Source organism: Onychostruthus taczanowskii, unplaced genomic scaffold, assembly GCF_017590055.1.
Source record: "Onychostruthus taczanowskii isolate IOZ18803 unplaced genomic scaffold, ASM1759005v1 scaffold2, whole genome shotgun sequence".
In the NCBI taxonomy this organism is placed as follows: Eukaryota; Metazoa; Chordata; class Aves; order Passeriformes; family Passeridae; genus Onychostruthus; species Onychostruthus taczanowskii.
Genome location: NW_024499239.1, coordinates 11,160,448 through 11,232,536, shown reverse-complemented (window position 1 = coordinate 11,232,536; position 72,089 = coordinate 11,160,448).

Sequence of the window (72,089 nt, the reverse complement as noted above, 5' to 3'; positions counted from 1 at the left end):
TTTAAGACCCACAATTTGATGTAGTGTAGGCAATCATTATAGGTGTATGAGCATGTTACTCTTCTCTGGACACATAAGCATACAAGAAAAAGTAAGGGTACTTCTCTGTGTAATAATGGATACATTTTTCATGGATCAAAGCAGCAACTTTTGAATCAGCTATTGCTCTTTAACTCCTACTGTAAACTCCTACCTACTGCTGCTACTTTTCCAATCAGCTAATACAGTGAGAATTTCAATGAAAAAAATGAATTTCATGATATTTTCTCACAAAGTAACTCTTGATACAATTTCTGATAGAGGACAGGATCACTGGGGACTGTACCATATTAGCACAGTGAGCATCTTTAACAGTAATTTTGCAAGGCTTTTCATTGCTTTTCTTTTGCATTCTGACAGCTCTCAGCAGTAGCATCTAGGAGGTTCTGAAAATATAAGCAAAAAAATTACAAGCAAAGGCACCAAATAAATATTTTTTCATATCATTTTAGCTAATACAAAGTCAGTTAAAGCAATTTCCCTTAGAGAGAGATTGAGCACTTAAGTCCAATAATGAAATCATGACACGGTATCCATGAGAGGGACTGAACTTGTTCTATGTTGTTGACATTTTTACTTTGATTTACATCAGTAAATCCACTAGTTTTATCCTTTAATAAATTCCTTCTAGTGAACTACTTCGATACCAACTGTGAGTTGATTGTAACTAAATAAAGTACAAAGTAGTTGTATCCTTGTTTAGTGAAAATTTTATTCTAATTAGGGTTCTCTATCCATCACCTCTGTCTCTCCATTTCTTCTCTTTGTTCTGAGCCCTACATGAGATCCACAGGATAAAAAAATGGGTAATTTTTAAGTAAAAGATGAGGATAATTTTTTACATTATTTATATTTTGCTGAACACAGCTCTGGTTCATGTCTGCATACATTCTAATACAACTGCATGCTAATAAACACCTCATCCTTCTTACTGCAACTGAATTTGGAACTTCTTTGAAGAAATATCTCCTGAGGATGGTCTTTTGCCCAGATCTGATCCTCATTCCCATTCAGTCACTCAGCAATTCTTCTGCATTAAAGATAATGAAGAAGGAAAACAAAATTAACATTCTTCAGGAAAACCCCTTTCTTCTTTTTCTTGACAAAAAAGTATAGGAAAAAAGATTAGATTTATCCTTTTTAGGGTTTGTTTCAAAAGGTGTCTAAAGCCCACCTTTGAAAAAATTTTCAAATAGGAACTTTGACAGCATTTTTGAAGAGGAGTAAAAATCTTATTGTTAGAAATAAAGTTCTACATTTTTCTCTAAAAGCTGTCAGCAAGTTAATGGATTAAACACCGCTCCTGCCAGGAAGAAGATGGCAACAAGAAATGTCATTGACTTAACTTGTTGACTTTGTTGGCATAGGCTGGGGAGATAGGCAGCTGAGAAAATGAAAATAATAAAAAGGTTGTTATGTGTATGATAACACTTGTTATCATCTTATCAATGATCTGAATTCAATATATTTCTCACAAATATACAGATTTTTATATATAAAAATATGTGTATTGCTTATGTATATGTATATGTATATGTATATGCAGGACCAGCAGTTGAGATCCAATTCTGACAAGTTCATCAAAAGCAGTGGCTGGTGAGACCTCTGTCTCACACAACTTAATATTGTGTCTAGTCTTAGCTACACATCTGGAATCTCTCTCTAGGCAGTGAAGACAGAGAGGCAGTTCTGGAAGTGAAGTCATTCAACCTACCTTAAACCTGTCTTCATATGGAACTAAGTATTTATCTCTCTCCTCCGTTGACGAGATCTTAGTGATTAGCCTGCTCTAATTATCCAAATTCTTTTTTGTCACCTTTAAGTAAGATGAATCCTATTGACAGTGTAAGTACAAGAACTGTACATTCATTGCATATATCTAAGGTATATATACTTTTATCTTCCACAAAAACCTCTATCTCTCCATTAATTTTGAAGGACCTGCCATGGTTTACTTAGAGGTAGCTTTCAGTTCAACTAGGTAATTATTACCACTGATAACAAACCATGAAAAAAATCTCAACAAAAACACAATTTTGCAGCTGACATTGCTCCTTTGACTAACTTTGCTATTGTATTCAAATTAAAAAGAACAATTTTAATTGAAGATATATGTCCGAGTGTTTAATGGTCCATGCAAGTCCATATCTTGCTAGTATTTTTTAATAATTAATATTTCCTAAACAAAAAATTATCAAATTTTCTCTGGCTTTTGTTTTTTCCAGTGTTACCTGGGTTTTTGTTTACATGATTGGTTGGTTTTATTAATTATAATTTGGGTAGAATCAAGCCAGTTTTGAATGTAGAGGGTTGTATGGCATTTCTTTTCATAACTAGACAGTACCCACTGTCTAGTTATGAAAACGCTAGTAAGTCCCTTTCACAATAGTTGTGTTGCTGTTGCTTGAAGACTGAGTAAAATCTTTTGTCTGTGGTGGCTTTACTCAAATTAATTGAGTGCAGGATTACAAATACAGACTTTATTCACGTCAAAATACATTATGCTTTGATTCAAATGGAGCCTAATTTTCCATAAAAGACTTTGATCTTGACATGAGACAAATGATTTTTCTTACTGTAAAATAAATTCCATTCTAAAGCACTATGAGATCTAAAATAAACAATCAAGCAAGCAAGCAAACAAACAAAGAAACAAAAATTCCAATTTCTTTTCCTATTACAATGACTAAGCAATAATTGCTAGGGTTGTGTTTTGTCTGTATGGACAAACCTTCTTTCTGATCATAACCTTCTGATCATCACAACATGCTTAACCATAGACTAGTGCCTGTGCACTAAACTTGGTAATGAGAAGTGGTTGTTGCACCAATGGCACTACCGGTAAATCAATATCTAAGTACTTACATATAAACAATAAAGCGTTTTGTCCATGGCACAAAATAAAAAAAACATACAGGTTTTAATTTCTAAAAATGCAGTTTTGGCTCTTCAGGAGTGAGTCCTGAGGAAATATTCTGTGCACAATGGTTATTTAATCCAACTGTATTTTATACTTAAGGTTAGTTCCTGCTCTGAAACAAGCTAGTCACATAAAAATATTTCCACTTTTATAATTAATTGTCATAGCAGTAAAAAACCCTGTTTGCTTACATCTTCTGAATTAGCTAGTACATCATATCTTCTTTCATAAATGCAGATTTTCTTAAGGTATATTGGAAAGAAAAATATATTAGAAAAACATGTATTAGACATATATATAAAGACATATTTCTAAATTCACATAAAAGCAACTGCATTTCAGGAGTACTTTCTATACAAAGGGTCACCACACCTTAAAGAGTTACTTGTTAAGGAATAGCCAAGGAATTTTTTTCTTTTTTTAATGTTCATGCTGATTTTAGTTTAACAAGAGCATAACATAATAAGTGTGATGACGGCACATTTTTCCATGTGACAAATTTATTCTGTTTGCATCCATCACCTGCTGACTCTCCCATCACATTTATGGTGCTATTATCGGCAATATGATTTTATATTCCTGATCTCAGCGTCATTTTTTAATCAAATTTGCTCTTTATGAACCACTCCATACTTGTAGTTAAGATTTTACTGCCCCATTTCCAAAATTAAAAAAAATTATTATCTTGGGTCTCCCAGTGAGGAACTGAAGGCTTGCAGATTCAGGTAACAATCTGAATCTAAACCTACATTTCTGTGGTGCCTCCTGTGTAGATTTCTCTTGAAGGATTATCAGTGGTCAATGAGACTCTGAAAACAGGCTTTCGCTTATATTCAAGGAGCTGAAAAACGGATTACTAAAACTTATAAAAATACTTTAAAATATATTTTAATGTGTATTTTTTGGTTTCAAATTATTAAAGAGAATTTAAATTTTTTTGTTACTTATGTGTGAAATCTGAACTTATTAGTAAACTATTTGTGATTTTTTTTAGTAAAAAAAAGAAAAATAAGTAATATATTTTAAAATTTTATCCTCTGTTTCTCAGGAAGACATAAAAAGGATAAAACATTATTATTTAAAATTTCTTTATTAAATTTCAGCATTACACTACTTATATAAAATGATAGAAATCAAAATATTCTGAGATGAGAGGCACTGGATGAAGTTTAGTGTAAGGTATAAATCCTCAATGCAAACACCATGTTGGATGTATCAGAAGAAAGAATACTTGCAATGTGGTCTAAGTAATCCATAGATTTATTTCTTCGTATGCAGTCTAGAAAGAAATTACTTCTTTTCAAATCAACATATAAGACCTTAACTTTTTTTTTTTTAAATCAGCTTTAACTTCAGTTAATACCTGGACAAAAGGTATTAGTTGGTAGGGTCTGTAATTTAGAGCAGGAGCATACATAGAAGTGTTTATACCACAGTTTTGGTTTGCTTCACTGCTTTTCTTCAATATTTTGTTTTCTTGCTGATCACTTTCCATCCTCCCCCAAGAATTAGGAAGTGAATGAACAATCACAAGATTCTCTCAGTATTTATAGACAATTAAAAACAAAATGCCAAATGAATTTTACAGCAACATGCTTAGGTTCTGAATTGTAAAAAAACCCTATCAAAATGTTTTTTGAAGTTGTTTTATTTTTGTAATATGAAAGAACTTCAGAGCTTTTTGAACTAAATTTTCCAAGTTGTGAAAATTGTAAAATAAAAGCAATTTTGTATATTTTTCCTTCTTTTTTAACATGAATTGACTGATTGACCAATATCTAGTTTGAAGATTATTTTATAGACCACATATGTACTAAACTGCAAATGTTATGACTTCCCGAGAGAAAACATAAATCTCAAAATGGAGCAGTACAGAGCCAGTTTCTGAAGAAATATAAAGCAATCTCTACTCTGCTCTTAATATCCCCACTGAGAACCATTCTTTATGTGCTGCTTAGCTTGCCTCTTTGCTACAGCTACATTATATTTCTGTTTAGTTAGTGCACAATATTTTATTTTCTTAATACAGAAACTAATGAACAGTAGAGGATGATAAACCTGGACACGTACCAAAGAAAGTCTCAGGAGAAATAAAAGAAGTAAAATATCAATAAAAACCCCAATTAAACATCATAACCCTGTCCCAGTCTACATTCCTCTCCCCAGAGCAGCAAGTCCAAACTCAGAATGCATACACAGACTGGTTTGAGCACTGTGTCTGGTTTATAACCAGATGTGAAGGGTCATTCAACCTCAAATCCTCAAATGTTCCTCTATTTTGTTTCTGAAAATATCACCAAGGTATTATTTCTAGGACTCTTGCTTCAATGACAGAAAAGTTAGTTGTTTCTTTTTGAAGTGTCTTCAATGCAATCCATGACTGAAAGTGCCTATCTGTGATTAGTATGTCTGGAGGTACAACTTACCTAAGTTAATTAATCACTGAAACTGTAGACAAATCTTGAGTTTCCTCAGTGGCAAATGTGGGTTTTAATTAGTATTTTATTGTATTGCTTGTAAAGGAATACAGAGAATGAAAATACTAAATAATGCAAATTTAATATACCATAGAGCATATATGATATTGCTACAATTCAGAGAAGACTATTAACAGTTCATGAATTTTTAAACATTTTTTCTGTGTTTGTTAAGCTGTCAGTTAGAAAGTATGATAGATTAGCTCCATAAATTCAGCTGATCTTGATAAGAATTAAAACTCCCTTCCTGAATTTTGAAACCTACATAAGACAATAATCAGTCTGAAGAATTCATATCACATTACCATTCTATGCAGCATCTCAAAGCTACTTCTGAATATGTGCTACTTCTTTCACAATTGATAGCTCCAAAGGAGGGATGTCACAATTCCCAAACTGAAATATACATAAATGTATTTATTTTTTCCCCAAAAGATATAGAATTTCTTGTAACAAATAGTACTAATAAGCTCTGCAACTCTTGCATCACTTCCAAGCTGTGATAAAGACTAGACCTCTTTGATGGAATTTAAAATCATCATCAGGCAGAAAGTTACAACATCTTCTAAAAAGAAATCCTGTGATTTCCTTGAGAGCAGCGGCAAAAAATATTTAATGTCATCCTAATGTAGATGTCACTGAAATGCAGAAAGATGCAGTAGTGGTGAAGTGGCAATAGGCAATTATAAATAATCCATATAATAAATAAAATAATTTATTGGAAATAAAATTTTATATGTTGCAACTGAAGTGTTACAGCTAACAGATGGCAATGACAAAGATTTGAGCTGCTTCTGTTTAGATGAGCTATAGACCAGAAATGCCAAGATCTGAAATGTGTGATAATTTCCCCGAAGTAACAAATCTATTTACCAGTCTTTCCAAGTTGTTCACATCAAACAAGGATGGCAATATTTCTTAGACAATAAGAAATATTCCATTAACAGATTGAAAAAAAATTTTCATTGGCAAAGAAGGGCACAGTACAGACCTAGTCAGACAGCAAATGTTTGAAGGTGAAAGCAAGCAAACTCTAATTTAATTTCAGATTATTTTTGTGTAATTGTTAGATTTTCAGTCAGTGTCATATAAATAATTGGAGCCTAGCTAAATAACTTTGGACACATCATAGACAAATAATCATGGTGATTTAGCAATTTAACAATACATGTCATCTGTACAGTCACAAAAAAGCAGAGAATACCATTTAAAAAATTCATAGGTTGCACTTTAGCAGGAAGGAATGTTTCTTTCTATAATTTCTCATTCCTGTTCTGTTAATATACTCTAATATCTAGGTTAAACTTTGTGGAAAGATTCTTTTCTCTTTTAAGGTACATAATATTTTTAATCTAAAATGACCACAATTTCAAGACATTTTAAATAATCTATTTATTTTAAGTAACTAATAAAATGCACATAACTTTTCCTCTTCTCCTGACCATAAGTCATTAAATACACTTTAAGCCCATTATCATTTTACATTGTTGTGTATCTGTTTGGATTTTCCTTTTAATGCTTAGATATATTATGACATACATCCAGTATTTCAGGAACAAGACCACTTTGATTGGAGCTACATCGGGATGCTCAGAGGTGACAGTACTTGGATACTGAGGCTACACAATAATGCTTAGAAATGTAACATAGGAAAATGTCAGAAAAAGTGTTCTAACTTGTATTTATGGAGCCTTTGAGAAAGGTGATGTATTATTTCCTTCACTTTACATGTATCCCTACTGTTTTGGGACCTTTTCTCCTAATAATCTGATTAACCAGTCTCTTGCAAAAGTCCATTAGTGTGCCATCATTTTCAGGTTAGGATCTTTTCCATTTGAGTTCAAAGCCTTTTGAGAATTGTATGGGACACAGATATTTTAAGATCTATGTTGATGTGAGAGTGAAAAATCACATAGATAAAATTCTGTAGAAAATATTCCTATGATGCCAGTGTTGAATTCTATACAGAACTTTATAGTTTTTCTAGTCTACAGGTCATAGATACAAATTAATATTCTGAAATATTCTAAAAGAATGTTTCTAATGTTCTAAAAGAACTTAAATGTTTTGAGTACCAGCATCCTATGTGGAGCTAATGGTATGTGTCATACAGACACACCAAGAATTAAATTGATAGCTGGAATTTATCTGGTTTCATGTGTTTGAAAACTCATTTTCAGTATGTGGTACCTAGCAATCTGCCTGGTTCCACTGAATCTATTCATTGCACATGGTTTATTTTCTAATGGTGTCTATTCAATGAAAATTTGTATCTCTGAAATGCTTTACTTTCCTCAGGACAAATGAGATTTAGTGCCTGTAAAACATATTTCTTTACTCACTTAGTCAAAGCTGTCTCCATTTAGTTAGATATAATTTTGTGAAGGTTTCTTTCCTACCTCTCTTTCCATCACAGCCTCTCCCCTTAAGCAGTGGAAGTCCATCAGCCTGATTCTCTTCTACAACATATCTCTGCTTTCCATTATTTTATGTGTTCTTACTGATTTTCTTTTTACAGTGTAGCATGTTCAAAATCTTCCTGCAGCTTGTCAAATGAGAAATAAATTTGTGTAAAGACTGGTAAGGTCAACTTAAGGAGGTAGAGAATAAATAAGCAAATAACATTTATATTGTGTTTGACTAGTATCAGAACTAATTATTCTGTGCAGTTCATCTCTAAATCCATTCTGATTATTGCAAGTTATACAGTGCTGTAGAAGTACCAACCCTCTTTCTAAGGTACATCTAAACACATACAAATATTATTATTCTTAGTAGAGGATCCTAACAGTTTTATTTTTATCCATTACTATCCAATTTTTCTATTTATTTCTAAGGGAATTAAAATGAATTTTTTTCTTAGCTAAAAAAAAAAAAAAAAGAAAAGAGAAAAAATAGGTGCGCTTTTTTTTCAAGTTTTGTTTCATGTCTAAAAGAGAGTACATACATGTACATTTTTTCACATACACTTCCATTTGTCTATCTCGTAAGGATGATGATGAACCTGCCACTTTTTATGTTGAACACAGAATTGAATTTATGTTCGAAGTTCTTTCTGGAGATCTAGTTTGACCTTATGCTCAAAGCAGTGCTGATTTGAAGATAAGATCAGGTTGGTTGTGGTCATATCCATTTGAGTTTTGAAAAGCTCTAAGAGGAAGGTTCTCCAGCCTCTTTGGACAACCTGCATCACCATTACTCTGAAGTGCTTTTTCCTTCAATCAGGATTTCCCTTGCTGCAGCCTGTTACCATTATCCCTTGCCCTTTTGCCATGCACTTAAGTGTCTGGTTCCAGCTTTTTGGACCACTGTAATTAGTTCATCCTCCTTTAATTATCCTTGCAGGATAAAAAAATCAGCTCCTTCGGCTTCTTCCCACATTACATGTGATCCAGACTCCTGACAAACTTAATAGCACTCCCCTGGACTGCAGTCTGTTTAGGTGTTTTCTACTGGGAGCCAAAAAACTGGACAGTGCTTCAGATTTGACCTCATGAATGCTGAGTAGAAGGAATAAGCACTTCACTTCAGCTGTTGTTTATGCTCTTGTTAACACAGCCCAGTAGGCAATTATCTTAAGCACGCATTGCTGACTTTTTCAATTTCTAGTTTAGCAGGACTCATAGGTCCTTTTCTGAAGAGCTGTTTCCTTAGTCATTCTGCAGCCTGCATTAGTGCAGAGGGTTGTTCTGTCTCAGACGCAAGATTTTCACGTCTGCAAAATCTACGAGGAACTTGTAGATTCATTCCTCCAGATGAACGGAAATTCACATATCAGCTTTCTTTCTCTGAATGATTTTTAGGCATTGGAATGTAGTAGACATCATTTTATTTTTCACCCAGTATCTGAAATGGTGCTCCCCATTTGAGAATATTAATAAAGTAATAGATACTGGCGAAACATCTTTAACATGTAAACTCGATAAAAAAAGAAGCAGAAAGAGATAGTGTTGAAAAGGAACTTTCAGTCTTAGAAGAGATTACTGATTAAGATGTTAAAGATTAGTCTTGGGATAAAGCTTAGTTAATAAATTCATTAGTTATAATGAGATAATACAATGTAACAATGAAAGCTGACAATGACAAAATTAGGTGATATTATTAATACAGAACATCAAGAAATAACAGTTTGACATGGAGAACTAAAATAATAAAAATTACCTGAAATTCAATTATAAATAAATACAAATTCAAAAAAGGGAAACCATCTTCAGGATTAATAATGATAATTTTCACTGTGATGTGTAACTCACCTGCTGGAAACAGATGAAGGCAAAATATAAGATTATTGCCTGATCACAATTTCACTTTGCAGATCTTGCAGGATGCACCTGTTTGGCAGGAAAGTGCAATTCTATGATGTAGGAGATAAGCTTCAGAGTGGAGTTCCAGGATAGACAGGAAAGATTTACATAATTTTTAAAAGTTTTTGAGACCTTTTCTGTCATGCTTCTTTCAAACAATCTGCACAATTATTATTTCATTTCTTGGGAAAATGAAGTTTTTAGGACAGAAGTGATAAGAAATTATGAAAAATTGTCAGGCATTCTGAAAAAACTTTCTGGTACAAGGATGCATTAATAAATGACTGACTTCTAAATGACTAGTATTTCCTCTTTAGTTTAAGCACTTTATGAAAATAATATTATGTGATAGTGATATAAAAGGATGAAAGAGCCAAACCAAATAACCAGGAATATATTCCTCTCCTGTAGTCCCATGCCCATAAATTTTATTAGACTCTTTGAACACCTTTTTACCGTCTTCAGCTCTACCTGAATTAAAAGAAAAAACAACAAAACAAAACCAAGGTGACCTATTTGAACAAAACCAAAAAGGTAAGCTATGATTGTTTAAAAAACATTTTGAAAAAATTGCAATCAGTGAACATATGAAATATTGTTTTGGCAACTTCCACGATAACCCTGTTGATATCATGATAAACACACAGTAATTTTTATGATGTATTTGTATCTTTTCTATAATGTATGCATAAATAAATATACATGCACATTTTATATATCTACACACAAATAATTATATATCAATTATATGTATAGCTACAGGTGTAGCTATATATGCTTTTAACTTCTCTTGTTGTATCAAACATCCTTATGGTAAACTTTTTCAAAGCAGAAAGCAGCCTTGATTCATTATGCAGTTGTTTCAGTGGGAAAAAATAGTGTACATGTGCTTCTCCAAATCCTATTCATAATCCTGTTCATAAAGAAAATTTTTCCTTAATTAACTTCTCTTACTGTTACATTTCTACTAAAAGAACTGTTCCGTAAGTGTAAAAATGATGTTTCATCACTGACTTCAATTGGAGACAGGAGTCTACATACTTTATTCAGATACAATCTAGGTGTTTTACCATCTGCTATGTAGATTGTTCACAAGGGATTGTGCTCAAGAGGCCTTTCACATGTTCAAATATTTTAATGTTGCAATTTCTGCAATGTAGAGAAACAAGAACGTTCTTTTCTTCTGCAGAGAGCAGAAGAAATACATTCTTGTAGGAAAACATATCAAGATCTAATTTGTGCTGTGTTCCCTGGTGTTCTTGCAGTTGATAATCTGTAAAAATTTTCATGTATCATATTAATTTTGTTTTCAGATATTTATGAAATAGGCCTAAAGATTTACTACAGCCTGAAATTAAAAAAAAAAAAAACAAAAACAAAAACCCAAACAAACAAACAAAAAAACAACAAAAAAACCCCCAAAACAAAAAAAAAAACAAAAACCAAAACAAAAAAAAAACAAAAACAAAAACCCAAAAAAAACCCCAAAGTTTCAGGAAAATCCTCAATGAAACAATTTAGATATAATTTTGTTAAAGAAGATTACTCCGACAAAATTGCATGAACACAACCCTTCTTTTCCACACAGGTTGATGTAATGAAGTGCACCCTAGATTGGAAAAAAAGAAAACAAGACACAGTATGAGGGACTTAAAATCACTTAGGTGGGGGCTGAGCTAAGGTTTAGCACTCAGAATAAGAATTCTTGGGTGCTCTGTTGGATACTCAGATATTTTAAAACACCAGGTAGGTTTTGTTGAGCAAAATGTTTGCAGCAAAAGCTAACTACCTTTGCAATTAATTTTCAATAAAGTTAATATCTTTGAAATTCTGAATCACAAAGCCGCCCATCAAATCAAACAGTGAAAGTTCTGAACAGTTTTGAAGGTATTAAAAGGACAAAATGGCAGTTAGACATTTGTATGAAATTAATCTTAGCCTTTCCCAAAAAACAAACAGCCAAAATCAGGAATCAAACAACACAGGCAAAATCCCTCTTTTCCATTTTTAGCAGTATTTGCCACATTAAGATGAAGATTTCATATGATGTCTGTGAATTAAAACAGTCCACAAGACAGGAATGGGAGGGAGAAGACAGAAGTGAACCCTGTATTATCTGTGAACTGCAAAATGCCCCTGCAGGAAGAACACTGCACTGGGGCTTTAGAGCAACAAGATGACATGAAAAGAGAAAAGCAATAAAATGTGATGGGCAGGGCTCTCTGTAGGCACTTTTGGTTGCCAAGGAAGCTTGCAATGTTCAGAGTTCCCTTGGGAACATTTTAGTCACTCATTTAACATAAGCCGTGGATAGTGTGATGAGTAACAGCGTCAAAGCGGTGCTGTCAGGGGGTTTGTTCCCTCACCTATAACATAGTACTTCCTGCCTCTGTCAGTAGTCTGGCCTCCACAATACAACAAAACAGTAAATGGAAGAAAATACTCATATTTTAAAGAATACATTATTTTATAGTCTGTTAGTGATTTCCAGTATCAGTCCAGTAAATTGAAATAATATATATTCCTGAAGGCATTCTTTTAAAAATAATTTACCTGTTCAACAGTGAGAAGTTAATGCATCAAAATTAAACAGATTACAAATATTTTTAGTTTCATAGGACATAATAAAACAACTATAAAAAAATAGAACTATCTAAAATACAGGATTATTGTCTTAAATAACAGGAATTAGATTCTGTATAACAGTATACAAATTCATTTTATTGAGATAAATTTTTAAATAACATAATTCAAAATTAAGATAGGAAATAATTGATGTAAGATGAAACTTTGGGTTTTCAAAATGATGAGCAGTTGAATTAACTTGTAGGTTAAAATTTTGCTTATTTTCTCACCTTTTATCCCTAAATCAACTAAATAACTTTTTACAATAATACAATTTTGCAAAACACATAGAAGTACCAAAGGATCTCAGAACTACCAATCTCAAGGCATTCAGGAGAACAAAATACAATTAACAATTAATATAAAGAAACAGTTTTTATTTTTTATATCAAAGACTATTTCTGTAGGTAGATATAGTTATAAATGTCATTAATAAAATATAAGTGTCTTACAACAGAGTTCCTGTGCAATTATTTATCCTCCCAAGTGTTATGAAGTACTAAAACAGTAAATATAATTTTATTACAGAATTAGAAGAAGAGACCTCTAGGGACAACCCCAAAAAACCATGTTGTCAATCCCTCTTCACTGAAGTGAGATTGCTTATGTCAAACTTGAGAGCATCCAATTAATCTTCCCCTAAAGTTCTATCTAAGAACATTTCTCTGCAATGTCATGTAGCCTACTGCACTCTGGACCAACATTACAATTAGACCATTTCCTCCTACTATCAAACTGAAATACTTTTTTTCTTTTTTTTTTTTTTTTTTTTCATTTAGCAAGCTGGCATCTCCTTCTGCAAAGACATCGCCTTTGTAAGGACAACTTACTTTACAGCCACAAGGCCAAGTGCAAGACCCAACACTTGGGTTGGGGTAACCCCTGGTATCAACACAAGCCAGGGAATGAACACATGGAGAGCAGCCCTGCCTTGAAGGGCTTGAGGGGGCTTGTGGATGGATGGGAGGCTGGGTATGAGCTGGCAATGTGCTCTTGCAGCCCAGAAAGCCAATTTCGTCCCGGCTGCATCAAAGCAACTGTGACCTGCAGGCCGAGGGAAGTGATTCTGCCTTTCTGTTCCTCTCAGGTGAGACCCACCTGCAGTACTTCACCCAGCTCTGAGATCCCAAGCACAGAAAACACATCAATCTTTGGAGCAAGTCCAGAGGATGGTCACCAAATTTATTAGAGACAGGGAGAGACCATGTTTCCTGTGAGATCAAGCTGAGAAACCTGAAGTTGTTGAATGTGGAGAGGTGAAAGATCCAGGATGACCTATTTGAAGCCTTCCAGTATCTAAAGGAATCCTGGAAGAAATCTGTAGTGGGACTGCTTACAAGGGCATGTAGGAATAGGACAAGAGGGATTGGCATTTAACTGTGTAAATTGAGACGATATATTAGAAAGAAAATCTTTACTGTGTGGTTGGCAAGACACTGAAACAGCTAGCCCAGAGAAACTGAATGTCTCATCCCTGGAAGCATTCAAGGCCAGGCTGGAAGGGGCTTTTAGAAACTTGGTCTAACGGAAGATGTCCTGGATCTTGGCAGAGGTGTTGGAATTTGATGATCTTTAAGGTCCCTTTGAGGCCAAACTGTTCAATGATTTAGGAAGGTTACTCTTACTCTCCCGTTTTTATCTCAATTTGTACATCCTCCTTTTTTCCAGACAGTCCCAGGCAGGAAAGCACATGTCCCATTTGCTTATTTAGAACACATGTGATATGCCAAACATAAATAACAATTCATTTTTGTACAGTGCCAGTGACCAAATGCAAACAGAAGTGTTATCCTCCATATATGATGCAAAATACTTTTCAAGTCTAAGTGAATCTTGGAATGTTACTGCCTTTTTTTTTTCCCTCAGCAATACATAAAATCTTTTCTAATTTGTGCCCCTACTGCAGCTCTACATTATTTTTAGCAGCATTATTGCCTAGACAATTTATTTTCATATTTGTACACATTTTATTTATGCTTATTTGTGATACTCACACTTTGTTTTTATAGATGATTTCAGGTCAGTTTTCCATTTTCTCCAAATCACACTCAATTCTGATCTCCCAAAGCACTCATAACCTCTCCTATCTAACACCATCTGTACACATTATTATACATCAACATCTAAATAATGAACTAAAATATTCAATAAAATCAGTCATAGAAAAATGTGCCTCACTTGAAATTCTTCCAACAGACAGTGAATCAATAATACTAAATATTAAATGTAGGTTTTCATCCAACTGTACACCAATTTTGTACTAAGAAAACATGAACCGTACTTTGTGAAGTTGCTCATAAGAGTGTGTTATATAGTCCCCAAATCTTACTATGACCTTGGTAAATATTGTAGTCTTTTCTTTCCCTATATTCACTGCACTATTAGCATAAAAGAAAAGAAACTGGATTGATATGACATGTTGTTGTTCAATACAAGGTGCTTTTTACCACTTATAGTTATTATTAATATTATTAATTAATTTAATTTTTAATAATTAAATATTGCTCTGCTCCACAGACAGAAAACACTGCTCTACATTCTTTTTCTCTCTTCTATATTTTGTCTCCTATTTTTTTGTCTCTTTCCAATTTTAAGTGTGAATTTCAGAATTAAAGACTCAGGCATGATTAGAAGTTCAAATTACTTCAACATTTTTAAAGTAGGTTGGATGCCTTTAGTTCCTCAGTTCATCAAACACTGAAGACTTGAACTAAAGTTTTCCTCAGTGCCTTCTTTCCACATTCTGGCCTACAGTTCTATTTCTGTGCTAAGATTAGCATTGTAATGTGTTTGGGCACAATTAAATTCATAAAGACTGACGCAAATTCTACTTAAACCTCCTTTGTTTAAATCATAATTTGTTCTCTTTCCCATAAGTAATTAACCTATATATTTTACTTTGTTCTATAGTACATTCATAAAAGATTCTTTTTATCTTCTCCTTTCACTACAAAGAACTCATTTTGTCTCTTAGTTTTTCTAATTTTATCCTTTTTTTGTAGAAGCACATTACATAATGAAGGCTATACTAAGGAACAATGAGTTATGAAGAGCCACACAGTGTAAATGTAATTAAAACCAAACTATTTAACTGGACTTTCCATTTGAGTAGGATGATGGAAGATTTGTCTGTGAGAACAAGGAGTAGATTCAAAGAGAATAGAAAGAAAAATATATATTTGTAGAAGAATCCACATTCAAGAACATTTCTGTTATGTACAGTAGCAAGCAGCAGTCTGAAATCTTATTACTTTTCTGCTGTGAACAATTATCTGTGAAATTTATGAGCAAATATCATCAAGTTCATTCTTCTTTTTCTCCTTGTAACTGATGAACATGCCCTACTGCTACATCCCTTTAAAGAACAGATGTCTGTGGCTGATGGCAAGTTTCCAAAGAGTAATAACATGTAGTGGTGGTAACTGTTAAATTTCATAGGCAGACAGGGTTGTGTTCAGTCCATGCTCCACATATGTGTGAAAAATTGTTAACACAGCACTTATCACTAAACTTTGTGTTAGCAAATAATGCTAAGGTTGATACATTTGCTTCTACTCAGTGCTTTGCTAACTCTGCTCTTTGTTCTTGCAGGGTAAACACACAAGGAGCTCACATGTAAAGACATATGTGACAATTGTTAATGGAAATATGATCAGTGATACTGTTATAGTGTATTAGATAATCCTTGAAGGGTAGCTATTAATATTAACATTAACTAAAACTTTTTACATTCCCCTTCTTTTTTTACCTAGACTTTAAAACAAACATGTTACAGCATAGAAAGTAATTCAGAAATTTATTGAAATTAAATTGTTGAACAAGAAATTCATTCTGCATGAAAATATGTCTCTATATGTAAATCCCTTTATTAACTGCTTGGGATTTATTTTGTATGGTCAATGGAATATCCTTATGGTTATAGATATATTAAGCCATCCATATTACAGGCATCAATATATTCTTGAGTGAATGATTCCAAAACCATCAAAACCAGACTTAATAGGGTGTAAAAATACTCACAGAGAGCCTTCTTTAACCAGCATGAAATCCGGAAAGAGAAAGCAGACCAAACTAATGAAAAAAATCTGTGAAATGTGAATACAAAACAGATCAAATACTGAATTTCCTAATCCAGTGCAGAAAATTTCTACTGGAGAGATAAGAAAAAAAAAAAGTTTTAAAATTAAACTCCTTCAGTTCTTTATACTTTATAAAAGGAAATGGGTATTTTTTTAACCACTACTTTCAGTGAACCATGAATTTTTAAAATTATTTGATTTGATGCATATTTCTGGGGATAACCTGTTGTTACACACCATTAAAAAAGAACATTGTGTTTCCTTACATAATACCTCATGCTGACATAACAGTGAACAATTTATCATTCTGATGAACCTTCACAATTGAGAATTTTGAGGAACTGTGGTTCACTGGAAACCAGAATTTAAACAATCTTAATTTATTTTGTTAACCTTTGCAGTGCCATGGTTTTGTGGTATTTAATATAGTTTAAACCTGCTACATGAATTTCGCATATTTCTTCTCAGAAAGTTATTCTTTACTTAAGAATACAACTATTGAAACAGTATAATATATAATTTGTACTTTAACAGCTATTCCTTCTTCGAAGAGGTACTCTGGAAAAACTTTTAGTTTATTTGGGTCTAAAACCTAATCAATAGAATTGGTATTTTCATGATTGTCACAACGCATTGTCATTTCCAGTCCATTCTGGGACAGTGCAGGGGAATGGCATTGTCAAACCTGTGAGTATACAGCACGCTGACTCCCATGACGCTCAAAGCCAGCTTGCAACAAATTAAGTTTGTAAGCTTTGCACACGTTGGCTCACAGACTCCTCAACATTTCCAGATCCCTGCATGGGGAAGTACTCTGATGGCATTAAAACCTCGCTGTCTACTGCACTGAGTACTGTAGGAGCAGCCTCCGCAGTGAATATCTTCAATCTGATAAAGATGATCATCTAATTAAAAAGTTATCACGAGGAAAGATGTGGAAGACCTAAACATTATGTTGCTTAATATCTTTCTGGATTTTTTTTTTAAATTCAGTCTTATAGCACCTAATTTTCTTAATTCTAGCTTGGAATATGTTAGTCATATTTTTGCCTTGAAAACAATGAATTTGCTAATGCTGATTGTCAGTCAGCCATAACGTTTTAGAATATGGTAATTTCCCTACAAGTTCTTTTCAAAAGGGAAACTTGAACAAATGTGTGTCAGCTGGTAGTACATAAGAAACTTAAAAATAAAATCTTGCATCAGCCCAAAAAATCTTGCTAATCGGTAGTGTTCACATTTAGAAATATTAGAGATTCAGTTAAATACTTAATTTAGAAACTAGAATCAGTGATGCCAGATAACCTAAAACTTCACTGATTTAATTTAGGACTAGAAATAGAGGGGGTTAGGATTTTTTTAATTTTCTTCCTCTGCAACCTGTTGAGAAGGGGGGTGATAGACGATTTTGATGCGCATCTGGTGCCCACCCAAAGTCAATCCACCACACTAGCTCAGACCAGTCCTGATTCAAATGTATTCTGTTTTATCTATATTTTCTGTTCATACCTCATGACAGATTATAACACATTGATGTTATTACTTGTCTTTTATTTATAGACACAAAATACACTTTAATATGATTTTTCAATTATGATGTTTTGCTAAATGCAATGTTCATAGTTCTGTTTGCCCTGCAATGATTAATTACTTACATTTGCTCTTACTTTCAATTTAATAAATGATTTTATGAGCTGTTTCTCTTCTAGTAGTCTGTCTCCTGGGCATAGGTTTTTACATGTCCCTGTCTTACTCCAACTGACATAAGTATTAACATTTTCTCTTCTTTTTCCTTATACATTTTCCTTTCTGTAAGTAAAAGCAAATCCATTCTGCTGATTCTCATTTTTTATTTCAATTAGTTATTTAAAATAAATTAATTATTAACTAGTTTTGGGAGTCCCTGGGTCATTTCTAGTTTTGTTCAGTGGCCATTAATATAAAATGCATGAACTGTCTTGACAGCAAGACTGACTCCAGATATTTTAGAACAGCAGGTAAGTAGATGCTGAAGAGCTCAGTAATATTTAAAAGTTGGAACAAGAAACTGAAATAGAGAATTTGTTACTGCTTTACACAAAAGAATGGAATTAAGAAATATTTACCCTGTGCAAAATGTTAGATTAGAAGCATCTAATCCTTTAAAGTGTGTAGCTTTTTAATCTAAGTAAAACTGTTATTATCCTACTCTTCTACAAGTTTTTTTTCTTTACATTACCCAAGGTTATTGACTCACTAGGTCTGATAAATTACGGACGACAACAATTTGATCTACATTTATCACAGAATCACAGAATGACAGAATGGTTGCAGCTGGAAGTGGCCTCAGGAGATCATCTAATCCAATACCCCAGTAAAGCAGGTACAGCTAGAGCAGATTGTATGGAATCACATCCAGGTTCGTTTTGAATATCTCCAGAGGAGACTCCACAATCTCTATGGGCAGCTTGTTCCAGTGCTCTGAAACACTCAATATAAAGACATTTTTCCTCATATTCATGTGGAACTTCCTGTGTTTTTGTTTGTGCCTCTTGCCTCTTGTCCTTCTCCTGGGCAGGAGTGCCATCAAAGAGTCTGGCCCCATGTTCTTCACACCCGCCCTCAAGATATTTCCTAGTATTGATAATATCCACCCTCAGTTGTCTCTTCTTCAGGCTAAACAAGCCCAGCTGTCTCAGGATTTTTTCCTCAGAGAGATACTACAGTCCACCTAATCACCTTTTCCAGTAGTTCCTTGTCTTTCTTGGAGTGGGAGTCCAGAGCTGGACGCAGTCCTTCAGATGTGGCCTCATTAGGGCAGAGTAGATGGGGAGGAAAACCTGCCCCAATCTGCAGCACACAGTCACTATCATGACTCTGTATTGGCTACATAAGAATTATATGCAAGATAATAAGATACTAGAACAAGAAATAGCTTGAACCTGTAAAATACACAAGTGGTCTATATATATACTATCTGGATAATTAGACTCACTACTCATAGAAAAGTAAGTATAACAATAAAATATCACTATATTCTGAAATTAAAGAACTGACCATTTTATTATCATAAAGAGCTGGCAATACACAAGTTAATAGTATAAAGAGAAAATATGACAGTACTTAACCTGTGGTGGAACCATCCTTAAACAATGGGAAATTTATCCACTATTTATCCATTTATCTGTTCAGTTTTTTGTTGTATTTTAGAGAGGAACTTGTTACCTCTAATTTAGCTACTCATTTTTCAGCTATATTTTATTTCTTTGTGCTGTCTGAACATCACAATTATGTTATAACTAAAGAAAACTGGAAGATGAAAAGAGAGACATTTGTCAAAATTTAGAAATTAATGTTTTGCATTACAATCTATTTATGGAGAATGAAAGGGGAGGAAAATCTGTGTTAAAAAGGAGTTAAACACTGAAAACTCACTTACTAACTTTTCTCCTGAGAACTTCTATTTGCAGGTAAATATTTGCTGGTTGTGACATATATATTGCTATAGTACTTCCAAGTGGATACTCCATCAAATTTTTTCAGCTTCAGTTAAAATCAATATGTAACTAATCTGTATTATGATTCATTTTTAAGTGTGGATTTTACAAAAAATGAAATTAACATAGATAAAATATTGTTGACTCTGTGTAACAGATTTTTAAAAAGAAATATGTTTACATTGCATTTGTTTCACAGTCACAGGGTCTTGAGCAATCATCCACTGAAATAAATCATTGAAGTAACTGACTTCAGCAGGACTGGAGCACAGAGCTTCTTTTCTTAGAGAATTTTATACAGCAAGTCTTGTACATTGGTGTCACAGCACAAAGGGTAGCACACAGGAGCAGTAATTTCAGTGCATCAGAAAACTTCTGCATTGCATGTGGTTTTGAATCAGAGCAGAGTCTTGGCCCCAGACAGTACATGTCCTGAGGCAGAACACACAATTCTTAAATTATATCAAATATAAAACAGAAGTAAATAGAAAAATAAGTAAGACGGGTAGATTACAAAGCAACAAACAAAAGGACTCAGTAATTTCACATTTGCAGTAGTCTTCTAAAATAGGGCAGATATCCCTCCAGTCTAATGACAGCCATGAAACACAAACAAACATTTAAATTGAATATTTTTTTAGGCTTTGCTATGGATTTTTCATTTCTTTTAATAGAAGTTAATTTTTTCCTGTGTTTTTTGTTATGCATGGTTTATTTAACAAAATTACTATAAATATAATTTATTTGCCTAGAGACATCAGAAAAAGGAAATAAATGTCATTTCAATGAAGGATTAAAATTTGCTTTAAAGATCTTAAATTTGTTCTAAGGTTCTCAAATTACCTTTCATTATACTAATAGGCATTCCATTAATAATTTTGTTGAATATTCTTTTATTAAGTGTTTTGCTCTTATATATAAGTTTTATCAGTGTTAAATGTAGGTAGCTGGGAGGTACTTAGACTGAGAAGACTATCATACTTATATGCTTCTTTTTTAATTCACCTTTGAAAGGTTATATTTAGTCATCAGACATGTATGTTCCTCACATTTTAAAATTATATGTATTTGACATTTTATGTTCAAATTCACTGTCATAAGGGTCTTCCAAACCATTTTATAAATTCTGGAAGTGCAACCTTAGATATCAGCCAAGATCCCTTGTTTGTAATGGAAAAAAATGTTGCATCACCTGTTTCTTACCTTATTGCTTTCCTCTATCACACCATTGCAGTCTGGGGTTACTTACTGTATCAAGCACGTCAGCTAAGAAATTAAAACTTGCAAATTTTAGGCTGAAATATTAAAAAAAATTACTGATTTAAGGCCGAAACCCAAACATTTTGACTGTTTGTGTACACTTCCAGCAAATAATTAGACAGCTGAATGTCAAGGGTAATGCATCCCAGCAGTGCAGTCAGTTAAGGACTGTGAAAATCTCCTGTAACATGTAATACTCAGTTTTGAATAAATGACTGAAAACAACAATTTTTAACATAAAAATCATCATTTATTTATGAGGTACCATTAGTGAGAGCCACACTTATTAGCTAGACAGAAAAAGGAGGTACTAGCGTTTGGTTGCTTACTGCTTTAATATTAGAGACAAGAATGCAAATTTTCATAATTGTATCATTTCAAAGGTAGCAAACATACATAAAATACTGAAAACACACTTTTCTTAATTACAGTTTAAAATATTAATCAATTACCAATTGACTTAAAAAAGAAAATTCCAGGCTCTTCTGTGTTTCATAGTCATTCTGTTTCAGTCAACACATTCCTTAACCAGGTGTGTGAATCTTCCTTTTTAATAACATTGACTTCCTTCAAAGTTGTGGTTAACTCTGTTATTTATGAGGAATATTGATGAGTGTTAAAGATAAGTTGTACTGGATGAACATTTCTACACTAATTTTTAAAAGTAAGCTCATAAAATAGTGGTTGAAGAACTTTTTGATATCATTTGGCAACTCTGAATAATGTTTACTTTTACACTAGTTTACAGATAATATCCTATAAACATTACTCAATGTCACTCAAACTTATTTTCAAAACAAAAAGTAACAGCCTTTTTTTGATGGCTTTGTTAGAAATAAATAAAGTAAGAAAATAACTTCTTGCATAGTAAATATAAAAATATTCCAAAATATACTTTAGAATGTACAAAAGTATAGTACTGAAAATATTGACTTTGCACATTCATGGCCTGTGGTGAGGTTTTTCTATTTAAACAGAAACAAGTAAGAGAAGTTCAATTACCTTCTAGTTCCAGAGATAAATTAATCCTTCTTGTATCATCACAGGCTCTCTTCTCTTTTCAATCGTGGCAATGCAATGGCACAGAAAGCATGAAGAGAATCCCAGGGGACCTGTCCACATGTGTGGGCACCCATGACACTGCCCCAGATGGGGCTGCTGAGACACAGGAGGCAGGTTTCCCTACTGCTACACAAGTGCACTTTTTTTTTTTTTTTTTTTTTTTTTTTTTTTATTTGGTGCAGTTTGGTCTTTTTTTTAAAAGGAAATTATCTGAACCAACGTTTCAGTTTATATGGAATAACTCAGCAACTAAATCCTATAGTGCTTTGTACTTGGAGCTAATCTCATGGGTCTTATTTGGAGCTAGAGGTAGGTGCTTACCTTTGGGAAACAAATGCTTTCTTTCTCCCTTCATTTTTTATTTAGCTCGAAAAGAGATACTGCCTACTTAACCATTCATAAAGGACTTTGAAGATACTTTGTGGCACCAAAATACTTTATCATATGACATCTCAGCATTTTATCTTGGACATGAGGTACACAGTAATGTGAATTCCTTCTGGGAAAGAGGGGAGCTTGGAGCAGGACATGCTGAGCATCTCCTTGTTTTGATTTTGTCCCAAACTACAAGGGAAAAGATAACAGCTGTCGTGCTCTCACTTTTGAGAAATGAGAGCATAGCTACATCTCTTCTTGACCGGAAATTCCCAAGCATGAGCATGTACAAGCATTTTTGTCCCTATGAATAAAATCACATAGTACTTTACAAATAACTATCTTGTAATGTGACTATTTTACTCATTAATTATCTTCTAAATTTGAACAAAGAATAAGCCTTTTAAATATTGCTTTGAAATGCAGCACTATGTAAGTTATGTTATAACTCTATACTTCATTCAGCACTATGTAAGTTATCTTAAACACACTTTCATTATATGTCTTGGTTAAAAGGTTGCAGCTTTCCTTGAAAAGAGTTACACATTCAGTTATTCCAATACCCAAGGCATCAGATCCAAGAATGAGATTTGTATTTACCTGCTATAAACCAGGAACGTTTGCTGGCAATACATAGCATGGTGCTGGCAGCTGGAGCTGAGGGACACCTCAGGGGGGAGGGGCTGGGGCTGTCCCATGCCAGACACAGCCAGCTCCAGCCCATTCCAGCAAACACACCGCAGGGCACGGCTCAGCCTCTCAGACAAGCTGACAGCACCTCAGGGGAAACACGGCTGAGACAGAGCAGAAAATGCCAGACAGGCAGAAGCAGATAGAACAGAGAGGGTGAGAAGCAGCAGAGAGAGCACCAGAGTCAGAGAAGGATGTGCTCCATGTGGCAGAGCAGGTATTCCCCTGCAGCCTGAGCTCAGGTGTCATCTTCTACATACCAGTTAGTCCACCTTGAAGTTCACATACCCACACACAGAATAGTGAACTGAACCACAGAGAAAATAGGGGCTAAATCACATAGAAAATAGGAAGAGTTTAACAGCTTTTACAAAACTTGTAAGTTTAATACTACTGGCAGAGTACTTGGCCAAAAAAATGTACTGTCAGCATCCTGCTTAAATGCAAGATTTTATTCCCCTCTCCCCACTTCTCTATTCCTCCTCCCTGATCCAAATGTCTTCCTCCATTTCCCCAGTTTTGGTTCTTCCTCTAAGCACTCAACAATTGTTTTGCACATGCCCACATTCCTTTTAATACATCCCCTACCAAGTTTTGGATAATCCACCAGGCCCCTGATATATCCCATAAAAAGTTTATTCATTCCCATGAGTCCCATGGCAATCTAGCTTCCCCCTTTCTATCAGTCACAAAGTTATGTTTGAGCTTCTTCATGGGGACACTTGAGGGACTGTGTCAGTGGCTCAGCCACTGGTGGCATGGGAGCTCTTATCTTTGTTATGCTCTCTGTCTTCTCCTGACTAATTATGTGTATTTACTTATTACTTTTCCTATCTCTTGTTTCTGTTTACTAGTGAGTAAATTACTCACGCAATACTCAAACCAGATATCCCTGCAACCCAGGGATTCACACACCCTTTGAGTTTCCTACCTCTTTGCAGATCTGACACAGTGACTTTAATCTTTATATAAAGCAGCTAGGACAAATAAAATGTTAACACATATAAAACAGAAAGTTCTGTAATAATGAACTAAGAAACTGGTTAAATTCAAACTATATGGAGGCTGTTGTCTAGCGTCACAGAGTATTTTTCCCACTTATTTATTTTGGTTTTGATTTAATTTAATCAGATTCAGCATAGGCTTTTCTCTTCAGTACTGGAAAAAAAAAGTAAAAATATGAGTTTTAGTCAGTTTACTGTGCTATAATTTTGATAAGAAAGTGAAAATTATGAGCTTAACTAACATTACTTGTTAATTTAGAATAAAAATAATAGAATATTTTATCCATTAAAACAATAGAAAGAGAAAGTAATAGAAGAAAAGAAGCTGTAGGTTTTTTCTCATATGGTGAATATGCAAATATTGATGAAATTTAATACTTTGCATTTTTTAGTACTTTGCATGGTATGAACAGAGACTTATATTCCATGACTTGCATGTTTGTTTTCTCTAACACAATATAAATCATGGTAAAGATATAGACATAAGGTGACATTCATTGAACTTTTAAATAGTTTCTTTGTTCTTTTATTTATTTCTTGGATAAAAACCTCACTGTGTCTCATTATCTAATTCACACACTACATGCTTTCAGAACATGTGTGATGAGGACATTAAAAGCTGAAGGTTGTTTTGTCTATGTAGGTCCAAATAAATCTCCCTTCTACTTAACTGGATAATAGCGCTAATTCTGTGGGGAGAAAGATTTACCTCACACATGAAGCACTTGTCTTGGATTTCTAATTAGCAAACTTACACTGTTTTGTCCTTGGTATGCAGTGATTGCAGCTAGCATATTTACCGACAGTATACTTCTGAGCTTTAAAAAAGAAATAAAATATGCAAATAATGGGGAAGAATATTAGTAGTAGAGGTTTTATTAAGACAGAGAGGAGACCTGGGAGCAGACACTATGCTTTGTTATTGTGTCCCCCAAAAGAACATTTTATAACTATTCAGGCAGAGGAAACTTCATGATGAAAACCAAGATCCGTCTTAGATAATTTACTCTTGTATTCATCTTCCCCAGCTGCTCCTGTGTCACTTGCCAAAACAACAAATACAGTATCCAGCATTTCAAGTTTTCAAGCATCACGTTTGCAATGCAACTCAAATCTCTGTATCTGACTTGATTTATGTGCAATTAATTTCTATGAACTCTCAGCTGACTGCGTGTGCTCAGTGCCTGGCTCCACCAAGACTCATGAACGTGTGTTAAAGCTCTGCTGCACCTTCCATGCTCAGGGGCCATCCTCTGCAAACTCAAGAGAAGGAAAGTGACTAAGGGGTGGAGACTAAACGAAGGACTGAAGTGAAGATAGGCTGAGACATAGTTAAATACATTGTATTTAATCTACCTATAAAATCAAAACTTTGAGATAAATTAGGAAATGTAAGAAATTCCACCAGGATACACCTCTAAATAGAAAACTCAAACATATGGGCTTCCTAGCTTCTGGGTATTTAAATTTATTACAGTGTGCCAATATACACAGTATTCAGTTTCCCATAATTATGAAACAGACCATTAACTGTTCTAAACTGTCATATCTCCTGGGATCCAGGGTGATATATGAAATCATGATGTAGATGTTTCCTAGGAAAAAAGGATGAAAAAAGGATGAAATTATTTTAAAATATTAATTTAGGAAGACTGATTAACAAGATGTATTTACACTATGTGGGCAGGTAAAGACAAAATTTGGAGGAAATGCCGTGGTTAGAGAAAAGTAAGAATTGCTTTGCAGATGAGTATCAATGAAAGAAGGGTGAGACAGTGCCAAAGCATAATTTTCCATTAGTGTTCACGCCTAAAGTCTCTTTTCAGGGGGCATTCACTAAGAAAAATAAATGTAGATCTAAAATTTTGGCACCATTCCTAAATTTTACCCCAAACAGACAAGCAAGTATAAATTAATAATGAACCAGTAAAACAATTGTATTAGGGCATTAGCTCTTGTGTCTTTCCCATTAACAGCAGATTTTGCATGGCTAAAAACTCTTGGAGAAATAAACAACTCTACTGAGCATTCAAGAATAAAACTGGTCAGAAACTTTCTGTGGATTTTTAAAATTGTATTTGTTATTATTTGAATCATAAACCTTTTTCAAAACATTTTGTACTTGATTTATTGTAAGCAACTCCACAGCAGAACTCCAGAAGAAACCTAGGCAAACCTGGGTAAGGATGTTCTTAGGAAGTACAAAAGATTTTATAGTCAATGAGATGGGGTTTTTTTTCACAAAAAAAATTACCCTGTGCTTTCCTTCTACTTCTGACATTCATAAGCAAAGTTAGGCTTAGTACTCCTCAGAGAAGTCTTCATTTTTCCTAAATTTAGAAAAGCATATGTATTTTTAGAATTAAAGAAGGGTGAACACGCTGCACAGAGTCTGCCCTGATCTACAAATCACTTTGTGGTTCACCATGTGGCACGCTGACCACGCTGCCTGCATGTGGGAGCTCACAGACCAATCCTGCCAATGATCCAGACATTTTGTCTTCACTCACCACCGGGAAACTGCCAGTGCAAATAATATTTTTCTTCACCTATCACCAGGTTAGTCAGCAGATGAGATAACTGGGTGTTGTGACCACTGTCTTGCTTATCTATTCCTCTATTCCTATACAGAAAAAAATCTGCTGGTATCTGCTAGAAGAAATAAGGCAATGGCAACAATACATAAAAGAATCTTAAGAGTATTTTTTTTTTGTTACAAGTAACAAAATGCTGGAAATATAAGATGAAAAAGTGGGCACAATATAAATTGCTATAGAAAAGACAATAACCTTGATTTAGGCACTAACATGAGTGAAACACACAAGATCACTGACAGGAGCCTGCTAACTGTCAGAGCTGATGCAGCCTGGAATATAGGGAGGAAGTAATATGAAGTTTGTCTAATAGAGTAGCCAGCTGAGAAAAATGCCTTTCACTTTCTGTGAAAACTTCATGATACAATAGTTTCAGATGAAAACTTATGAAAGCAAGTCCATTATTTTGGCAGGAGTATCCAAACAAAAAGTTATAACAGGTAGATACCATATTTTAATAGGTAACTTTGTACACCTATTCTCATGAAAAACACTAGATCAGGTTTGTTAATAGTTGTCTTTTCCTACGAGTTAGTGACATTAAAGCTTTTCCTTGGTGGAAAAGGATAAATAAAGAAAAGGAAGTAAATAGATCCTGAACTAAGTGAGGAGGGTCCAGCTCGCAGGTATTCTTTTACTCTATTCAAAACCAAATTTCACTCTCAAAAAAGTGACTGATGCTCAGAAGGGATGAGAACATAGACTATACCATTGTTACTCTTTAATTTTTACTTGTAGCATTAATATAGTCTCTTAAATTCTTTGGAGATTATAAAGTTACTTCTTCAGTTATAAAGGATATATAGCAGATAGAACCAGCAATGAAATACAAGCTAAAAGAAATTGTGTTAAAACAATTCAGTGTCTCTTAGAAAAAGAATTATGGCGTGAAAAAGACTACATAATATATTTTCCTCAATGAATGCCTGAAGGACAACAAAGAAAATAATTAAATTTTGTGGGATACTGTATATCAGTTTTGAGGTTGGAAAAAATTCTGCTTCCAAGTACTTATTACTTTAAAGGTGTGAGCGCAGCAGCAGTTATAGCACAGGCTAAATACTGTCAGTAGTGTGACAAAAGCATTGTGCTTATTACACGTACTATAAAACATGAGCATAGTTTATTTTATTATCTCATTTTGCCAATACCATTTGATAATTAAAATAAAAAGAAGATACTTAATTTCTAAAATAATGAAGACCTAAGTCTTTAATTTATAAAATCTTTATTTTTTTCTATTGGTACCTATAAGCATATGAACAATATAAGTATTTCTTTAGTTATATTCTGTCTTCTGGCAAATAAATGGGATTTTGATAATGAATTAAAAGGACTTAAAATTATATCTATTTTCTCCATTATACACTTTAAAATGAAAATGAGTTTAAAACAAAGGAAGTTATTAAACAGAATCAGGTATAGGCAGTCTACTATTCAAAATAAAAATATCTCAGCATATTTTATATATTTGTTTGTCTTCAAATGTTTAGTTTTGTGACCTAGATTGACAGGTTGTATTGCATTAGTTTATGTCTAAAAAAGAACTTTGCCAGGGTGTCACCTCACAGTTTGCATATAGTATATTATGCTGACAGATGATAAATTATATTCATGACAATTGCTGCTATTGGTGTGGGTAAATCATATCCATTTTTATAGGAGCCATACTCATTTGCATTCTATTTTGAACTATTTTATCAGTTAAAGGCAATAAACATTTAATTTACAGCTTGAAAATATATTGATTTAAATAAATAATATCTTAAATAAATAATTGCATGGGAAAATATGTTTGGTCTTTTAAAATGTCTCCTTTGTTTAATTTTCTTGTTATGCATGAGCTTACTTGGCAATTAACTTTTCTTAGTTTAAAAAGGGACACCATTAAATAAAAGTACCAGGTATTCTGTCATCAACCATGTTTCAGCATTACATCATGAAACATAGATTTTTGTATGACAGATGCAAAACTTACAAGTACTCAGGACATATTAGATCATGAGTAAATGACTCAGTGAAATCTTGTTTGCAACATACCTGCCTAGTCTATCACACATAATTGAGGAACAGTAATATAATTTCAAAATACAGAATCAGTGAAAACCTGTATATTTAAAGTAATTAGAATAAACTGGAATCAGGCACTATATACTTCTCCTGATAAAAATGTCAGGGAGAACAGAACTAGTTCTGACAGGTTTTTCACAATAATTTTGCCTGAACAACTGAGTCCTAAAGTATGTTGTGATAACCCTAGAAGTGAGTATCACTATGGAAATGATAACCCAGGAGAAAATACGCCATGTGAATTGTAGGATAATTCTGCAAAACATTTTAGCATTGCAAACATCACAATTTCAATGTTTTTCAGCAGAAGTTTCATCTACTAATTATTCTGCTTTTCTGGTTTTTGCTTTCATACATATTTTTCTCTTATATCCTTCTTCCAGAACACTTGGAAACTTCTAAGAAACTAATGCAAAATCATTCCTGTCCATGTTAGGTAACAAAATGAATATTGATGGACTAGCTGTGAGATAAAATATACTATGGTAGAAATTCTACTGCTGAGGACACCTACACTGATGTTTCCTTGTTTGTTTATTTTTATTCTAATGGTTAATGTTTTAAGGAGTATGTATTAATGAAGAGACTTTGAAAAGTTATGAAGAATACAAGTTAATGTAAAACATAAGTAGATATTTATATGAAATTTTACTACAAGATGTGAAACTAGAATTTTTTTGACTTGTTCAACAGGTATGTATCAGTAGAAAAGCTCAGAATCAGAAAAAACTGGAGACTTCACAGACAATGACACAGAATCATCAAAGTTTTCAGTTAGGTACTTTCTGATTTTTATCTCTGTTTCAAAAGAGTATAACTCTGTGGGTTACTTTTTCACTTTACACTACACTGCTGACAATCAGGAATTTGATAACTAGTAGTCTAATGCAACAGCTTATCTTAGCCTGGCTGAACAACAATCTTTCTTCTACATGTCCCAAAATTTATAGCATCAATCTTCACTCATAAATGAACCAGCAAGAAAATCCATCTGAATATGAAAAATATCCACCCAGATGTTATATAATTAAAATGATGGTAAAAACATGAGCTCATTATTTAACGTTCACCATGTCCTGAGAACACTACAATATAGAAGTGCTTAAAATAGGCTGTTTATTCCACAACAATTCTGATGATCATGTTTATGCAATAAACCATTTTTCTTTGTGAACAAGGTACTTGTCATCCCATAAATTAAAAAGTTGCTTCCTAGTCTTATCAGATGTCACCTTTTTTAATGTTACATGAACAGAAAAAATTAGTTTGGTATTTTTACTCTTCTTAAACATGTTATTGTCCAGACACTATGTCCATTGCTGATGGGCTTGGCCTTGACCAGTGGTGGGTCCATCTTGGAGCTGGGTGGCAATGGCTCTGCTGGACGTGGGGAAAGCTTCTGGCAGCTTCTCATAGAAGCCACTCTTGTAGCCTCCCCACTACCAAATTCTTGCCACACAAACACAGTATCATGGGAAATCTGTTTTATTTGCCTGCCTGTCTGAACCACATTTTCTATAAATTTAGCTACATAATACAAATGTCTCCTAAATAATTACAGACAAATTTGATTCAATCACCTCATATTTTGTAATACCTAGCCATCTATTTTACATCCTTCCAAGTCATATACACATCTAAGAGCAATTTTGTTACCTATTAAATGTTAACTGTTATTACAGAGAAAAGGTTTGTAACTGTGAATATGAATGTTAATGATTAATATATTAGAAATATTGAAGATTTGTAAATAGTTGTACATCTATGACTGACCTATTTAGCAGCATTACAGTACTATGTCTAATGCTCAGCTGTAGTAGAACAGAGATATCTAGAGACTGACAATTTACTCTACATAGTGTGTCAGGTAACTTTCTTGTTACATCTTCCTTGACAAAAAGGATATTTGCTAGGTCACGTTTTACATTCATTTTCACTGGCATCCTAAACATGAAGATCCATCATTCCATTTTAGGATGATTGGAACTGTGTGAGTAGCTTTAATGTTCCCCAGATTCATTTAGGTCTGTAACAACCTAACAGATTAATGTGGGATCATTCATTAATGTGACAGAATCAAAGACTGAAAGCATAGATAAGAGGATAAGTGAGCTGGGGTTGTTTAGCCTGGAGGGAAGGACGTTCAGGGAAGATCTTATCCGTCTCTACAGCGACCAGAAAGGAGACTGTTGACAAGTGGGAGGGGATTCTTCTCCCAGGCAACCAGTGACAGGAGAAGAGGAAGTGGCTTGAAGCTTTACCAGGAGAAATTCAGGCTGGACATCAGGAAGAATTGCTTCATTGAATGGGTAGTTAAGCATTGTAGCAGGCTGACCAGAGAAGAGGTGGAGTTACCATTCCTGGAAGTATTCATGAAATGACTGCACCTGGCACTTGATGAACCTTGGACTCAATGACCTTGGAGGTCCTTTCCAACCTTAATGACTCTATAACTTTGATTTCACAGAGGATTTTTTTTTTTCCTTTAGCTCTTCTCCTTCAATTCAATCTGATACTATCAGGATATAAGATCAATACAGTTAATATTTTTTATTACTGCTGTTAATATCTGTGGTGTCAGTTACCTAATGATAGACTTGAACTAACATAGAATAAAGTGACATAACCTGTGCTGACAAAAACTAATATTTCCTCAATTACTTCAACAAAGTTATGATAATTTAAAACAATTGAGATATTTCCTTATTGTTTTAGCAGGCCAATGAGGGTTCTTATCTCTAAAATCAGTCCTTAAATACGCTAAAGCATACTGTGCTTTCAGACATCATGATCTTTCTTTGCTATGACTTATAAAAGCTTTTCACCTTTCACTTTATTGTGGTTACTATTATATTTTTATTATTATTTATGAACCATACACCACGGAATTAAGTTCTTAGCAGGAATCACTTCCTTTACTGGGAGCATTAGCAGACAAAATCTACTTGTGCCTCCTTTGCCCCTGTTTTTAGTTGTCTGTGACAGAATGTGCACTAATGCCACAGTTTGTTCCTACTTTGCTTTCTAGTTGGTTTCCTAGCACCTTAAAACGAGTTCTCAAGTTCCTAATGACCTATTTTTTTTTAATTTGGGCACCTGAGTTAATAATCTTTGTAATTTTTTAACATCATCATTCATATTCTTAATGCAAGAAGCTATTGTTTCAGACCTTAATCTCTTGCTGAGAGAGTAACAGAGTGGCCTGAGATAAGTTTGTAAGATAGAATACAGTAGAAATTATTTCATATTCACGTGTGGCATCCAAGTTTACTCAGCCTCAGTTATTGTACTATCACTGTATTTTCATGGCTTGCTCTATCATTCTATGCTCATACTCAGGAATCCTTGCCTCACACTACAGCTAATTAATGTGAAATCTAACCATGTGTAAGAATTTTTGAAAACTTTTTACTGTGTTAATCTTAATGAAGCAAATTATACAAATGAATTTCCAGCATAGTTAAATTTGTAAGTCTTATGATATTTTGAATTACTTGAAAATGTTCTGGTTTAGAAAATAGCGGCAGTGAAAATGCTTTTTTGTTACCTTTATTCACTATATAATATCCTACTTTTATGTACCAATGCACAGCAATTTCAAAGAAGTGCTCAATGATGTCCTATTCAAGTTATCAATTTGTGCCCAAGTAATCCTTTGAAATAATTTTCAAGTTATTTTTGTTGTTCTGAAGTCTGTAATATTGAAACTTCCTTGCTGTGGAAGATCGCTAAGGTTATATTAATATATAAATTTAAAAAATACATATGTACAGCTTCCCGTCTCCATATCTATTCTATTTTTCAAACAAATATCTCAACATTTATTGGGCATATAATACACTATAAATAATGTTTAAATGTACATATATATATTGTGTGTATACCCATATACGTATTGATTAAAGGCCTTCTGCTCCACTTCTATGAACAGGACAAATGCAGTTAGGCAAAAAATTTCTAAACTCTGGTACCCACTAAATCATATTGACTGCAATTACTGATACTCCCAGCAACTTTCTGTTGCCACATAGTTTGTTCTAGTGAGCCTTGGGGAGAGGCTATTGTAGCATGTTTCATGAACAAACAACACTATTTGACATAAGAGAGGTTCAGAAACTAATCATCAAATGACAAGTTTTCCATGCCAAAACTTTGGAATCAGTCAGGCCCTAGCAGATTTCCCCCTGGGCTGCAAAGATCCATTTCATCTGTCTCCCAATTCCCATGACCTAATTACTGAGAATATTACAAACTTGCTGCCAGGCAACTCTGAACACTGCTTTCTGTCTTAAACAATAACAAATATATGGTCCTTGGTAGAGCTGTATGAAGAGAGGAATGAGAAGATTGCACAGTGGAGGGAAAAATAAAAGATTCAAAAAATATAGTTTGTACTGCTATCAGAGAGAATTTTTTCAAGTCAAAAGGGAGAAGGTGGCAGGTAAAACTTGAAGGATCTCAGTTTGAGAATGGGATTTGGACACCATTCCTCAAAAGGGGAAAAAAAAGAGAGTTTTATCATTTTCTTTATTAGAACTGAAATATTAGTCAACATTCTACATAATTGTGCATCAAGTTCTTTCACAAAATTTAATGAAGAAGTATGAAGAACAGAAAAACCTACATTGAGAAAAGATTAACTAAAAGAAATAATTCCAGAATTAGATTGTGTTTTTACCTGAAAATAGAGAAGTTTTAAGAAAAATAAGTAGGCATGTAAAACCAGTTATATTTAAACCATATTGCAGAAATAAACACAATTACTATTGACAGGGTAACATCATTGCAAAAAGGACTTGACAGATCTAGAATTTAAATGTGAACCTAGCACAGCTAGATTCCCATTTTTTCAAATTACAAATGCATTCAATTTGTTGGGTAAACAAATTGTCAAATACGTGACATGAATTGCCAGAAAATACTTTAATCCTTCACGGACATGGAATTCTTGGACACTTTTGCTACATGAGATCTGAACTGTTATTTGGTTAAACACATTTTTGTTGAGTAGACAGAATGAATATAACTCAAATTATCAGGCAATAAAAAATTTTCAATGTGCTCTGTGTACCTACACTAATTCTGCACCTGCAGTAGTACAGTCCCATTAAGGAACTTCTTTCTAAAGTCCATTTTAAAGGCAATATTACACTGCCAAGGGTACAGTCTTGAAAATTAGCCAATGCTTTTGGATGTTACATGATGTTTTCCCTTCTATCCTATTGTGTTGGACCAAAATCACTTTTGAAGCTTCACATTTGAAAAGCAGGGAAAAAAGAAGACAAGGAAAAAGACAAAAGAACAACCTCTGGAGTTTGCCATCATTTGCCTGTAAAATTATATATTAATGATGTCATAGATGCATATACACAGTCAAGCAGTGAAAGGAATTTATTGACCATTGCTACCTATCTATTTACAAAATGAATTCCAGCCATCACTTCCTTAATGTGATACACAATGAGGCACGAAAGAGAAGTTATGCATCTCAAGAGCCACCACATTTAATGAATTCTCTATGAATGTTATTATATTCTTATTTTCCTTAATTTCTTCACATTGTTATTATCTCACACATGCATAAAAATAATCCAGTTCGGTTCCAATAACATTCAACAATTATACTAAAATAACATTTCTATACTCCTTAACCTTGATTTGCCCTGGGATTTAACACCTGGATCATACATGATTTTTCTTACTTAACATTAGTAATCAATTTGAACTAAATTATATTTCTCAGCCTAATTCTGTCCATCCCAATGATTCCACTTCTCATTGTTAGTTAATTTTAACCTCCGCTCTTGTTCCCAAAATTCTGACTCTTTTTTTATTTCTAAAATCTTGTGACTAAATTGCATTGTCTTCCTGTTTGCAGTCATTCTTTCTTTTTTTGTGTACCCATGCCACTCTAGTACTAATTCTTCACTCTGTTTACTATTTCTATTGTCATAAGTTTGTTTTATCCTTTTTCATCCTAGTCAATCAATGACCTTATCATTAGGACAGCTTTGACCTTAATTTGACAACTTCTTTGTTGTCCTAACTTTTTTGGTTATTTTTCTTTGATCAGTGGGGTTTTTTGTGGGTTTGCATAATTTCTTTTTCTTTTTGTGAATTTTTCCTGTTAGTTTCACTTATCACTTATGCTACCATCTTTGTCTTATCTCAGATTTTTCATATCATGTTCTTTCCCTGTCAAAAAAAAACTTTGGGATGCATGAAGGAAACAGCTGCTTGCAAAATTCTTGGAATAGATCTTATTTCTGGAGGACACATTGCATCTTCTGCAGATTCTCTTGTATCTTCTGTCTGCAGCCTTCCATCTGAAGAAAATTTCAAATGGCCCACAGAGAAAGGATGATTAGTATATCAGTAGTGATTCTAATTTAGGAGATTATAGGACTGTTAGTTATATTTTATCTAAATTTAAAATGTGTTGATCTGTTTTTCAAAAGCCAAGTGTTAAATGTCACTTGATAAGGAACATTATAAGTGTTTTATGATGTTTTTTAGAGTCACTTTATTCCCACATTGTTTAGTTTCAGGCAAATAACTAGATATGATTATAAATGAGTCATGCCTTTGTGGCAAGTAATATAGAAAAATAGGATGGCTATACTAGTTTAGCTCAAAGGTACATCTAATCCAACCTTTTCGCTGATAATAGCCAAAAGCAGACATAGAGAAGAAAGCACAAGACTATAAAAATATGTAGCAATATTTCCTCTGGATACTTTCTTAGTCTCACTGGATCACATATTTCTGAGCTGGAAGTGCTGTATGCATATTAATAACTTTCTCTTATCCACCACTTTTTGAAGCTAAAAACTTTTGAATCCACACATGATTCTTAGTACTAGTTCTATTATTCAACACGTTCTGCAAAGAATGACTGCTTTTTACTTGTTTTTGTATTCATATGAATTATAAATAGGAATATTCTGATATCAAAATGAGTGATTTTTATGTCGCTTATAGAAATGAGTACCCTCTTGTTTTTAGGTAGGTTTGGATTCAATGACTGGCTTTAAAGATTTGCCATTTTTGTTTCAATACAGTGGAACAATAAGTCCTAAACAGAATCACAAATACGGAGAAAGGTTTTATGGAGCCTTTATGGATCAGTGACGTATTTATTAAAAGTAAATATTGAAAAATTTAAAAGATCATTCAAATACCCTTCATGGATGGTATCAATGATAAACAACGTTAATGATTCATACAAGTCCTAGATATAGCACAGAAATACTTCAAGACAAGTGGAATTTCCCTATTTCCAATCTATCATAGACATATTACTGCATAATTAATCTTTATTTAACAATCTTAATAATTCATTTATCTTCTTGCATTCTGGTCCTCTTTTCAACAAGAAAAAACACTTAAAAAAATAACATAGTCAACATCCACTACTTACTGTGTAAGTTGTTACATTCACATTTATAGGTTTTGATTTTAGGTGGTGTCATTGTACAAACACACGTCCTAGAAAACCAGAAGTATTAAAACTATTACCTTGACACCATCTTCCCAGAAGGTAAATATCAGGTTAAATGATTATAACTAAACTTGGAAAATGTGAACAAGACTGCTAACTTTTAAATGCATATTTTTAGTTAAAAAGTAGCATGCAAACTCAGTATTGCCAGTGGTAATAAGAGTTTTTGTTAACTTTGCAGAGCCTCAGGCTGGGATGTGAGGCTTACCTTTTCTGGACTCGACCTGCTTGGAGCTTTGTTTTCATCAGTTAAGCTGAAAGAGCAATTATCTAATGACCAAGTGGCTATTAATTAATTTTTCTTTACTTTGGCTTTACATGAGTCTGTGTTACAACCTTGTTAGCAAATTCTACATGGATAGGAACATCACTTTAGTTATTCTGTGGAGAATGTGTGATTCATGCCCTTATAATAATCATTAAACATCTAAGAGTACAGGACTGGGGTGACAGCAAAGGCGTTTAGAGTATGTACACAATATCATATTAGACTTATTAAGTATATCAACAGCTTCTCTGTTAATAATACAAACTTAGAAACTGAGCAAAACAGATTTTTGTGGTAACAGAAAGCAGCAAGCGTATCCAACATATGCACCGGACACCATTTGCCAAAGTCATATGTAACACAGAGTTACAGAAGAGTAAACAATGAGCAAAGGATAAAGTCTGTTAGAAAACAGACAAAAATGGTCCCAAGTAGACCCTAGAGTGAGGATAAAAACTGTCACTTTCAAGAATGTGTTTTTCCTGACAAAGAGGAGGAAGACAACCCCTTAATTAACATGTCATTCCTTGGGTCCTGAGAGAATGCCAACAGCTTATCACGACACCTCAGAACCCATGCTAAAAGAATTGGCTTGAGTTCTCTGAGAATATTGGGAATGACCATGAAAACATCCTTGCTCTGGTGGATTTGGCTGCTGAGGCTCATTGCCAAGTTAGAGATGGTGCAGTGATGTCTTTGAAAGAACGATCTTGCAGAGGAGTCAGTGGAGGCTCCCAGAAAACCAGCAGGGAGACTCAGGCTGGTCTTCTGTCTATGCCAGCTGCTTTCATTTGAGACCAGCCCTGGGCCCCTAGCAGCCTGGCTGGGCCCCTTATCTCATTGATCCAGACAGGGACCCTGAGCTGTGGGCTGAAGTCCTGGCCTGACCTCACCCCCACCTTGGCACCAACAACATGGTGCAGTCGTCTGATGCTGGTCATTGTCTCTTAACCTGGCAAGTGAGGAACAAGTTTAGCTTTCATAGGGGTTCTGTGGGTTTTGCTCTGGTTTATTTTTTTTTCTTCTTCTTAAGATATAACAGATGCTATCTGTAGCTTTGCTAATAAGGTTTCTTTTGTACTAATTAGAAATTTGGACTGTGAGTATGTGTACCAATATAAATTAATAAACAGTAATAGAAGTTTGTGTTTTGTTCGTACCGTTAAAATTTGACTATTTTTTGTTTTTCACTTATAGAGCATTTTCTCTTTCTGCCTAGAACTGTCCTAGAATTACCAGATTCCTATTTTATTTAAGCACCAGCTGTACAGAGGTTTTCAGGGGTAACACTTGTCAGCATGAGACTGCTTCTCATCAAGTGTCTTTGATACTAACAAAACATATTTACATTGTAATACAATAATAATGTCTCAGACTTTTAGGTAAACCTAGTTCCACCTGACTTACCTAAGCCACACTTTCTTCTACTGTCTTGCTCCTGATTTTTTCATGTCTAAAGCAAAAAATTTGAGCATTCATTTAAAAAGAAAGTCATATCCTAATTTACTCTGGTTTTTCTCTTTAGTTACAAAGAAGATCATGATTTAGAGTCTGCATATTAGCTTTGCCAATACTTACTCTTTTCAACTTGATAAGTGGTGTCTTTCACAATACTTCTGGAGAAATTCTCATGCAAGAATTATTTACCATGGTTTCTAAATCTCAAAACAATGCTCATTTTGCCAGATTTCTCCTATTACTACAAGTGTTGCTGTACTGAACTACTGTTACCTTGATTATGTATCCATAAAAGCTTTAGTAAAACCAAGTTATATTTAACCATTCATAATACAATTATGAACAATACAATTTAAATGATCATGTAATTTGTTACTGCATGACATACTTCCCCCTCATGGTCTGCTTTTTAGCAGTCATACTGAAATATATACACAGACACAGCTAATCCTTAGCCATATATTTTCAGGTAATTTTAAGAAAAACATATGGTAAGAAAGAAACTCAGCTGAAATGACAGTTTTTCATTTATAACAATCTCTTTAAATACATACTTTGACTCTTCCAGTTGCACATTGGTTGTTGTTTTTCCTTAGCCCATATGAAGAATTCTTAGTTCCCTCACTTAGTCACTTGGCCTTATTACTCAAGTAGATTCCATTTCTTCCAATCAATCCTCAATCCCCAAGATATGTATGCATCATAGTAATAAAAACAATTACATTTATTTTTCATTTCCAAAGAGCTTTAAAATTGCAGAACTTGTATCAAGGAATGTTATTAAATACTTAAAATTTAAAGCACATAATTGTTTTTAATAGTTTCATTGTTTTGTTGGGTTTTTTTTAAATAGAAATGCAAAGAGAAATCTTTTGTTTATTTTGTTCAGAGGACATCCCTCTAGGAATACAGTTTTCCTAGCTAAAAATATGTGGGGAAAGCATAACCAAGATATTCATTATGAGTACATCTCCCCCTGCTGCAAATCAAACTGTAAGATCATTTTTTCTGTAGATGCCAGTTAAACTTAATGAACTGCATAAATTAATAGGAAATGTAGCAGTGAAATTAACTAGCATCATACATTAGGAAAACAATACTATATTGTTTCAATTGCAAACTAAATATGTTTTTCCTGTTCTTTGCTTCATTGCAAATAAATGTATTTAGAAATAAATATTTTATAACAAAAGAATTTCCAGGCTACTTATTAAAAATATTATTGCATAGTTTTGTACAAACACTGTCTTATCATTCCAGTTCCCTGCCAGATATGAGTAGAGAAAACAGGGAGAGGAAAACAAAAAAGGAAAGAGGGATGGCAATAAAAACTTTCCTTCAACTCCTGTTCAACCTTTCCTGAGCCGGCACTGGATTTTCATACAAAGCATTCCAAGAAGAAACTATATAGGGCAAGAGGTATCAGCAAACTGCCATCATTGCACTTATGCTACTTTGACCTCCATTTATTTGTTATCATGAAAAATGACATTTTTTCCAGATTACCAAAATGTATGAATAAGCAAAGGTAGGCTGGGAAGTTACATATATTTAGTGAAATCATTGCCACTTGAGTTCAACTATTTTTGATTGATGTCGTCAGATATTTTTATTAATGTCAGCCTTAATAATGTCTCATTTTGGGCCACTTTCCTAACTCTAATTCAACTCTGAATTATCTGCCCAACTTTTAGCATTCACTGGAAGACCATTCTGTATAGTATTCACCATCTATGAGCTCTAAGAATGGTTGTAAGAGCTGTGTCTAAAGATGCTATTTAAAATCCATTTGGCAAGGTGGTGTAGAGCAAAGGTAACAACTTTTCCAGGAGCTGAAATGGCTGGACACCTGAGATGGACATCAGCTCACTCTGAAATAGTTGCTGGATTATTACTTTGCTTCTTGAAACTCTTACAGATGCACAGCCTCTCAAAGGTATAACAACTTTGTACAGTCTGACTGATAGTAACCTAAGTAATCTGCTGCAAATTCTTCAGTGCTTGTGTTATCTGCGTAAAATACCCATTGCTTTGTTTTGATTATGAAGAGGAAAAACAAACAAGAAGAAACCAGAAAAGACTGGTTTAAAAAAAGTGTTAAAACAGTATGTTTTCTCCCTTGGTCAGACTTAGCACCAATATTTCATGAGGGCATTCCTCCTCTGAAAGAACATCGTTGCCACGTGTTTTCTTGGTGATGAGTATACTATGGCAATATCAATGAAAGCACTAGAAATGTTATATTGCATGTTATAGAAACCGGAAATCTCTTATAGTGTTGGGTCTACTTTTAGTATAAATTATATGTACGTATATAACATATAAACATACAATACATAAATGTATTCAAATATTTTTCTATTGAAGTCATTATGAATTTTCTCATGTTCTCATACTTAACAGTGGAATTTGGGCGGGTCTACTTCACTACACAGAACAAAAAAAACGTAAAAGCCATTTTTAATTTAAGGGCTATATGCTAGAAAAGGGCTATACATCTACACAGAACTTGACTCACAAAGCTGAATATCATGTGATGAAATGTTTGTATTTAGAACGAAGCATTGGCTATACTATATAGTCTGCAACAGAGGTCTTCAGGTAAAAAAAAAAAAAGAAAAAAAGAAAAGAGACACAAAAAAGAAATATGGTCTTTTCTTGCAGTCAAATTGTATAATCTGGGGAAAAATAACACAAACCAGTTGAAATCTACCCCCCTTTGGCTAGGAAGAAGGAAACAAAAAGGCTTCAGCTAAAGTTTTCACAAATGTATAAAGAAAGATTTCATATCTCCATTTCAACTGTCCAGTAGATCCAAGGAGATTTAGAGCTCCCAGGTAAACTTAAGACCTATAGATATGACTTTCTGCAGTGGAAAATATGTTTTCTCAGGTTTTTTTTTTTTGTTTGTTTTTGTGGAAGCATTTAGAAGCTTATGTAGAGATGAGTTGCACTGTGATGGTTACTATCCAAGTATATGGAAAGCAGAATCCTGAATTTAAAATATAAATATAAATACAAATGGGTCTTACAAAAGAAAAAGTTATTACATCCATGATACAAATTAGGAACTTAGTCAGAGAGGATGAAGAAGGAATGCAAGAGTATGAAAAATATGCATAATAGAACTAGAAAAAGAATTCAATATTTTCTTAATATCATTTACTGGTAATTCACAATACCTTTAAAAGATAATGATTAAGTTACGTATTTGAGACATTTTTGGTTTATAGTTATATGTTTATGTTACTAAAATGTGAAGAACTTCTATGATATAACATAGATTACATAATACTGCTTTATATTCACACATTCTTACTTGATTTTGAGTCTTTACTCTCTTTGCACAACAAAATTAAGAGATCATAACCTTTTGATTACCCAGAAAATTTACAGCTTTTAGCAAAATGTATCTTCATCTATTTCAATAAGACTATTTAATTATTTAATTACTTTCAGCTGGAAATATATTCAGGAAAAAATTATGAAACTGTGAATAGACTGAGAGCTAAAACTTCATTATCGCATGAAATATAGAATAAATGTTTTTCTTTCAGGGTTTCCTAGACTGGAATACTAGCTCTTGGATTTTTTTACCTGTCAAATATTAAAAAATGCTTCCGTTTTCCTCCTATTGTAATTTCATGAAAGGGTTATAGATGAAAAGTATTGCTTTGTTTTTGCTAATGTTTACAAATTGAGCAATATGTACTTTTCCTTACACAAGAAAGCAAATAAAGGTAATTTTTAATCACATAACTGTGCTGCCATTTGCTTCCCTTTATATTTATAGTATTTATATAGTATATAAATTTATATAATGTATTTATATAATGATTACAGTATTTATATAATGATTACATCATTATTCATGTCATGGTCTTAGGTTCAGAAGGAAGCAAATAAGCATGAGAATCACAGCAACATGTTTTGACTCTTTGTTTTTTGAAGAGTACATTTTGGTTTTTTATTTGGCCATGTGTAACAAATGTGTAGTTGGGTAGACTTACTGATTATGTTGAATTTACAGGAAATATGTTTACCTCCAACTCTCCTCTAAAGAGCAAGGAACTCGAGTTTCTGCTACACTCCAGAGTTTGGCCAGTACTACGTAATTAGGAAAAGCCAATTGCTGTACTTTAGCTACAGCTTTTCCATGATGCAAAGTAAGAGTCATTACTGTTGTCTTAGTGGGTGACCTTTTAGAATATTCAGAATTTATAATGCGCTCTCCAACACAGCATATTTTATATTTTTCTTACAAAGCAAGACAGTAAAGTAAAAATAAATACACTTCCTGAAGTTTGAAGGGTAAAGATCGCCCACCAAAAAAATCCATCCAGTAATGAGGCTGTATTCTCAACCTCTCCAAAATGTTGTCAAAATGCCCAAGAGTTGCCATTTCATAGAAAATGGCTCAATTCCATTAAGAAGGAAATATCCTAATTCACAAATATACACAGTGGGTAATGTGTTAATAACACCATTATCAGCTGATAACACAGTGCAGTTAATGTAGCTCAGCATGAGTTGATTTTACCACAAACCATTGTTTCCTTTTAAAACAGCATGAGATCTTGGGAAAAATCTCTCAGCATCTCACTGTGGGGACTTAATAAACATTAGTCACCACGGTGCAGAAACAGGGAGGAAAAAAGGTACTTTATATTTCTTCTGTTTCATGCTGTTCTATTCAACCTCGCTTAATTAATTAGTTCCTTTAAGCAATGTATCTGATCCTGGGCTCACTGACTCTTACATTATTATGATGGACAATTTTCTCTAAAAGAATCCTGAAAACTCACCTCAGTGAGTGTCAGAACACTTTAAGTGATGCAAGGTTGTATTTCACAAATATAAAACTACCAAATAGGACATCTGCTTTGCATTTTAGTACTAAGATATCAATAAGAATGGATGAGAAGAGGAAATCCTTTCAGTGGAGTTGCATCTCTGAATCCAGAGTGTCTTTATTCTATGTTTGAACTTCCAAGTCATCCCTTGGTTGGATGTACAAACAACCATCCTTGGTTGTTGTTGCAGGTTTCCTTGAGCCCTAGTTAAGTTCATATACTTGCAATTGAAGTGGATTTTAAGACAAAAAGAAATCTTTCTTGCTAAATAAATCCAAAAAAGTTGTTTGGTATAATGAATTTTCATTATATATCAGAGTTGGGAAACAAATGCAACTTCCAGTTGTATGTTAAAGATGAATAAGAGACCCTCAGTAAAAATAAGGCTTGTTCCTTGATCCACTAGGCAATTGATTCCACTGGAAAATAGGGCTGTGTTTGTGTAAATACTAGTTGTGGTCCAGACACATGTTTTTGTTATATAAATAATGAGAAGCATAATGCTGTGCCTTCATTAACTTAATGGTTAACACAGTATAAAATGAGGCATGTATTCATAGTTTGTAATTGAACTTTATTTTATCAGAAATTTGTTTAAGCTTATATTAGGATTTAATTGTACATACCATATTTCTTATTAGATGCAAGAGACCATGAAAAGATTCTGAAATTAATCTAGTGATTTATATCTATGCTGGCTGAATCTTCATTCTATTCCTTTATCATCCTACATCCATCTTCCTCTAGATTATTTCCCATTTTATGAAATTGGTATCTATTTTTACAGTTGATCTAACTGAACAGTAAGAAAGAATTTTCCTAAGTATTTGATAGCTCTTTGTCACTTTTTAATTACTGGAAATTCTTTATTTTGTAAACAACCATTTACCTTGCATTATCCTGCAGGGGAAAACAAAAGGAGACGCAGTACTTATTTGACAACTACTTCATAAAAGAGTGTTGAAAACTTTTCAGCCTTTGAGATATGATAAGAACAATTAATTTTGTTCTCCGATGAATCCACTCATTGCTGAAAGGAGGCAAAGTTCAAGGTATTTCAGTTGTTTCTATATAGAGTTAATTGCTCTAAGTAAGGATTGAAAGCAGCAAGCATGTTCCTCTATCTCAACAGAATTTTCTAATGGGTTAAAATTGCAAGATCCCTAGAGGATGTTTAATAACTTTAGATGAGAAGTAAATAGGCTAAGAAAATGCCTTCTGCTTTGCACTGGATGTCACACACCTGTGAAGCTGTGCATGATGTTCACAGGTGATATGCATAAGAATAAAAATTTTTGAGGATATGGAAAACTGTGAAAAATGTTTAAGCATATTGGCAGCAGCAGGTGACATTATAATAAAGATCAAAGCCATATCTGATTTTACAAAAAAAGTGAATTGTGAAATATTTTCACTGCTGTCATTATTGTTGTTTTGAAATGCTAATATATCATGATTCATTATAGCAGTCTTTAGAGTTAGGATTTTATTCAGCTGGAAAAAATAAGATGTTTGAAATACTATAGTAGGTTTAATCATTTACAGTTGCTATATGGCTGTATTAGTTTAATATTTAATACAACTTTTGAGAAAAATAAAAGCTCCAGACAGACTAAGTTGCATTTGCTATCAGTGAAAAGAGTAACTTGCAAAAAGTATAACTTATGGTTGATCTGCAATTTAAAAATTGCTCTACTTCTCCATCAGATTATAAACTTTGGTTCTCATCTCAGGCACTGCAGGAGAATTGTTTCCTGTGGAAAGGGATAGGGGAGGAGAATGTTCTCCATAAGGAAAAGTCCATTGAAAAATGGAATAGGGATCATATTATATGTGTATGCTATATGTTACTTTCCTTATTAAGACTACTCTGCCATTTCACTTGTACATCTGTTTTCTACACTGGTAAAATAATCTTCAATTGTAAATTCTGGGAATGATGTTATCACTTTTTCTATGATTCCACTTCAGAAGTAAATGCACATTTATGGGACAAGCAGTTTTCCAAGATGAGACAACGGAAAGCATCTAACAGCATTCTTCTTATGCAGAAACACATATTTCAAAACCAAGACTAATAAATTACTTTTGAACCTCCATTTATAAATTGCTTTTGCTAGTAGTAAGATCTAATGTAAAAAAGGTTATATATGAACTATAGTTTTTTCTAGATTCTCAGAAGTTTGATAATAATTTGTTTCTTTAGTTTGAGCAGAAGGAATGTGGTTTCATTTCAATTTTGGATCATTATAGTTTTTCACAGAACAGTTATGTACCATAAACTAGAATCTTGCCCAAGACTTATAAAACATTTTGCTTACATTTTCCAGATAAATAAATATAAAATTATAAACCATAATATATAACTTCAACCAAGAAGCATTTTATCTTATTATTTGCTTTGCTAAAAGTAAGGATATCCCTCATGATGTGTTGAACACAAATAAATAAGGCTGTCACTTAAGCAATTGCCCTTTGACTTTGTTGTAATGATGATTGTTTTCTGTCCTGTCAGTAGATCAGGATGGAGATATAATGTTAGCCTTTTAAAATTAATTAATATGAGCCATGAATGTGCCGTAGAGGGATTGTTATTTCCCTTAATTATTTCTAAAATATCTTTTTCTTTTTTCCCAGTATGGCTAAATAAGTATTCAGAACCTTTTAACTTAAAATAGATTATCAACACAGACAACCTTAAATGAAGTGAAATGAATAACTTTTTAAAGAAAAGCAACAAAAATCTGTATGGGTTAAGAATTACCAAGTACAAAAGATTCTTTATTTTCCTTTGTTTTCAACTACTTTTTGATAGAGCTTTAGAAAAATACCAAAACTGTGGAGAAAATACTATCACAAGCCTAAGGACTATCTGAAGTGAGTTCTACATCATTACAGTTCTATAAGATGAATGTGAAAGTTATACTTTTAAGGATTCTTTGCTGTCTGCAGTTGTATCAATGGAGGATGTAAGCTAATTGCACATGAAGGTCCTTAGAGCATTAGGATTAACTGATTGAATAAAATAATGCTTCAATGGAAACCTTTTTTCTCATATAGATCTACAAGTTTATAAAAAATGTTTCATGTAAAAATAAAATCACCACATAAAAGGGAAATATGACCCATCAATATCATTAATGCACCACCAAGTTTCATGTTATTGGATTTCTAAGATGTCAAGATGGACTCCATGGTTTTTATCCTGAAATGTCTTGATCTATCAGAACTACACACATACATTGATCTGTGAGTGTTGTGCATAATCTTGTTTGAAATAGATTTTTATTTTTTTTAATTTGAAGGAAATGATCAGTGTCTCTAAAAGTGAGAGGAATAAAAAAAATCAACATCAATGCTTTTCTGCATGTTGAATAGGAGATACTAACCAAGTACTGATACTACTGGTTGCATCCTTTTGTAAGTAACATGTCATATGATAGTTTATTAAATATGTGCATTCTGATTAGATGCGTAGATGACATCTGAGTAGATGAGTAAGCAATGACATACAGCAGATGGTTGCTGAGTCAGGTCTCTTCAAGAGCAAAGCCATTTAAGGTTTTATTATACAAATCCAGCAAGAAATCTTATCACATAGACATTTGGTTTTTTTCTTTAACATAGTTCTTCCTGAAATTATATACATATTATGTATTCAGCTTATTACACAATATATATTCCATAATTTTATTATAATATAGGTAAAATATCTGCTAATTGTTCAGAGATTATCTTTGATGATGGAAAGAATTACTTCATTCTTTTGCTAAGTACTTGACTCCATAAATATTGAGCTGTTTTCTAACACTAGTAAGTAGTAAGGCAGACTTTCATATAATGACACACTGTGGACAAGTCTAAACTGCAGTCTACTAATTTTGAAGAAAGCACTGTTTTGGTATGAAGGAAATGTTTTATTTCCTTCATACCAAAATGAAGGAAATCATTTTGGTATGATAAGATTCATACCAAATGAATCTGATCAGGTTCAAACTATAGAATTGTGTTGCCTTTCTTGCTCATATTTTCCCTAGCCATGATACAGGTAAGATGAAAGGTATAGACTTGCAGGCTTTAAGCAATATTTCAATAATCAGTAATGATATTTGAAAATCTCACTACCTTCCTGATCACACAGGAGTATAAAATTTTATAAAATTTTATATTCTACCATCTTTCTGCGTCATGTTATAGATTGTCAGAAACTAAAAACCTGACATTTTCAATGCAAGTCTTTCCAAATTCCTCTTCATATTTATACATTCCCTCTCTGGATCTGCTTATTACTTGATCTGCCTCTGCAGAGTTAATTCCTGCTCCAAAATTTTTCTACACTCTGGCCTTACCTGCCTATTCTATTTCACCATGTTTTCTTGTCTTATGTTATCAATATTCATTACAACAATCATGACATTGCATTAAATTTATTTTTCTTCATTTGACTACTTTTAACATCTCACTTAGGGTTTGTCCAAAGTCTCTGAAAGCAATGGTAAAGGCTTCCAGCGAACTTTTGTTTGGTTTTGTTATAGCAATAAAAAGCTAATTAAAAAAAAAAAAAACAAACCCAAGACAAAAAAAAAAAAACAAAAACAAAACCAACAAAACAACAACAATAACAACAACAAAAAAACAACTCCAAAAAAAAACAAAAAAAAAAAAACCTCCACATTCTCTGCTACTACCTATACAAGCTACTCTGTAAATTTACATTCAAAATATTATGCAAGAAATTTATTGCTAAAATCAGTGCCGCTGGTATCACTAGTGAAATACCATCTGCTAAGAGTCCAATATACAATTTTAATCTATGACTTCTCACAAGAAATTGAATTTTTTAATATATCATATATTCTGATTATGTTACTTGTCTCTATATATGTTTGATGTACTTTCTAATAAATTTAAATCTGATTTTACATGTTGTACCGCTTGGAATAGTAAACTGGCCTTTTGTTTTGTTTTAGTGTCAAGTATAAAATAGCTCAAAATGAGTATGACCAACTATGAAAAAATCCAGGGTAAATGTGAGGAAAACAGTAGGATTTCCTTAGTTTCACACTTCTTGTCCAGTCTCATAATTTCCAGAAAATCCCACCGTTTCTAAGTGATCTGTCTTAGAGTGAACCCAGGCTCAAGGCATAAGCTCTGCTTTTAGCACTGTGCCTGAAAGATGCAATCATCAGGCTCTGATGACAAACAACATATAATAAGAAGCAGACAAAGCAAAATAATACAGGAGATACCTGTCTATAGAAGATGCCAATGAAATTTTAAAAATTGCTGATAGCATTTCACCAGGATAGTTACTAAGCCAAACGTTTCAAAATTTTTGTCAACAGCCTCCATAATCAAAAACTTCTCTACAGAAAACCATATAGTTGATTGTTAAGAAAATGGTGTAACTATACCAATCATATGAAGCTGATTAGTTCTTTGATAAGTTAGGTCTGGTAAAGCAAATGTAGCTGTTTGTCCAAAAGCAAAGAAGTCACTCTGCATCACCCACTAAAAAAAGAGTCAGTCTTTGATTAATAGTTGTGATTTAATAAAATTGCTTTTATTTTAATAAAATATTTATTACTTGAAAAGACAAACTGATATGAGTTTGCATAAGAATTATAGTTTTTACAGAGAAAAAAAGAGCAGGACTCCATTGACCTCTCTTTTCCCTTGCAGCCACAGAAAACAACAAATTTAGGACTATGCATTCACATCTCAGTGGAGATGGCCTCTGTCTCTCCAGTATACACTAAAAGGGAAATTTAACAATTACTTTTCCCTAATCTAGAAATATGTTCTTATTTTCAGTAATTTTCTGGTTTCCCTTTTTATTTGAAATATACCCTTGCTTTTGAAAAAAAAAATTATACTCATGGAGAAAAAAATATATGATTGCTATCAGTAGATAAGTACATTCTTTTGCTTTACCATCCAGGTATCTAAATGCTCATGGCTGCCTTATCTTTAGAGTTGTATGTGCCGTTGTGCCTTCAGAAGTAATACACACCAACTGTGAACATGTTTTTGAATAGGGTAGTGCAATGTTAAATCTTATGATCCAGAAATACTTCCCTGAGATAATTTTCCTGCTTTTTGACAGTTCTTATCCAGAGAGGTGAGAACACTTAAATAAAAACTACTTTTTGACCTCTAGTATTAAGTTGAATTTCTTCTTATATGCTTGTGTTTCACTCAGTTAATTGTTTTCTGCTAAGATGAATGAGATTAAGTTACTTTAACATTCTCCAAAATAAAATGTCTGCACATAAAAGAAAACTTGCATGGTGGATGAAAGTTCTGTTAAACTTCTGTAGAGTCACAAAGCTCAGCAGAAACTATTCACTGAGTTTGCAGAAAGAGAAAAATCATTCCTACAATTGCAAGTTTCTGAAGTAAAAACTTCCCAGCAAATAGTGAGAACCAAGCCTGCAAGAACAAACAAGCAGATTGCTAAACTTGTAACCATGTTATCTAATAAATCTGTTAAAGCAACTTGTTACTTCAGACAGCTGGTTATGGAGTAGGATTGCATATGTGGATGAGATCACACGATTCACACTACCTAAAATCCCCTCACTTCACACTACCTAAAATCTCCAGAGCATAGTAAAATGACTGAGCTATGTAGCACTTTCACTTCTCCAGGAGGCTATATTTATCAAAGCAGTTCAACTTTAGTAACTGAGAAAGCAGTGTGGTCTAAGATAGTGTCACTACAACTCTGATACTTGGAATCACCCTACTATCTCGTACACTCACTACCTCTCCTCAGAGATTCTCATTTATTCTTATCTGACATGTCATACTAGGTGAAGGGTAGACTGATAAACTTCAGGAAAGACTATCTGTCTTATAAGACAGTGCTGCCACGGTACTGTTCTGAAGCTTAATAAAACCTTATTGTTCCTCATTTATCCCAGAGTAGCTACCATATCCTCTTTCACGCATTATTTATTAGCTTCACAAAATGAGTATTTTTACTCTTTTCCATGATAGAGTATCCATTCTCCTGGGCACATTATTAATTTTCATAGCTCATGGTATCTAGTTTGAGCTTGAATGTCTCAGCATGTAAAAATATCTGGCTGATGTTCCAACCCCTGTCTGTTACAACTTCTCATTTGAGCAGATCCAAAATACCAGCTGCTTCAGATATTTCTTTTGGTTTTTAAGAAAAGAACAGACAACTACATGTTTTCCTTCTTTCTTCTGCATGGGTTGGGCTAGAAAGAAAATGTAGCAAAATTATAAACTGTATTAAGCAATCAAGAAACAAAACATAAATTCAACATCAAAACAGTTTTTATTACCTCTATTATGATAAAGAAAAAAAAATATAAATAATAAAGGTCTTATGGAATTATTCACCACATAATTTGCATGTCAAACTTCCAACTGACAAAAGCTATAAGAACAAAATGTATACTATCCATAGCTGTAAAAATTTAGATACAGAAGTATGAACTACAGATAGGGTTGCATCTCAGTAGTGCATTTGAGTGGGTAGAAGATGCCTTCAGATACATACAGAGCAAAAGTGTTTTTCCATATAATATCATGAAGGAAAGAAGCATCTGGTTGGGTTTAAAAAAAAAATTTAAAAATTATTATTATTATTATTATTATTATTATTATTATTGTGATTGTCTGTAGAATTTACTTAATTGAATTTTCTCAAACATCATTTTATCAGGTCTTGGTATTATAAATTATGCTGTCCATACTTTAGTTTCATTTTAGCTGATAGCTCATTTAGGTGACCTATGGCTGCTACCACCTCCTACATTTCCATTTGTATTTCTGCAGTAGCACTGTCTGTATCTCTTTTTCAAGGTGCTTTGTGATAGTCTTTGACAATTCTCCTGCAGCTATAGCTCCCCATGTGACAGGCACAACATGTTCTGCAGGTCTGACTGGCTTCTATTCATATTTGGGTCTAAACAGTTGAGAAGCCAATCACTTATTCAGGGAAGAGGGGTCATGTTTTGCATTTCAGAATGTCTAAATAAACATGCTGAGAATGTTTTATGAATAAAACAGTCATATTTTATTTTTATAAAAACACTGATTTCATATACTAAATACTGCTTTTAAAACTCTACTATTTTAAGGATGTAGAAAATAAAAAATAAAAAATATCTATTGCCCTTTCATTTTTCTCATGAGCTTGCAACACAAAAGGAACTTTTGGTTCTAACAGAGCCTTTTGATGTGAGTTTTTCTTTAGATTAATTCTAGCTTGTTTTTTCATCCTTTGCAGTGAATATGCTAATAGAATTTACTGAATACAACTCTTTTTGTAAGTTTCTGCATTTTTCCTTTACTGTAAGCTGTAAATCAATAGTAACTGATTCCTGGGGCCAAATACGTTGACAGCAGCTTAATCAACTTGTGTCCATGTTACTTTCAATGTCACCTCTAGCCACAAGGCAGTAAATTCTTTCCGAGCATTTTTCTTTGAACTGTTCTGCTATATTTCCTCTTTGTTTGTTTTAGAACATAATTCTGGCCCTTTCCCTCACAAAGTGCTTTTAGTCAGCAGTTTTAGAGAGTTCTTCTTTCCTCCCAGCCCTACTTGTCTTCTTGTATTTCCTTTATAATTTCCCTCTTAAGAATTTGTACAAGTCCTTTTTTGCAAGACTAGTATGCTTGATATTAATAGACATTTTATGATTGCAAAAACTCTACTAAGGCTGAGGTAAAGTACTCCCTATTTGTGCTATATGTGTCTATCTGTGTCAGATATCTGGCTAAATTCCAGTCACAATTTCTCAAAATATACAACATGAAGTAAATTTTGTGAAATCATTGGTTGGAAATATTACTTTGGAGAAGAAGTTATGAAAGAAGATAAATAAATAAATAGGAATATTCTGTATTCACAAACATAAACATCTAATAAGTGTCTCCTTCGTTATGTTGTAGTGATGTTTGTAATGAATAGTCTAGAATTGTTTTGTGCACACGGTCATCAACAGGAACTTTTGAACATTCTAATTTGAAAGTTTAACTGTAACAGGTTGATGAACAGAATTAGTAAAAAAAAGTATTTCCCTAACAAAAACTTTAATTAGTTACATAAATCACTGGATGTAACAAGGACAATGCCCCATCAGTTCCTCAGGAGACAGGAGTGCCATTATCTTAAATCTATAAAATTATTTATTAATATTATTGCAGAATATGAAAGTGATACAATTATAATGGTTTCATAAAGCTCTAGATGTATCCATGGCAGCCAACAATCAGCCTTACAGTCACTTTGTTATATTTAGTCCCTAAAACTCAGTACAAAAATGTGATATTTTCCTGAGGCAATTCAATGGAAGTATCTGTATTAGAAAATAATCTGTAAGGAGGAGCCACTCATGCGTCAAATAGCAAAGTCTACCTTTGACATAATTGCTGAAGAAGATTCATGATATGTGGCTTAGGTTTTTTTTCTCTTACTTTAAACCTTTCTTCCTTTTAAAACAAAACTATACACCTGATATATGCGTGGGACAAAGTGAAAAAAAAACCATAGTGGATATGGGTGCTATGTTAGTTTCAGAATTTATAAGATAGTACATTCTGAAACTAGGCTATTCTACTCAACTCTTCACCTTTCTAGAGGGAAGAGTAAAATCTAGAGATGGGATCTAGAGTAAAATTCCTTAGATCTAGCCTTCTCTTCCTCAGGTGAAGAGTCATACTGGCTTCTTCTGTGGCACCTGTTTACATTTACTAGTCCCAGGTGTTACTAGTTAAGCTCCAGGACATATCCAGACAAGTCTCCCTGATTGCACAGATCTGCTGCCACTTCCCAGACCCCTTTCTTCAGCAGCACTCTTCACCTCCTTTCCAGGACTTTAAGATCAGTGCTGTCTCTGTCTAAATAGTGTATGTGCAGGTGCTATGAACAGCCTTCTAATTGATAATTCTCTCATTTTTTTGTTTTTTGAAGGATTCAGAATTTGTTTCCTTAGCTCACATTTTACCCAAAATGTATAGCCAGACTAAACCAATTGTAGCTAGCAAGAAGGCTTCTCCTTGAGGAATCAGAAGTTCAATTTTGAACACACAATTTCCTGGTCCCTGTCATTATTCACAATTTACTTTTTGCCTACCATAAACTCCAAGCAATTTTTTAATTCTGAATATGAGGTTCAGGTATTTGCAGTTACTAAATTCATCTAACATTTAGACAGATATAATTTTATGATTTGACTTAAAGTGTCAAGTATTAAGGATTTATTTTAAGTAGTAGCCTATTTCCTTCTGATCACTCCAGCTTATGATCCCAGCATGTAACCTAAGTCATCTTAAAATAGAAGCTGAAAGCAAACAAGCAAAATTAGTAGCTCAGGAATCAAGTTTTATGCCTGAAATGTGCCCTTTGTCCAGTTCAGTGTATTTAATTTAAATCTGTTTCTTTGACACCTAACACAAGTACAGGTGCCAGGTGTTCTCTGCCTTTCCTGAAGATTGCTTTAAAGATGTTTTTCTGACTAGATTTCCATTTCAATGCACTAAGAAAACAAACATTTCTCAAGGTTTATTTTTTAAAATATAACTCTCCTGAATATGGGCTGGAAAAAACTGCTGCAATACACAGTAATTCTAGATATTGTCACACGGGTGCTGTATTTGGGAAGGCACAGAAGAATTGTGTGCAGACAAAATAATATGCAAACAAAAAATCTATTGCATAAGGGAAAGACAATTTCATTTTTCTCAAGGAGAAAGTCTTTGAAGTCAGAGCCTTTGCTTATTCTTTCTGAAAGTTTTATCTTTTTAATCTTAAACCACAAGAAATTACTGGTTTAATTTCTTTAATTCAGCCTAAAAAAGAGAAGGCCCAGGGGAATCATACCAATGCTATCCTTTTTTAATGGGGGAGAGGAAGAAAATAAAATGGAACAGCTCATGAACTGAGATGAAGGAAAAGCAAAACTGCACATAGAAGCAAATATAAAAAATAATTTTATCCACTGTTTTCCATCAACACCAAGACACCCATCCACTTGTTAGGAAAGAAAGGCTTCTGCGTGAGTAGCAGTTTCTTGGGAAGAGAGATAACATAACCACAGAAGTGTCTGTATCCTCCCCTTTTCCCTCAGCCTTTATGATTGTGTTGTAGGCTATTATATAGTGTCTGGAATACCACTTTGGTCAGTTTGGGTCAGCTGCCCCAGCTATGTCCCCTTCCAGCCTCTTACCCATCCCCAGCCTACTAGCTTCAGTGGGAAGGAGAGGCTGGAGAGAGGTCGAAGTGGAAGTCTTGATGCTGTCCACTTAAGTATTCAGCAATAGACAAAACACTGGTATGTTATCAAGGCTGGTCTAGCCACAAATGCAAAAATCAACACCTTAGGGGCTGCCATGGCAAAAGCTAACTCCATCCCAGCCAGATCCACCACAAGAACACAGAGACTGTCATATCCTGTGACAGAACAGGAGGCAATGGTCAATACATGTGATATAGGACATTCTACCTGGACATAAAGAAATCTTCTTTCATGTTCAGGCAGATAAGCAAAGCTACAAGCTGCTCTTGGAGAAATGCAAAAGCTGTTTAGGCATGTGTAAGAACCCAAAAACTTGCTCAATGAGTGTCTTAAAGGACCCTACTGTTTGTTCATGTACTATGAATTAGATGCACTACAGAAACACTGACAAGGTATGCTCAAGAGGTCAAAACAATAAAAAATTTTACTGCCAACTTCAGAAGATGAGAGAACCTTGGCAAAAAGCTTGGAGCTGCATTCAGTCAACATAAAACATTTCACAAAGCACTAACTTAGCCCATTTCAACTAGGAAAATTCCAAGCCCATCTGATTTTAAGTTACTCAAAACTCTGAGAAGAGAGAACTAGAAGAAGAAAAAGAGAACATACATACAAAAGAACAAGTATAGCTACTACTCCTAGTCCTGGCAGTGCTCAGCTGATAGAAATTCCAAGAAGAGGCAAGGTCAAAATGTACTTGCCTCATGTCATGGGTTAAATATCCTTTGGCTTTCCTGGGCCTTTCTCCCAGGTGGGACTTCCATTCATCTGGCCACTCTGGGGCTAGATGGGGGCTCCAGAGGCAGGTGTGGAGCACTGTGGATTGAGGGCCCCTGCCAGTCTGGGATACAAGCCTGGGGATTGGGGTGTGCAGAACAGGGCAAGCAAGGCCTGACCTGCTCCTTCCCCTCACACACACCCTAAATATCTTGAACCAGCAATCCTTCCAGTCTCCCACAACATGTTCCTCAGAAACCTGCTCTGCGTGGCCCAGCTTCAGCAAAGGAGTTGAACAAGATGAGCTCTGGAGGTCCCTTCCAACCAGAAACATTCTGTGATTCTGTCATAGTAAATAAAGGTAACTTACTTTTAGTAGGCACTTCTGTAATATATGCAGAATCTTCAATACAGCATACCAAAGGGGAATGTTATTGTCTGTAACATACCATTAGTTTATGTTACTTTATCTTAATTTCAAATAAAAATATATAAGATACAGACTAAAGAGTTACAATGACCAATCAATCACAAACAATGTGACAAATTGGTACCTGCCTGTATAGCATTGAAGTGTTGACTGGAAGAACTTTGTGGGCTTGTTAGTATCTCAATGTCACAATGGTAGATCTATTTTTTTTTTATTCTCATAGAAGTTTTCTACAGTTAATAACAAATCACATGGAAATATATATGAAAAATTTATGGAGAGATTAAATGGAATTTTCGACCTACAAGGGTGCACACATGAGATACTTTCACCTTGATTATGCAGGATTTTCCCTAATGAAAGCAGAATGAGCTCCTTTCTTACTAAATATACTAACTTGATACATGTGGAAAGTAAAATCATTCTATTCTATTCTATTCTATGAATAGACCCCATGAGAAATTATGGAAACATTATTGCTGTAATTCTGTACTTACGTTCAAAAGAAACCATACCAGATGTCAGCTGATATTATTATTAAAATCAAAGCAAAAGGTAATAAGAAAACAGAATAGAAAATGCTTTTCAAAAGCACTCACAGATTCCTTAGTATAATGAAAAAAAGCCATCTTTGAAAATACTGCTTCAAAAAGTCCTAAAATATGTCTTAATATCATGAATATAAATATTCTTACCCATCTACACATGATCTGCTGTTTTAACTAACTAATTATATACTAGTTTGGGTATTTTCAGTTTTACTATGCTCTTGCTGTCAGCATCCTACCATTACTCAGTAGCAGAATAGTCATCATTCAATAAATTGTGCTTTCTTTCTTTATTCTTTCTAAATACAAACATACACTACTTTGTTTAAATAAAAGTAAAATGGCACATTAGTTAGTATTTTAATTCAAAACTGGAGAATGCTTTTGAGTAGCATTTCCATATCATCTCTTTTACTTAATTTTGGTGTTCACTGTGGATTGACCTTGAATCCTACAGACTTAATTCCCTGTCAAATGAAAGTAAACTCAAGGAAGTGCTCGAACTGAATTTAATGTACAGCAACAGCTAAAGAGCTATTAGTCCATCCATGGCACCACAGTGGAATAAGATGGCATAACACACATGTCTACACAGCCTGTTAAGGGTAGATGATACCTTTAATATTTGAAAACAATTTGTTTTGTAGATTATGGAGTGCAGCACAAGATGGTTCATAAGAGTGACATTGGATTCTGAGAACAAAGTATGTAAACTTCTTGATTTCTGCTGAAATAGATTTTGATCTACCAATTTATCAAAATCTAAATAGATTATGACCAATTAAATTCACTACAATTTTCTGTAATTAATTTGATTGATGATAATCAAGCAGAAAAAAAAGGAAAATTTTAAAAGGAACCCTGCTTATTACAGCTCAGTGTAATGAATAAGGGCTTCTCACTGCAGTATAAGGCCTTTATTTTGACTATTCTATGGTACATGGAACTCCACAGTATCTATGTAGGAGGAACCATCTGGAGTATATGGTGCTCAGCTATTCTAACATTTTTTTATTGATGAAAATATACATGCAATATAATGAATTGAAGTAAAAAATATTGTTTGGTGGAATTTATGATAACATAATAAGGTCATAGAAAAAATCCAGTTTTGAGTAACTTATCATTACAAAATGTTGGGAACGGGCAAATTTATTTGACATAGGTTGCTGCAAGTAATTAACTACTTTTTAAACTGTAATTTTATAAGGATTTGTTACTGTGTTAAATTTGTGTTAAATGTTTGTGCAGCTCAGCAGATTTTCTTCGTGTTTGGGCAAACAAAGACCTGATGATGTCCAAAAGTACCAGTACTCTGAAGTTGAGGCTACTGTCTCTTTGTATTGTGTCCTCAGAATACATCAAGCAATGGTGGAAACAATGAATAACCTCAATTTAATTCTCAAGTTCTGCTGCTTTCAGATACAGATATTGCAGTGAATGTCACCACAGGAACAGAAGACAACTTCTTCTCCCGGGTGATTATTTTATAATGGAGATCATAATTTCTATCACTTTTTCATTACATCTTAACTGTTCTGTCTTGCTTGGCTGCATCTAAACACTTAATGAAATTGCAGCTGTTTTTACATAAAAGAGCCTTACTACAAAGAGGGCTGGTTGCATGCCAGAGTTCTATGTATTCCAGCCATTCAAAGACCGAATTCAAAGTCTTAAGGCTAATCTAAAAGTGCAGCTATGAAGTACTTAATTAGTCAATAGACAGACAACAATGACTTTTTTTCTTCCCCCCCTGCTCCCCTAATTATTATGCACATTAATAAGTAAGCCATAGAAGACCTGGGAATAAAAAAAAAAAAAGACATTCCTTTCTAAATTTCTAGGCTTCTTGTTTTGAAGTATCTCATTGACATTGCAATTGATCTTAATGCACAACCAACTCACACTGACCCCTGGATCAGAGTCTCCTTAACAGTTTTTACCTCAAAACCTGTTCATAGCAAGTGAGACAAAGAAGAGAAAATGCACATGAGCCAAAGGAAAAAGAATAAGAGAAGACAAGATGAAAAACCTTGAAAATTTGAAGGAGAGCTTGATGAGGTTTTTATTTTATCTTAATTCTACTTGTTCAATGTAAAAATGTAAGCCTAAGAGACAGTGCATCACAGCTGCAAGAATCAGATGTTTGTTTGCTTATTAGGGATCATACTTATAATTTCACTATTAAGTAGGTTGTTTGCAAGCATATTAAAAAACACACAGAAGTTGTGAAAATCTGATTTTTGAATAAGACCTATATTTGCATAAATTCCTAAAGGGATTGGCAAAGTTTCATTATGAAGCATTTCAATTGAAAAAAAATTGGAAACAGAGCGAGTAGAAGAGCATATTTTATTCCCAAAAATCAATATTACGTGATTTGTGCCTTTAACTGTCATGTAAAGACTCCTATGTAAAGAGAAACTTTTGTCTGAGTACAGTCATACATGTGCATGAATCTCTTCCTTATTCAGGTATTTCAGACTAATTTTCAGTACTCTTGAATCAGCTTCCTAAATTAATAATTATGCATTTTTTTTGTTGTTTGTTGGCTTTTTTTTTTGTTGTTTGTTTGGGTTTTTTTTTTTTTTTTTTTTTTTGGGGGGGTTTTTTTTTTTTTTTTTTTTTTTTTGTTTGTTTTGTTTTGTTTTGGACTGATTTCAGGTAGAAAAGGATTCACATTATGTCCTCAACTGAAACTGAACTGCAATTTCAGATAACAGTGTATAGATATTTCTGCACAACTAATGCTGACAATACTTAGAGCAGAATACCTGCATTGGCAAATCAAGACCATCACTACAGTATACTCTATGGGGTTATACTCCTCTAGGGTGGCTGATTTGTTGACTTTAGACTGCATATGGACTGAAAAACTCTTTGGCATCTAAAAGTGGATGAGAACAATTCCTGCCATGATAGTTAACAGAATGAGACCTATGGGTATATATTGTGTACATGTACTTTGAATTAAAGCAGTAGGGACCAGTATGAATCAATAGGAATAGAAATATTCCCTTGTCAATGGCAGGTGTACTGGGAGACTAATGACCCATTCCCCAGGCTTTTGAAACTGAAATGTGAAAACAGGGTGGCTTTAAGTAAATAGAAAATATTTTTAGGCATTCTAGACCTTTAAACCTGACAGCAATTAATTTGAGAGACAGCTCTGACCCAAAGCTATATGATGAATTGAATTTTGGTGCCTAAGATCACGCCGTGTTATGGTTTTTACTACTAATGGCTGTAATGGCTGTAGTCATTACATCTTTTCCTTCAGCCAACATGCACAAGCTCAGCTGAAATTATCATAGTCACCTTCAAAACAGGTATGGAGCTTGCCACAGTTATTTTATCCTCCCACAAACCCTAAAAGAATGCTGTGTTTTTGTCCATAATGAACTAATTCTTAAATTGTCAAGCAGTAAATAAATCTTCAACTAAAAAAATTGCTCCTTTTCTTAAAAGAAAATGTATATATGTAAAACACAACACCTCCAACAAGAAGTTCCTCAAGTTATTGATCTGCATCATTAATTGTCTTTCTGGTTATCAAATACTAGCACCTTTGTCAATCAAGAAATATAATAATTATTACAGTTAATAGTAAAGAAACAGTAAATATTATGTTATACATTTTTTAAAAATATTCTGTTTTGGATAAAACATGTAGTAATTTTAATGAAGCAATATTTAATGTAAGTGTTTTTACTCCAGTCTGCTTTCCCCTTTCTTCTCTAATTAAAATCTCTTCATCCTACATGTACTAAAAAACCCCCAAAACATAAAGAACAGTTGTGGGAACTCTAACATCATCAGTATGACTGTTGCAATTTGATATTATTTTTTATTATTATCAGGTAAGATTGCTTTTTAGCTGTTGTAGGTTTTTTAAGTTTCTACAACAGATAATTGAATTATTTATCATCTCATTAGCATGCTTGTTGATATTTAATACTAAATGTGCAAGTTATTTCTGTTCCTTGATGGTGATTTTCACATCTTTTGATCATTTTTGTTCCTCTTTGCTTATTATCAAAAGTTTGTAAGGCACCAATTATCTTTAATTCAATGCCTCAAAAACAGATCCTTTATATCAGTATTTTTAGAACATGAAAAAGACAAGATACCAGAAGGTAAAACACATTAGCCTATATTTCCACATCTCATCTGTATGAGAAATAAAAAAAAGGGAACATCGCTTTGAAATCTCTGGTTTTGGTAAGCATGTATTTTCACCAAAAAAATACCAAGTTGAAATTTTTGCTGTGTTGTGGGGTTGGTTTGGTTTTTTGTTTTGTTTTTGGTAGTGGTTGTTTTTTTAATCTCTGAAAGAGGCTTTCCAAAAACTTTAATGTATTATATAAGTATATAAATAAATACATAAATACAGAAATTTTAATTGTGATACTTAATTGATTCAAAATAATGCATTTATTATTTAAATAAGTTTACTATTTAATTACTTAATTCTGTGATTTATAATTATATACAGCTATTTCCATTTCTATCTCTATGGCTTTTCCCAAAATGCTGCAGGTTGCCTGAAGCTATTCCAATCTTCAGTGTAAGATTTTGACGTTTTTAGGATGTGCTTATTAGACATTCAGGTGAGAGACTGCATTGCAACACATTCTGTCAATCTCAGAAGTATTTTATGAACACTGTTGTTATGCATCTTCTCTTTTCAGAATAAAAATTACCAAACTTGATAAGCTTACTAAAGACTTAAGCTGCATCTGAAATCAAGAAGTAAAAAATAATTAACCCTTTCACAGGTCAATACACCAACATTTATAAGTACAATATCCTTTATTAATGTAGGTATTCAATCCATATTACTCATTATAAGGCTGGATTGCTAAGGATTCCCTTCTCACCTGAGTTAGTTTCCTTCCAGATTTAAAGTGACGTTAGATGATCGTCTATCGCTGAGCTCAGTTAAATGGAAGCTGATGGAGTATTCCCAGAAGTGTCTGTCTTTAGGTCATAAAATTTATATCTGACAAAGTGGAAGAATGATGCAATCCAATGCATAAGGTGATATTTAGAGAGAATGTATTTGAAAAATCAACACTGTGAAGTCACAATGCTAATCAAAGACCGTGTACAGAAGAGACTGGATAAAGCTGTACAAATTTCAACATTTAACCAGAACAATAACAAATCTCTTCTCCTTCCACCCACCTCCTTGTTTCTGTAATTAAAGGATAAGCCAATATTTACCTTGTGTTTAGTATTTATGATCACTATGCAGGATTCAAACAAAACAAATTTTTAACTTTGACACTCATTCAGTGGAAAATTCTGGTTCTTCCAAACAGTCATGAACTGCTGCATCTGGGCAATGGCACGCCATTCCAAGAAAAAATCTTATGCCATAACAGCAGAAGTAGAGAGCAGGCATTTCTTTGGATTCACTTTTGGTATCTCCCAGTAATTAGCTTGAAACACACAATTTAGTAATAAGACTGTACTGCTTCTTGTAGCTGGTGCTGTATCTTCAAATTTTACTAAAGAATAGATATAATATAATTCTAAGAATCAAATTATTTTATTAAGCAATATTCTGAATAAGATTAGAAAATTGATATTGTAACTTAAGAAATATTTTAATATGTGCAATGCCTTTAAGGTCTAATAAAGATGTTTTGTATTTTCATTATATTCTATAGTCATGAGCCCTTTTTCTACCTGCATTGTATAGATCCTTCTATTCCCTTTCTCATTCTGCTGCCAATCCGTTCTCAGAAAAAATACAGTATTCAGCAGTTCTGTCCATTGCATATGAAAACTCTTCAACTCTTCTTACTTCATCTCAGTTGTCAGTTACGGCAAAGCTTAGACGAAGTCTCTAAACTTTTCAGTACATCTAAAAATCTGAACAAAGACAAGAGTTTGACATACAATGAAGTAGTGCAGCATTTAATGTAAATCTACTGTTGAGTATTATTCAGAAACCACTCATTTGGCTAAGTTGATACACTTTCTTTCACAGCTTTCACTGTCTCAAAAATAAAGGCTCACAGATAGAAGGTAATTTATCACCATGTATTTGTGTGATAATTTACTTTCTGAAATAGCTTCTTCTTATTCTGTTTTTAAAGAAAATAATACCTCTGTGGAAAATAAAAAGAAAATAATTTTCTGAACATGCTGTGTTAAAAGCTTTATCTTGCACCATTCTAAGTTACTAGAGACTTAGAATTAGTAGTATACAGTAACATATTTTGAAAGTTTAAATGCCTTTTAAACAGCTGTTACAGTTCCAAATAAATATCTAGTCTTTAACAGAATCAGTAAAGTTGGAAAAGACCTCCAAGATCCTTGACCAAACACCACCATGTCAACTAAACCATAGCATTAAGTGCCAGGTGCAGTCGTTTCTTTAACACTTCCAGAAGTGGTGACTCTGCTACTTCCCTGGGCAGCCTGTTCTAATTCTTGACAACCCCTCAGTGAAAAAATTTTTCTGGATGTCCAACCTGAACCTTCCTTGGCACTGCTTGTGGCCATTTCCTCTGGTGCCATCACTAAGTGCCTGAGAGAAGAGGCCAACCCCACCTGGCTAAAGCCTCCTTTTTGGTAGTTGTAGAAAGTGAGAACCTCTCCCCTGAGCCTCCTTTTCTTCAGTCAAAACATCTCCAGCTCCCTCAGCTGCTCCCTGTATGACTCTTGACTCTTCCCTAGATCTGTTGCCATTCTCTGGACACACTCCAGCATCTCAATGTCCTTCTTGTAGTGAGGGACCCAGAACTGGACACAAGATAGAAGATGTGGCCTCATCAGTGCTGACTGAAGAGGAACTAATCAGTTCCCTACTTCTGATGGCTGCTCTATATCTGACACAAGTCAGGATGCCACTGGCCTTCTTGGCCACCTGAGCACACAGTGACCAATGTTCAGCCAGCTGTTGACCAGCATCCCCAGGTCCTTTTCTGCTGAAAAGCTCTCAAACTACTCTTCCCCAAGCCAGCATAGGGTTGTTGTGACCCAACAGCAGGACAGGGCACTTCACCTTATTGAACCTCATGAACCTTGGCCCATTGATCCAGCCTGTTGATATCCCTCTGAACAACCCTGGTACCCAACACTCCCACCCAAGTTAGAGCTGCCTGTGAACTTACTGTGGGTGCTCTTGATCCCTTCAGCCAGGTCACTGATAAAAGTTAAACATTAAACATTAAACAACATTGGTTCCAGTGACGAATAAGCCTTGGGAAAACCCAGCAGTGCCATCCAACTGGATATAGCACATTCACCACCCCTCTCTGGGAGAACTATCCAGCCAATCTTTTATCCAGTAAAAAAAAGCATCTGTTCAAGGCAAGGGGTGCCAGGTTTTCCAGGAGAATGCCATGGGAGATGAAGGTTTTACTGAAGTCCAGGTAGAGAACATTCACAGCCTTTCTGTTATCTGCTAGGTTAGTCAGTAATAAAAAAAGATCAGGTTGGTCAGCAGGACATAGCTTTCCTTAACCCTTGCTGGCTGGGCCTGATTCCCTGGTTGTTCTGTACATGTTGTGGAACTGCAGTCAAGATAATCTGTTGCATAGTTTTCTTAGATATTGAGGTCACACAGACAAGTCTCTAATTATCTAGATCCTACATGATTTTTATGTCCCATGCTTCATGTTAGTTGAAAGCTGACTTTCAATGGATATCACTATGGAAATTACTTACCATTCTACCATAGCAATATGTTGTACAGACTTTATTATGGATATATGACAATAAGGAAAAGGTTACTAGTGTCAGCAGATTCAAATCTGGAACTGTTTGTGAGAAAGAAATCAGAAATAGATAATCCAAACCCCCTATATAATTCTGTCACCTCTGTTTTCCCCTTCATATCATTATCAACTCAGGTCTTGCACAACTTCATGTAATAGCAGGCAGTGCAACACATAGTTGTATCCAAACTAGAGGCAAACCTGAAGGTTCCGTACCAGACCAACTACATCACAGAATTTATGTGGGCTAGAGAAATGTATGCAAGCCCAAGCATTTATTGGTATTCTAACTGAAGAATTTAAATCTTAGAAGAATTTTTATCAGTACAGTGATAGTAACAATTATAGACCAGTGTACCCAATAACTGGTAATTCCCTTTCACGATACAGTTAAAACTGATCTAACTGAATAGTATCTGCCTGTTTCTTTGGTATTACTCTTACCTTTCCATTTTTGTTGAACAAGAGAGAAAAAAAACAAAACCAAAACTCAGCAAAACCCAAACCAAAGCCTTTTTTTTTGAAAAAAAAAAAAAAAAAAAAAAAAACAAAACTCAGCAAAACCCAAACCAAAGAAATCCCAAACAACCAAATAAATGAAGAACCCAATATACACCTGCAGATGAGAAGTCATTTGTATTTCCAAGTTCTTTACCAGAAGGGAACTGATGTCACTCCATTGTCTGTTTAAGTTCATATATGCTCTAAAGCTCCCATTTTCCAGTCCATAATCTATGTTTGCTCTGTAATTGTTGTGTGTTTTATGCTATATGTGTGTGTTTCTTTTTTTTATCTCTGAAACTGGTCCCCAGCTTCCAAGGTAACGTTTCTTTAATGCCTATTAGTTGACCACTGATGATTTCTTTATATCCCTGGAGATTCTGTTCTTATCTTTTGTGCAGACATTCAAGGTGTATATCCTTACATCATTACTGTAGAGTAATAGATAATAAATTTTCTCCAGAATAAGTGCTGCTAATTAATATCTCTAAGTAATAATATTAATAGAACAGAATTAGTAGCCGTTAACTACAAGAAACAAAAATGTTATTATAACAGTGAGTGTTGCAATAAAAAATTATGCTAAACTAAACCTGAAATAAATTAGATAATACATAGTTAGCTTTTTAGCTACAGAAAACTACAGAAATTGCCAAAACTGTTCCAGATAGGCCAAGTTCAGACAAAGCAAGCAGGGTCAGTTAAAATTCTGGGCCTTTGTATACTTACTGCAAGGCTTTGGTCTGTTAGTAACAGAGTAACATACTCTCTGTGTACTGGAGGACAGCAATTTTACATTTGTCCAATTGAATATGCAGTGATAAAGACCCTTATTTCGCCTTTAAAAAAAAAGCTGAAGGGAGGGGAAACTGTTTTTTCTGTTTTCAGAGAGAATATCCCAAGATGCTGAATTGTAAGACTGCATTAAATTGTTGACGATGGAAATCAGCTCCTGACATTGAAAACACTGGAAGAGTTCCAACAACATAACCCATTTTTCTAATTGCTACAAAGCAACACAGCTCCACTGAAATCAGTTAAGTGCAATGTTTGGCAGGAACTGAGAAAAAAAGGAAATACACTTCCATATGCAAAGCCATTTTTTTTTTGTTGAAACCTTAAGACTAGTCAATGATTATTGGCCCACATTTAGTTTTTATAGATTAAGAAGAAAATAATAAAAAAAATAGTATTAAAGGCTTTGCACTTTGCTTTTCTTGATTGAAATTCTACTTTATAGCCAAATATATGGAGAATCTTACATATGTTAAGTATTTATTTTAATTTTTCTTTATTGATCTTAAAAAATTGCTTTTGCCCAGCAATCAAGTAAATGTTTTTTTTTTAAATGACCACTGGTAAGTTATTTATAGCTATGGGATCTCCTTTATAATCCAGTGCTTTCCTTTTCATATCATCATATCATATCATATATCATATCATATCATATGTCTGCAGCCTTTTCCACTGCACTGTGTTCCTTTCAAGACTGCTGTTCCATGATATCTGTATTTATATAGCTACTACTCTTAGTGTGATAAATACTTCTTTCTATATAGCATAATTACTTTCTACTACCATCTATAGAAGAAATACACGGCATGATTATATAAATATAAATTAAAACTAAGAAATTGAGTAATAATTAATAAACCGATAATTAATAAATTGAGTAATAATTAGTAAAAAAATGATATAGTTTAACAAGCTCATTTTCTTCAGACAGGCTAAGATTAAGACAGACAAAGCTGGAAAATTACTTCAAGTCTTGAAAAGTTGAACAAAGCTTGTTATTTCTTGCCAACACTGGTTCCTGCCTGGTATTTTATTCTTAATATTCAAAGATAGGCTACAGAATTCTTACTAACCCATCATATCAGCTTGTGGATAGCTAACCTACTTAGTAGTTTTCCAGCTAAAAGTTCTGACCTTGTATCTCAGAATTGTTGTCTGTGCTTCTGTGATGGGTTGACCTTGGTTGAATGCTAGTTTCCTACCACACTGCTCTAGCATTCTGATCCTCAGCAGGACAAGGAAGAAGAAGATAAGATGAAAATAAACACTTGTGGATCAAGATAAAGGCAGTTTCGTAAAGCAAAAGCAAGGTTGAGTGCACAAAGCAAAGAAAAAAATCAATATATTTTATTCTCTAATTCCCATCATCAAATAATACCCAGCTCTTCCAGGGAAGCAGGGCTTAGCATGCGTAGCAGTTGCTCTAGAAGACAAATGTCATAAAAATGAATTATTTCCTTCCTCTTCTTTTTTCTTAACTTTTATGTCTGAGCAGAGGTTTTATGGTACGGAATACCCCTTTTTGTCAGTTTGGGTCAACAATGTCCCCCCCAGCTCCACTGATGTGAGAAGGAATGTTGGAGATACAGCACTGATGCTGTGGGAACACTGCTCAGCAGTACCCAAAATATTGCTGTGTTACCAACACCTTTCTAGACACCAATGCACTGCACAGAGCAATGAGGCTGCTGTGGAGAAAATTAACTCAATCTCAGCCAGACTAAATACAGCCCCACATGTTCAAACTCTGCAGTAAAAAGAACTTCAACAGTTACAGGTGAGTAATTATCATGCTATGTTCACCACAAAAAAAAAAAAAAAAACAAAAAAAAAAAAAAAAAAAAAAAAAAAAATTCTAGTACTTTGGGATAGTGCAGAAGTTTGCAATTCACTCCCACTTCATGTTGGACTCACATACTGCAAACTGTATTTCAAAGCCTGTCAGACTTCCAGAAATAACTAGGTCCTGACCCACAATTGTTGAACAGAAGAGTAGTGATTTCATGAAGAGATTTTAAGAGCAATTACTGGAGGAAAGTTCCCTGGGTCATGCTGGTTCTATAAAATCTAAAGGAAATAAAACATAAAAATTCCCTAAAATTCTCTGCATTTTTGGTACAATCCCATAAGTTCAGTGGTCAAGCTTCAGGCTTTTTTCATGTATCACAATTTCACTTTCTGTTTTATGTTAGTTTTACACTCCTATTTAGCAGTCACCTCTTCATGAGTGGTGCTACACAGACGTAAATTAATATCTTCTCTGAAATCTAAGATGGTAAATTAACCATCCTATAGAACCTCCAGTCAAGCACACCTAACAAAATAAGGATCTATATTCAGGCCCAAATATGTAAGAACATGATCAGTTTGAAACACCTGTTCTGAAAATGTTCAAAGACTCTTGCTTGTATTCAATTTTTAGTTGAAACTATCTCAGAACCAATAACAAACCACAATTGCTGTTGTGTGAACACTATGTTAACTAAGTAGGAATAACACTACTTTAACACTTCTTACTAAGCTAATGTTATTGACATGGTGTTTAGGGACTGGTATCATAATGCTGATCATTTTGATTTTATGCTGCTTGTAATAGTAAAGCCACTACAGCCAGAAGTAGAAAATATATCTTCTTCAAAAGAAGAGAGAAAGAAGAAAATCTAAATCAATTTAGAGCTGTGAATCTGGCCTTAAAGTAGATCCCAAGCCAGGGTAGGCACTATGATTCTGTTAAGTGAAAATATTCATAGGAATGTTAAGACAACTGAAAACTGGGTCTCAAGGAGATTCATTTCTACACACATTGGCTCCTAACAGAAGCAGATGAGTACACAGGAGTACTTCTAGAACACTTCCGTATTTACAACCTATTGTATAATTGCATTATACAAAAATACAGATTAAAGTTTTTGTGTCTGCTGAAGAGTTTTCCAGCACAATACGTACTTTTCTGGATAACTGCAGAAGAATAAATAGACTTTTTGAATAGGATAAGAGAAAGTCATTGTCCATTTTTTTCCTGTAAAGTTTTGCAGTGTTATATAAGGAAAGGAATCTAGATTCATAGAGCAAAGGAAAGAATAAATGGGTCTAACTGTACCCTTCTGATTCTGACACTCATTTAAAATAATATCTTGTATAATGAATGGACAGTGTTAGGATAAAATGGGAGTGAATAGCATGCTATCAGTTCCACAAATAGAATGCAAATTTTCACCATCACAAAGGATTTCCTAAACTCTAGGTCATATGGTTCTGTTATGTTGGCTTGAAGGAGAGACTTGCTTTTCTTCTGAATCTATTTTTCCTATTCCAGGTACAGTAATATCATCTATATTTAACTTTAAGCTGAATTTCTTTTTGAAGACTGTTCTCTAAGCAGTTCAGAAAAATCTATTCTCTAGGCAGTAAAAAATATTTCAACCGTGTTTTTGAAATGATTACTGGACTAATCACTTGGATTCAGGAGTGAAAGGAATGAAATGGCCGATAACAACACGAGCCTAGCTAGTCACACAGCTAAGAGGACTATATACACATGCTAAACCAAGCTTCTCTAGGACCTTTGAAATTGCACAGTATAAAGACAGATGCTTGCTAGGCTTAGATGTAGCAATAGGCATAAATAGCAACAGGAAGAGGTTTTCCAGTATTTTTGTAAATGTTTCACTTCAGCTGTTCATTTTCAACTTTATAGATAGCCTTTTGTTCTTATTCTTGTTTTATCACAGTAAGGCTACTTTGTTATGTATATAAATACTTCAAAAAACAAAATGAAAAAGAATTAATTTGCAGAGATTTATCTACAGAGCTTATAGTTTTCTATCCCCAGTCTCACACCAGAATGGCTTTTCTAAAACCATTTACTGAAAGAGAATTCTAGTTTCCATGATTCCCAGTACTTGTTCTTAATAGTTGACAAATTTGATATATCTTTGTAGCTCATAATTTATAAAGCAGGCAAGCATAAACAGCTAGTAGACTTGCATAAAATTTTACAGAAGAACAATATCTCTATTTTCCTATGGAAAAAACCCACCCTTTTAGTGAAGATTGCATTTTATAACAAAACTGGTACTAGAAGCAACAAAATGATTGAAAGTTATTTATATTTCAACATGACATTCTCCTAAAGGAAAATCTGGGCTAAAAACCATCACAACAGGAAATTTTGTGTGGAAAATGTGCACTGTACTTGTGTAAAGAGGCCAGACACAGTAGGCAAGTACCTCTACAGGAATCCCTTTGGAAAAACAGTCTTATTGCTAAGTGCAAAATTAAACAAAAAGTTAGGCTAATGGAACAACTTGTTTTCTTCCCTAGAACTGCAATATGAATGAATCAACACACAAAAAATTTTGACTTCCTCATATGAAAGGAAAACTAAGCAGATAAACTGCTCAAAAATATTTCTACTTATTCAACACAGTATTTTGATTCCCTCCCATACCACCACAGTGCTTTGGTCTCCAAAGCATCATGGAACAAACACTTTTTCTATACCTAAGTCCTAAGAAAAAAATAAGGCTCTGACAGTGACATTACATTAGAACTTGAAAAGTTTCCTTTCTACCATCAAACTCCTCTGCCTTTGAAACGTTGAAAAAAGCACAGCAGCTCTCCCTTTCCTGTAAAAATTAAAAAAAAAAAAAAAAACCCATAAGTAAAAAACATAAAAAATTGAATAACTTTTAAGTGTCAAGTACCATTCATAGGTATCGGCCTAGAAATTACAGAATGCAGTATTGCAGGGTATCATTCTGTCACTGTTTATTATAAAAGAACATGACAAAATTAGCTGGAAGTCCATTTCAGACAGATGAGTTATTTTTCATCATTTTAGCTTTGTTCAGAAAACATAGTAAAGCCTGCTAGAAAGTTGTAGAAATAGTAGTTTAAGGAACTGGAGTTCAAAACAAAATATTAAATTGCTTTATAGCATATTTGTAGTTCTCATGAATAAAGCAAGAGCAAAGCAAAAAATAGCAAAGCAGGAAAGCAAGGGCTTGATGGTAGAAAAAAAATGTGATTTCAGTCTGAACAGATGTTTCTTTGAAAGCTTGTTGCTTGTTCTCAACATTTTGAGAATTTCAGTCAATGAAAATATGGATTTTGCTTAATCAGGTGAATTTTGTCTGAGAAATATAAAATTAAGAAAACATCCTGCAGCTGAATTATGTGTAGCTAGACTTATAAAAAGGTTTGTTCATTAAAAAACCAAGAATATACAACGAAGTTAAAAGTTTCAAACATGAAAAATACTCTTAGGGCCAGTTTTAATTTCAAGCTAGGCTTGAAGTTAAAGAGTTAGTAAACTGAGGCCATGAAGAGACCCACACTAAAGTAAACCAGGCTGAGAAATTTGTTTAAAATAAAACAGGAAAGGCTCCTGTCCAAAGATCACTGAACAAGGGTCTGCATTTAAGATCACAGAACTCATACAACCACAACCTCCTCTCCAGACTAAACATCCACTTCTTTCAGCCTTTCCCTAGGGGAGAGATGTTCCAAGCCTTCAGTATCTTAGTGGTCTGGTCCAGACCTGGACCAGCACTCCAGATGCATCTCACCAGGGCTGCCCTCTTACTACCCTTGATCTGCTGAGCACTCCTAATGCAGAACAGGATACTGTTAGCCTTCTTTGCAGCAAGGACACGCTGCTGGCATAAAATTCCATTTGGTGAAACTGGATGAATTCTAGACATATTTGCAGCAGAAGTTACTCTTTTTTTCAGCAAACATTTTCTGAAAATAACCTCTGAATGCTCTTAGAGATTTATCACGTAGAAAGAGGGATTTTGACTATAGGAAATATTCTGATATAACCTAGGATAAATAGATGCTTCTTTTTATATCTCCATCATCTTGTTAGCTTATACTCATGATGCAATTTCCCAGACATTTTGTCTCTTCTGTTTCCAGATGATGATCCCCAGAATAAAGCGAATATTTTTGGAACTAATTTTTAAGTCTGTGGACAAGGGGTAATGTTTTTAAGCTAAAAGAAGCTATATTTAGATATGGTATTAGAAGGAAATTCTTTCCTGTGAAAGTGGTGAGACACTGGAACAGTCTTTCCAGAGGTGGTGTGAATGCACCTTCCCTGGAAATGTTCAAAGCCAGGTTTGGTGGTCTTGGGCAACTTGACCTAATGGGTGACATCCCTTCTCAAGGCAGGGAGCTGGAAATTAGAAGATCTTTAAGATCTCTTCCAACCCAAACCATTCTATGATCCTATGGTGAGTGCTGTTAAGCTTAATGTGGCTCTAGATATAATAGGGAAATTATGTCCTGTAAATAGATTATTGCCTCTTCATAATGTTGATAATATTTGATAATTTTAATGAATTAATCCTCCTTGTGGGAAACAATTTACTTTTAAGTGCCAATATTTTCCCTTTGTTGGAGATTTGGTACTCCATTGAAGAGTGCTTTTGGTATAATTTGATGTATGTGCTATTGGTACTCATTAACATCCACAGAAATATTTAGGAGACTTTCCAAGGATTGTAATGGGAACTTGATCCATCCTTTTGTATCTAGAATACCAACATACTGGTAGGTATTCAACAGTTAAAAATAGGACTATGAGCTCTGGAAAACAGGTTTCAATCCCCTATCTCTTCTTAATGGTATTAAGGATTCTAGTTTGACATTAAACTGAAGATGGTTCTCTTGCTGTGATCTGAAATTCTCTAGGTAAAGGTTAATGGGAAGTAATAACTCTGCCTGAGCCACCCTTCTGCACATCCATCTTACTGTTCACATTTTTACCTGGCTGATCACTGACAAAGAGAAGGGACAATGAAAAGGCTCAGATCTCTGAGTCTCTGTGACTCAGGTGGGGATCAAACCTCTGCTAGCTGAAGTGGCACACATGTATGCAGACAGGTTTATAGAAAACTCCAGGAGTTTCTAGTCTACTTTATGGGGGTATTTAGGCCAAAGGCTTTGAAGATACAAGGTTTCCAAAGACATTTTTGGCAGCAGCAGCAGCTTCAAGACATTCTTCAACTGTCTGTAAATATGTTAGA